Below are 58,818 nucleotides of genomic sequence, written 5' to 3'. Positions count from 1 at the left end.
TGAGGGTCGTGCAGACGCAGACCCTGAGAGGCGCCGGTGTTTCAGTTTGAGGTTCGTGCAGCCAAAAACCCGGGGAGGAGCCGATGTTCCAGTTTGAGGTTCGTGCAGCCACAGACCTAGGGAGGAGGTGATGTTCCAGTTTGAGGGTCGTGTAGCCGCAGACGCGGGGAAGAGCTGATGTTCCAGTTTGAGGGTCGTGCAGCCACATTCCCGGAGAGGAGCTGATGATCCAGTTTGAGGGTCGTGCAACCGCAGACACGGGGAAGAGCTGATGTTCCAGTTTGAGGGTCGTGCAGCCGCAGACCCAGGGAGGAGCTGATGTTCCGGTTTGAGGGTCGTGCAGTGGCAGACCAAGGGAGGCAGTGATGTTCAGGTTTGAGGGTCGTGCAGCCGCAGACCCGGGGAGGAGCTAATGTTCCCGTTTGGGGGTCTTGAAGCCGCAGACCAGGGAAGGAGCTGATGTTCCCCTTTGGGAGTATTGCAGCCGCAGACCCGGGGAGGAGCTGATGTTCCGGTTTGGGGGTGTTGCAGCCGCAGACCTGGGGAGTAGCTGATGTTCCGCTTTGGGGGTCTTGCAGCCGCAGACCCGGGGAGGAGCTGATGTTCCGGTTTGGGGGTCTTGCAGCCGCAGACCCGGGTAAGAGCTGATGTTCCGGTTTGAGGGTGGTGCAGCCATGGACCCGAGGAGGAGCTGATGTTCCGGTTTCTGGGTCTTGCAGCCGCGGATCCAGGGAGGAGCTCATGTTCCGGTTTGAGGATGGTGCAGCCGCGCACCCGTGGAGGAGCTGATATTCCGGTTTGAGGGTCTTGCATCTGCGGACCCGGGGAGGAGCTGAAGTTCTGGTTTGAGGGTCTTGCAGCCGCAGACCCGGGGAGGAACTGATGTTCCGGATTGGGGGTCTTGCAGCCGCAGACCCGGGGAGGAGCTGATGTTCCCGTTTCGGAGTATTGCAGCTGCAGACCTGGGGAGGAGCTGATGTTCTGCTTTGAGGGTCTCGCAGCTGCAGACCAGGGAGGAGCTGATATTCGGGTTTGAGGGTCTTACAGACCCGTGAAGGAGCTGATGTTCCGTTGGACGGTCCTGCAGCCATGGACCTGGGGAGGAGCTGATGTTCCGGTTTCAGGGTCTTGCAGCTGCGGACCCGGGGAGGAGCTGATGTTCTTGTTTGAGGGTCTTGAAGCCGCGGACCCGGGGAGGAGCTGATGTTCCGGTTTGAGGGTCTTGCAGCCACAGACCCTTGGAGGAGCTGATGTTCCGGTTTGAGGTTCTTGCAGCCGCGGACCAGGGAGGAGCTGATGTTCCGGTTTGAGGGTCTTGCAGCCGCAGACCCGTGGAGGCGCGGATGTTCCTGTTTGAGGGTTTTGTAGCCACAGACCCGGTTAGGTGCCAATGTTCTACATTGAAGGTCGTGCAGCCGCAGACCTGGAGAGGAGCCGATGGTGTAGTTTGAGGATCTTGCAGCCAAAGACCCTGAGAGGCGCCGGTGTTTCAGTTTGAGGTTCGTGCAGCCGAAAACCCGGGGAGGAGCCAATGTTCCAGTTTGAGGGTAGTGCAGCCGCAGACCCCGGGAAGAGCAGATATTCCAGTTTGAGGGTCGTGCAGCCGCATTCCAGGGGAGGAGCTGATGTTCCAGTTTGAGGGTCGTGTACCCGCAGATCCAGGGAAGAGCTGATGTTCCAGTTTGAGGGTCGTGCAAACGCAGACCAGGGGAGGAGGTGATGTTCCAGTTTGAGGGTCCTGCAGCCGCAGACCCAGGGAGGCGCTGATTTTCCAATTTGAGGGTCGTGCAGCCGCAGACCTCCGTGGGAGCTGATGTTCCGGTTTGAGGGTCTTGCATCCGCAGACCAGCGGAGGAGCTGGTGTTCCAGTTTGAGGGTCGTGCAGCCGCAGGCCCGGCGAGGAGCTGATCTGCTTTGAGGGTCGTGCAGCCGCAGACCCGGGGAGGAGCTGATGTTCCGGTTTGAGGGTCTTGCAGCCGCGGCCCCGAGGAGGTGCTGATGTTCCGGTTTGAGGGTCTTGCAGCCGCGGACCCGAGGAGGAGCTGAAGTTCCAGTTTGAGGGTCTTGCAGCCACAGACCCGGGGAGGAGCTGATGTTCCGGTTTGAGGGTCTTGCAGCTGCGGACCCGGGGAGGAGCTGATGTTCCAGTTTGACGGTCTTGCAGCCGCAAACCCAGGGAGGAGCTGACGTTCCAGTTTGAGGGTCTTGCAGCCGTGGACCAGGGAGGAGGGGATGTTCCGGTTTCAGGGTCTTGCAGCCGCAGACCCGTGGAGGCGCGGATGTTCCTGTTTGAGGGTTTTGTAGCTGCAGACCCAGAGAAGTGCCAATGTTCTACATTGAGGGTCGTGCAGCCGCAGACCTGGAGAGGAGCCGATGTTGTAGTTTGAGGATCTTGCAGCCACAGACCCTGAGAGTCGCTGGTGTTTCAGTTTGAGGTTCGTGCAGCTGAAAACCCGGGGAGAAGCCGATGTTCCAGTTTGAGGGTAGTGCAGCCGCAGACCCGGGGAAGAGGAGATATTCCAGTTTGAGGGTCGTGCAGCCGCATTCCAGGGGAGGAGCTGAGTTCCAGTTTGAGGGTCGTGTACGCGCAGACCCGGGGATGAGCTGATGTTCCAGTTTGAGGGTCGTGCATACGCAGACCCGGGTAAGAGCTGATGTTCGGGTTTGAGGGTGGTGCAGCCATGGACCCGAGGAGGAGCTTCTGTTCTGGTTTCTGGGTCTTGCCGCCGCGGATCCAGGGGAGGAGCTCATGTTCTGGTTTGAGGATGATGCAGCCGCGGACCGGTGGAGGAGCTGATTTCCGGTTTGAGGGTCTTGCATCTGCGGACCCGGGGAGGAGCTGATGTTCCGGTTTGAGGGTCTTGCAGCCGCAGACCCGGGGAGGAGCTGATGTTCCGGATTGGGGATCTTGCAGCCGCAGATCCGGGGAGGAGCTGATGTTCCCGTTTTGGAGTATTGCAGCCGCAGACCTGGGGAGGAGCTGATGTTCTGCTTTGAGGGTCTCGCAGCTGCAGACCAGGGAGGAGCTGATATTTGGGTTTGAGGGTCTTACAGACCCGTGAAGGAGCTGATGTTCCAGTTGGACGGTCCTGCAGCCATGGACCTGGGGAGGAGCTGATGTTCCGGTTTCAGGGTCTTGCAGCTGCGGACCCGGGGAGGAGCTGATGTTCTGGTTTGAGGGTCTTGAAGCCGCGGACCCGCGGAGGAGCTGATGTTACCGGTTTGAGGGTCTTGCAGCCACAGACCCTTGGAGGAGCTGATGTTCTGGTTTCAGGGTATTGCAGCCGCAGACCTGGGGAGGAGCTGATGTTCTTGTTTGAGGGTCTTGCAGCCGCAGACCCGGGGAGGAGCTGATGTTCCTGTTTGAGGGTCTTGCAGCCGCAGACCCGGGGAGGAGCTGATGTTCCGGTTTGGGGGTCTTGCAGCCACGGACCCGGGGAGGAGCTGATGTTCTGGTTTGAGGGTGGTGCAATCACGGACCCGGGGAGGAGCTGATGTTCCGGTTTGAAGGTCTTGCAGCCGCGGACCTGAGGAGGTGCTGATTTTCCGGTTTGAGGGTCTTGCAGCCGCGGACCAGGGGAGGAGCTGATGTTCCAGTTTGAGGGTCTTGCAGCCGCGGATCTGGGGAGGAGCTGATGTTCCGGTTTGAGGGTCTTGCAGCTGCGGACCCGGGGAGGAGCTGATGTTCCGGTTTGACGGTCTTGCAGCCGCAAACCCAGGGAGGAGCTGATGGTCCGGTTTGAGGGTCTTGTAGCCGTGGACTAGGGAGGAGCTGATGTTCTGGTTTCAGGGTCTTGCAGCCGCAGACCCGTGGAGGCGCGGATGTTCCTGTTTGAGGGTTTTGCAGCCGCAGACCCGGGGAGGTGCCAATGTTCTACATTGAGGGTCGTGCAGCCACAGACCTGGAGAGGAGCCGATGTTGTAGTTTGAGGATCTTGCAGCCAAAGACCCTGAGAGGCGCCGGTGTTTCAGTTTGAGGTCCGTGCAGCTGAAAACGCGGGGAGGAGCCAATGTTCCAGTTTGAGGGTAGTGCAGCCGCAGACCCGGGGAAGAGCAGATATTCCAGTTTGAGGGTCGTGCAGCTGCATTCCAGGGGAGGAGCTGATGTTCCAGTTTGAGGGTCGTGTACCCGCAGATCCATGGAAGAGCTGATGTTCCAGTTTGAGGGTCGTGCAACCGCAGACCAGGGGAGGAGCTGATGTTCCAGTTTGAGGGTCGTGTACCCGCAGATCCGGGAAAGATCTGATGTTCCAGTTTGAGGGTCGTGCAGCCACATTCCCGGAGAGGAGCTGATGATCCAGTTTGAGGGTCGTGCAACCGCAGACACGGGGAAGAGCTGATGTTCCAGTTTGAGGGTCGTGCAGCCGCAGGCCCGGCGAGGAGCTGATCTGCTTTGAGGGTCGTGCAGCCGCAGACCCGGGGAGGAGCTGATGTTCCTGTTTGAGGGTCTTGCAGCCGCGGCCCCGAGGAGGTGCTGATGTTCCGGTTTGAGGGTCTTGCAGCCGCGGACCCGAGGAGGTGCTGATGTTCCGGTTTGAGGGTCTTGCAGCCGCGGACCCGGGGAGGAGCTGATGTTCCGGTTTGAGGGTCTTGCAGCTGCTGACCCGGGGAGGAGCTGATGTTCCAGTTTGACGGTCTTGCAGCCGCAAACCCAGGGAGGAGCTGACGTTCCAGTTTGAGGGTCTTGCAGCCGTGGACCAGGGAGGAGCGGATGTTCCGGTTTCAGGGTCTTGCAGCCGCAGACCCGTGGAGGCGCGGATGTTCCTGTTTGAGGGTTTTGTAGCTGCAGACCCAGAGAAGTGCCAATGTTCTACATTGAGGGTCGTGCAGCCGCAGACCTGGAGAGGAGCCGATGTTGTAGTTTGAGGATCTTGCAGTCGCAGACCCTGAGAGTCGCTGGTGTTTCAGTTTGAGGTTCGTGCAGCCGAAAACCCGGGGAGAAGCCGATGTTCCAGTTTGAGGGTAGTGCAGCCGCAGACCCGGGGAAGAGGAGATATTCCAGTTTGAGGGTCGTGCAGCCGCATTCCAGGGGAGGAGCTGATGTTCCAGTTTGAGGGTCGTGTACGCGCAGATCCGGGGAAGAGCTGATGTTCCAGTTTGAGGGTCGTGCAAACGCAGACCCGGGTAAGAGCTGATGTTCGGTTTGAGGGTGGTGCAGCCATGGACCCGAGGAGGAGCTTCTGTTCTGGTTTCTGGGTCTTGCCGCCGCGGATCCAGGGGAGGAGCTCATGTTCTGGTTTGAGGATGATGCAGCCGCGGACCGGTGGAGGAGCTGATGTTCCGGTTTGAGGGTCTTGCATCTGCGGACCCGGGGAGGAGCTGAAGTTCCGGTTTGAGGGTGTTGCAGCCGCAGACCCGGGGAGGAGCTGATGTTCCGGATTGGGGGTCTTGCAGCCGCAGATCCGGGGAGGAGCTGATGTTCCCGTTTTGGAGTATTGCAGCCGCAGACCTGGGGAGGAGCTGATGTTCTGCTTTGAGGGTCTCGCAGCTGCAGACCAGGGAGGGGCTGATATTCGGGTTTGAGGGTCTTACAGACCCGTGAAGGAGCTGATGTTCCAGTTGGACGGTCCTGCAGCCATGGACCTGGGGAGGAGCTGATGTTCCGGTTTCAGGGTCTTGCAGCTGCGGACCCGGGGAGGAGCTGATGTTCTGGTTTGAGGGTCTTGAAGCCGCGGACCCGCGGAGGAGCTGATGTTCCGGTTTGAGGGTCTTGCAGCCGCAGACCCGGGGAGGAGCTGATGTTCCGGTTTGGGGGTCTTGCAGCCACTGACCCGGGGAGGAGCTTGTGTTCCGGTTTGGGGGTCTTGCAATCACGGACCCGGGGAGGAGCTGATGTTCCGGTTTGAGGGTGGTGCAATCACGGACCCGGGGAGGAGCTGATGTTCCGGTTTGAAGGTCTTGCAGCCGCAGACCCGAGGAGGAGCTGATTTTCCGGTTTGAGGGTCTTGCAGCCGCGGACCTGGGGAGGAGCTGATGTTCCAGTTTTGAGGGTCTTGCAGCCGCGGATCTGGGGAGGAGCTGATGTTCCGGTTTGAGGGTCTTGCAGCTGCGGACCCGGGGAGGAGCTGATGTTCCGGTTTGACGGTCTTGCAGCCGCAAACCCAGGGAGGAGCTGATGTTCCAGTTTGAGGGTCGTGCAGCCGCAGACCCAGGGAGGCGCTGATTTTCCAATTTGAGGGTCGTGCAGCCGCAGACCTGGGGAGGAGCTGATGTTCCGGTTTCAGGGTCTTGCATCCGCAGACCAGCGGAGGAGCTGATGTTCCAGTTTGAGGGTCGTGCAGCCGCAGGCCCGGCGGGGAGCTGATCTGCTTTGAGGGTCGTGCAGCCGCTGATGCGGGGAGGAGCTGATGTTCCGGTTTGAGGGTCTTGCAGCCGCGGACCCGCGAAGGAGCTGATGTTCCGTCTTGAGGGTCTTGCAGCCGCAGACCCGGGGAGGAGCTGATGTTCCGGTTTGAGGGTCTTGCAGCTGCAGACCCGGGAAGGAGCTGATGTTCCGGATTGAGGGTCTTGTAGCCGCAGACTTGGGGAAGTGCTGATGTTCCAGATTGAGGCTGTTGCAACCACAGACCCGGCGAGGAGCTGATGTTCCAGTTTGAGGGTCGTGTAGCTGCAGACCCGGGGAAGAGCTGATGTTCCAGTTTGAGGGTCATGCAGCGGAGACCTGGGGAGGCGCTGATGTTCCAATTTGAGGGTCGTGCAGCCGCAGACCTGTGGAGGAGCTGATGTTCCGGTTTGAGGGTCTTGCGGCTGCAGACCCAGGCAGGAGCTGATGTTCCGGTTTCAGGGTCTTGCAGGCGCAGACACGGGGAGGAGCTGATATTCCGGTTTGAGGGTCTTGTGGCCGCAGACCCGGGGAGGAGGTGATGTTCCGGTTTGAGGGTCTTGCAGCCGCAGACCCGGGGAGGCACCGGTTTTCCAATTTGAGGGTCCTGCAGCCGCAGACCGGGGAGGAGCTGCTTTTCCGGTTTGGGGGTCTTGCAGCAGCGGACCAGGGGAGGAGCTGATATTCCAGTTTGAGGGTCGTGTAGCCACAGACCCGGTGAGGAGCTGATGTTTTGCTTTGAGGGTCGTTCATCTGCAGACCCGGGGAGGAGCTGATGTTCTGGTTTGGGGGTCTTGTAGCCGCGGACCCGGGTAAGAACTGATATTCCGGCGTGGGGGTCTTGCAGTCGCGGACCCGGGGAGATGTTGATGTTCCGGTTTGAGGGTGGTGCAGCCGCGGACCCGGGAGGAGCTGATGTTCCCATTTGAGGGTCTTGCAGCCGCTGACCCGGGGAGGAGCCGATGTTGTAGTTTGAGGATCTTGCAGCCGCAGACCCTGAGAGGCGCCAGTGTTCCAGTTTGAGGTTCATGCAGCCGAAGTCCCGGGGTGGAAGCGATGTTCCATTTTGAGGGTCGTGCAGCCGCAGACCCGGGGAAGAGCTGATGTTCCAGTTTCAGGGTCGTGTAGCTGCAGACCTGGGGAAGAGCTGATGTTCCAGTTTCAGGGTCGTTCAGCCGCAGACCAGGGGAGGAGCTGATGTTCCAGTCTGAGGGTCGTGCAGCGGCAGACTCGGGGAGGCGCTGATGTTCCAATTTGAGGGTCGTGCAGCCGCAGACCCGGGGAGGAGCTGATGTTCTGGTTTGAGGGTCTTGCAGCCGCAGACCCGGAAAGGAGCTGATGTTCCGGTTTGAGAGTCTTGCAGCCGCGGAGCCGTGGAGGAGCAGATGTTCCGTTTTGAGGGTCTTGCAGCCGCGACTCAGGAAGGAGCTGGTGTTCCGATTTGAGGGTTTTGCAGCCGCGGACCCGGGGACGAGGTGATGTTCCTGTTTCGGGGTCTTGCAGCCGCGGACCCGGGGAGGAGCTGATGTTCCGCTTTGGGCGCCTTGCAGCCGCAGACCCGGTGAGGAGCTGATCTTCCGCTTTGAGGGTCTCGCAGCCCGAGACCAGGGAGGAGCTGATGTTCGGGTTTGAGGGTCTTACAGACCCGAGGAGGAGCTGATGTTCCGGTTTGAGGGTCTTGCAGCCGCAGACCCGTGGAGGAGCTGATGTTGCGATTGGACGGTCCTACAGACGCGGGCAGGAGCTCATGTTCCGGTTTGGGCGTCTTGTAGCCTTGGACCCAGGGAGGAGCTGATGTTCCGGTTGGAGGGTCTTACAGCCGCAGACCCGTGGAGGAGCTGATGTTGCGGTTTGAGGGTTTTTTTTTTTTTTTTTTTTTTTGGTTAGAAATAATTTAATTCAACTTCCTTTGATTTACATATGAAAGGATTGAAGTTTATCCAAGGCTACACAGGTAATGTTTAGAATCCAGAACAACAATTGGATTTTCTGCTTTCCAGGATCTTTAGCTCATCTTTCTTCTTTTCTACTTATGTATAATGCAGGAGCTGGGAAGTAGAGCTCTTTTAACTCTGCCTTGTTGTCGCTGGGTTGGTTGGTTGGTCTGTTGTATTTTTCATATGTTTCCCCATGTTGGCCATGCTGGTCGCGAATTCCAAGCCTGAAGTGATCAACCCGCCTCGGCCTCCCAGAGCGCCGGGACTACAGGTGTGAGCCACCACGTCGAGCCCCCACATTGCTTCTGGCCTCCGTGGTAGACCTCCCAGACGGGGGGGTCGGGCAGAGGCACTCCGCACATCCCAGACGGGGCAGCCAGGCAGAGGCGCTCCTCACTTCTTCCCAGATGGGGCGGCCGGGCAGAGGCGCTCCTCACTTCCCAGACGGGGCGGCCGGGCAGGCGCCCTCCCCCAGACGGGCGCCGGGCAGAGGCGCTCCTCACTTCCCAGACGGGGCGGCCGGGCAGAGGCGCTCCTCACTTCCCAGACGGGGCGGCGCGGCCGGGCAGAGGCGCTCCTCACTTCCCAGACGGGGCGGCCGGGCAGAGGCGCTCCTCACTTCCCAGACGGGGCGGCCGGGCAGAGGCGCTCCTCACTTCCCAGACGATGGGTGGCCGGGCAGAGGCGCTCCTCACTTCCCAGAAGATGGGTGGCCGGGCAGAGGCGCTCCTCACTTCCCAGACGATGGGTGGCCGGGCAGAGGCGCTCCTCACTTCCCAGAGGGGGGCCGGCAGAGGCGCTCCTCACTTCCCAGACTGGCCGGCCGGGCAGAGGCCTCCTCACTTCCCAGATGATGGTTGGCCGGGCAGAGGCGCTCCTCACTTCCCAGATGATGGTTGGCCGGCAGAGGCGCTCCTCACTTCCCAGACGATGGGTGGCCGGCAGAGGCGCTCCTCACTTCCCAGAAGATGGGTGGCCGGGCAGAGGCGCTCCTCACTTCCCAGACGATGGGTGGCCGGGCAGAGGCGCTCCTCACTTCCCAGACGGGGCGGCCGGCAGAGGCGCTCCTCACTTCCCAGACGTGGCGGCGGGCAGAGGCGCTCCTCACTTCTTCCCAGATGATGGTGGCCGGGCAGAGGCGCTCCTCACTTCCCAGACGATGGTGGCCGGGCAGAGGCGCTCCTCACTTCCCAGACGGGCGGCCGGGCAGAGCGCTCCTCACTTCCCAGACGATGGCGGCCGGGCAGAGGCGCTCCTCACTTCTTCCCAGAGATGGGTGGCCGGGCAGTGGCGCTCCTCACTTCTTCCCAGACGATGGGTGGCCGGGCAGAGGCGCTCCTCATTCCAGACGGGGGGCCGGCAGAGGCGCTCCTCACTTCCCAGACGGGGCGGCCGGGCAGAGGCGCTCCTCACTTCCCAGACGGGGCGGCCGGGCAGAGGCGCTCCTCACTTCTTCCAGAGCCAGACGATGGGTGGCCGGGCAGAGGCGCTCCTCACTTCTTCCCAGACGATGGGTGGCCGGGCAGAGGCGCTCCTCACTTCCCAGACGATGGGTGGCCGGGCAGAGGCGCTCCTCACTTCCCCAGACGATGGGTGGCCGGGCAGAGGCGCCCCCACTCCCCAGACGGGGCGGCCGGGCAGAGGCGCCCCCACTCCCCAGACGGGGCGGCCGGGCAGAGGCGCCCCCACTCCCCAGACGGGGCGGCCGGGCAGAGGCGCCCCCCACTCCCCAGACGGGGCGGCCGGGCAGAGGCGCCCCCCACTCCCCAGACGGGGCGGCCGGGCAGAGGCGCCCCCCACTCCCCAGACGGGGCGGCCGGGCAGAGGCGCCCCCCACTCCCCAGACGGGGCGGCCGGGCAGAGGCGCCCCCCACTCCCCAGACGGGGCGGCCGGGCAGAGGCGCCCCCCACTCCCCAGACGGGGCGGCCGGGCAGAGGCGCCCCCCACTCCCCAGACGGGGCGGCCGGGCAGAGGCGCCCCCCACTCCCCAGACGGGGCGGCCGGGCAGAGGCGCCCCCACTCCCCAGACGGGGCGGCCGGGCAGAGGCGCCCCCACTCCCCAGACGGGGCGGCCGGGCAGAGGCGCCCCCACTCCCAGACGGGGGGCCGGGCAGAGGCGCCCCTCACTCCCCAGACGGGGGGCCGGGCAGAGGCGCCCCTCACTCCCCAGACGGGGGGCCGGGCAGAGGCGCCCCTCACTCCCCAGACGGGGGGCCGGGCAGAGGCGCCCCTCACTCCCAGACGGGGCGGCCGGGCAGAGGCGCCCCTCACTCCCCAGACGGGGGGCCGGGCAGAGGCGCCCCTCACTCCCAGACGGGGGGCCGGGCAGAGGCGCCCCTCACTCCCAGACGGGGGGCCGGGCAGAGGCGCCCCTCACTCCCCAGACGGGGGGCCGGGCAGAGGCGCCCCTCACTCCCCAGACGGGGGGCCGGGCAGAGGCGCCCCTCACTCCCCAGACGGGGCGGCCGGGCAGAGGCGCCCCTCACTTCCCAGACGATGGGTGGCCGGGAAGAGGCGCTCCTCACTTCCCAGACGGGGCGGCCGGGCAGAGGCGCTCCTCACTTCCCAGACGGGGTGGCCGGGCAGAGGAGCTTCTCACTTCCCAGACGGGGCGGCCGGGCAGAGGCGCTCCTCAACCATCGTCTGGGAAGTGAGGAGTGCCTCTGCTCAGCCGCAGCCCCATCTGGGAAGTGAGGAGCGCCTCTGCCCGGCCGCCCCGTCTGGGAAGTGAGGAGCGCCTCTGCCCGGTCACCCCGTCTGGGGAGAAGTGAGGAGCGACTCTGCCCGGCCACCCATCGTCTTGGAAGTGAGGAGCGCCTCTGCCCGGCCGCCCCGTCTGGGAAGTGAGGAGCGCCTCTGCCCGGCCACCCATCGTCTGGGAAGTGAGGAGCGCCTCTGCCCGGCCACCCATTGTCTGGGAAGTGAGGAGCGCCTGTGCCCGGCCACCCATCGTCTGAGAAGTGAGGAGCGCCTCTGCCCGGCCGCCCCATCTGGGAAGTGAGGAGCGTCTCTGCCCGGCCACCCTGTCTGGGACGTGAGGAGCGCGTCTGCCCAGCCGCCCCATCTGGGAAGTGAGGAGCGCCTCTACCCGGCCACTCATCGTCTGGGAAGTGAGGAGCACCTGTGCCCGGCCACCCATCGTCTGGGAAGTGAGGAGCGCCTCTGCCCGGCCGCCCCATCTGGGAAGTGAGGAGCGCCTCTGCCCGGCCACTCATCGTCTGGGAAGTGAGGAGCACCTGTGCCCGGCCACCCATCGTCTGGGAAGTGAGGAGCACCTCTGCCCGGCCGCCCCATCTGGGAAGTGAGGAGCGCCTCTGCCCGGCCACCCCGTCTGGGAAGTGAGGAGCGCGTCTGCCCGGCCGCCCCATCTGGGAAGTGAGGAGCGCCTCTGCCCGGCCACCCATCGTCTGGGAAGTGGGGAGCGCCTCTGCCTGGCTGCCCCGTCTGGGAAGTGAGGAGCGCGTCTGCCCGGCCGCCCCATCTGGGAAGTGAGGAGCGCCTCTGTGTAGCCACCCATTGTCTGGGAAGTGAGGGGCGCCTGTGCCCGGCCACCCATCGTCTGGGAAGTGAGGAACACCTGTGCCTGGCCGCCCCATTTGGGAAGTGAGGAGCGCCTCTGCCCGGCCACCCATCGTCTGGGAAGTGAGGAGCGCCTCTGCCCGGCCGCCCCATCTGGGAAGTGAGGAGCGCCTCTGCCCGGCCACCCATCGTCTGGGAAGTGAGGAGCGCCTCTGCCGGCCCCCGTCTGGGAAGTGAGGAGCGCCTCTGCGCGGCCGCCCCGTCTGGGAAGTGAGGAGCGCCTCTGCCCGGCCACCCATCGTCTGGGAAGTGAGGAGCGCCTCTGCCCGGCCGCCCCGTCTGGGAAGAAATGAGGAGCGCCTCTGCCCGGCTGCCCCGTCTGAGAAGTGAGGAGCGCCTCTGCCCAGCCACCCATCGTCTTGGAAGTGAGGAGCGCCTCTGCCCGGCCGCCCCATCTGGGAAGTGAGGAGCGCCTCTGCCCGGCCGTCCCGTCTGGGAATGGAGGAGCGCCTCTGCCTGGCCACCCATCGTCTGGGAAGTGAGGAGCGCCTCTGCCCGGCCACTCATCGTCTGGGAAGTGAGGAGCGCCTCTGCCCGGCTGCCCTTTTGGGAAGTGAGGAGCGCCTCTGCCGGCCACTCATCGTCTGGGAAGTGAGGAGCGCCTCTGCCTGGCTGCCCTTTCTGGGAAGTGAGGAGCGCCTCTGCCTGGCCGCCCCGTCTGGGAATTGAAGAGCGCCTCTGCCCGGCCGCCCCGTCTGGGAAGAAGTGAGGAACTCCTCTGTCCGGCCACCCATGGTCTGGGAAGTGAGGAGCGCCTCTGCCCGGCCGCCCCGTCTGGGAAGTGAGGAGCGCCTCTGCCCGGCCACCCCATCTGGGAAGTGAGAAGCGCCTCTGCCGGGCCGCCCCGTCTGGGAAGTGAGGAGCTGTTTGAGGGTTTGCAGCCGCAGACCCGGGGAAGAGTTGATGTTCCGGTTTGAGGGTCTTGCAGCTGCAGACCCGGGGAGGCAGTGATGTTCCAATTTGAGGATCGTGCAGCCACCGACCCGGGGAGGAGCTGATGTTCCAGTTTGAGAGTCGTGCAGCTGCAGACCCGGGAAGGAGCTGACGTTCTGTTTTGAGTGTCGTGCAACCCCTGACCCGGGGAGGGGCTGATGTTCCGGTTTGAGGGTGGTGCAGCCGCAGACCTGGCGAGGAGCTGATGTTCTGCTTTGAGGGTCGTGCAGCCGCAGACCCGGGGAGGAGCTGATGTTCCGGTTTGATGGTCGTGCAGCCGCAGACCCGGCGAGGAGCTGATGTTCTGGTTTGAGGGTGTTGCAGCCGCAGGCCCGGAGTGTAGCCGATGTTCTGCTTTGAGGGTCGTGCAGCCGGAGACCTGGCGAGGAGCTGATGTTCTGGTTTGAGGGTGTTGCAGCCGCAGGCCCGGAGTGTAGCCGATGTTCTGCTTTGAGGGTCGTGCAGCCGGAGACCTGGCGAGGAGCTGATGTTCTGGTTTGAGGGTCTTGCAGCTGCAGACCTGGAGAGGACCTGATGTTGAGCTGATATTCCAGTTGCAGTTTGAGGGCTGGGTAGCTGATTTTCCAGTTTGAGGGCCATGCAGCTGGAGACCTGGGAGAGAGCTGATGTTCCAGTTGTAGGGCTGTGCAGCTGGAGACCCGGGGGGAAGCTGATGTTGCAGATGTAGGGCCGTGCTGCTGGAGACCTGGGGTGGAGCTGATGTTCCAGTTTGAGGGCCGTGCAGGATGACCCGGCGGGGAGCTGATGTTCAAGTTTGAGGTCTGTGCAGCTGGTGACCCGGGGGGAAGTGAGGAGCACCTCTGCCCGGCCGCCCCGCCTGGGAAGAAGTGAGGAGCGCCTCTGCCCGGCCACCCATCGTCTGGGAAGTGAGGAGCACCTCTGCCCGGCCACCAATCGTCTGGGAAGTGAGGAGCACCTCTGCCCCGCCGCCCCATTTGGGAAGTGAGGAGCGCCTCTGCCCGGCCACCCATCGTGTGGGAAGTGAGGAGCGCCTCTGCCCGGCCGCCCCATCTGGGAAGTGAGGAGCGCCTCACTTCCCGGGGGGAGCTGATGTTCCAGTTGTAGGGCTGTGCAGCTGGAGTCCCGCGGGGGAGCTGATGTTGCAGTTTGAGGGCCGTGCAGCTGGAGACCCGGCAGGGAGCTGATGTTCCAATTTGAGGGCTGTGCAGCTGGAGACCTGGCATTGAGCTGATATTCCAGTTTGAGGACCGTGCACCTGGAGACTCAGCGGGGAGTTGATGTTCCAGTTTGAGGGCCATGCAGCTGGATACCCGGTGGGGAGCTGATGTTCCAGTTTGAGTGCCGTGCAGCTGGAGACCCGGTGGGGAGCCAGTGTTGCAGGTTGAGGGCCGTGGAACTGGAGACCCCAGGGGGAGCTGATGTTCCAGTTTGAGGGCTGTGTTGCTGGAGACCCAGCGGGGAGCTGATGTTGCAGTTTGAGGCGGTGCACCTGGAGGCCCAGGGGGGAACTGATGTTGCAATTTGAGGGCCGTGCAGCTGGAGACCCTGTGGGGAGCTGATGTTCCTGTTTGAGGGCCATGCAGCTGGAGATCTGGTGGTAAGCCGATGTTCCAGTTTGAGGGCCGTTCAGCTGGAGACCCGGCAGGGAGCTGATGTTCTGGTTTGGGGTTCTTGCAGCCGCAGACCCCGGGAGGAGCTGATGTTCCGGTGTGGGGGTCTTGCAGCCGCAGATCTGGGCAGCAGCTGATGTTCCGCTTTGGGGTTCTTGCAGCCGCAGACCCGGGGAGGAGCTGATGTTCCGGTTTGGAGGTCTTGCAGCCGTGGACCCGGGGAGGAGCTGATGTTTTGGTTTGGGGGTCTTGCAGCCGCAGACCCTGCGGTCAGCTGATCTTCCGGTTTGAGGGTCACGCAGCCACAGACCTGGGGAGGAGCTGATGTTCCGGTTTGAGGGTCTGCATCCGCATACGCAGAGAAGAGGTGATGTTCCAGTTTGAGAGTCGTGTAGCCACAGACCCAGGAAGGAGCTGATGTTCTGGTTTCACGGTCTTGCAGGCGCAGATTCGTGGAGGAGCTGATGTTCCGGTTTGAGGGTCTTGCAGCTGCAGACCCAGGAAGGAGCCGATGTTCCGGTTTGAGGGTCGTGCAGCCGCAGTCCCGGGAAGGAGTTGATGTTCCGGTTTGAGGGTCGTGCAGCCGCTGACCCGGGCAGGGGCTGATGTTCCGGTTTGAGGGTCTTGCAGCCGCTGACCCGGGCAGGGGCTGATGTTCCGTTTGAGGGTCTTGCAGGCACACCCGGGGAGGACTTATGTTCCGGTTTGAGGGTCGTGCAGCTGCAGACCCGGGAGGAGCTGATGTTACGGTTTGGGGGTCTTGCAGCCCAGACCGGGGAGGAGCTGATGTTCCGGTTTGGGGTCTTGCAGCCGCAGACCTGGGGAGGAGCTGATGTTCCGGTTTGGGGTCTTGCAGCCCAGCCCGGGGAGGAGCTGATGTTCCGGTTTGAGGGTCTTGCAGCGCGGGGAGGGGGGGGGGGCGGGGGGGGCTGCAGCCGCGGACCCGGGGAGGAGCTGATGTTCCGGTTTGAGGGTCTTGCAGCCGCAGACCCGGGGAGGAGCTGATGTTCGTTTGGGTTGCAGCGGACTGGGGAGCTGATGTTCCGCAGCCGCAGACCCGGGGAGGAGCTGATGTTCCGGTTTGAGGGTCTTGCAGCCGCAGACCCGGGGAGGAGCTGATGTTCCGGTTTGAGGGGTCTGGCAGCCGGGGGGAGGGGGGGGGGGGGGGGGGGATGTTCGGTTTGGGGTCTGCAGCCAGACCGGGGAGGAGCTGATGTTCGTTTGGGTCTTGCAGCCAGACCCGGGGAGGAGCTGGTTCTGGGGAGGGCTGGGGGGGGGGGGGGGGGGGGGGGGGGGGGGGGGGGTGTTCTGGTTTGAGGGTCTTGCAGCGTGGACCGGGGAGGAGCTGATGTTCTGGTTTGAGGGTCTTGCAGCCACAGACCCGGCGAGGAACTGATTTTCCTCTTTGAGGGTCTTGCAGCCGCAGACCTGGGGAGGAACTGATGTTCCATTCCGGTTTGAGGGTCTTGCAGCCGTAGACCTGGAGAGGAGCTGATGTTGAGCTGATATTCCAGTTGCAGTTTGAGGGCCGGGGAGCTGATGTTCCAGTTTGATGGCCGTGCACCTGGAGACCCAGAGAGGAACATCTAACTGGAACATTTGCTCCCCGCAGTGCCTCCAGCTGCATCGCTCCCAAACCGGAGCATCTCTTCCCACCCGGGTCTCCAGCTGCACGGCCCTCAAACTGCAATATTGTCTACCCTCAAGTCTCCAGTTGCAACGCCCTCAGAATTGAACATGAGCTCCCCACAGGGTCTGCAGCTTCACGGCCCTCAAACTGGAACTTCAGCTTCCCACCGGGTATCCAGCTGCATGGCCCTCAAACTGGAACATCAGCTCCCCGCCAGGTCTCCAGCTGCTGGGGGCTGACAAACCTTTCGTTGATTAAGTGGCCTGGGTGTCCCAGGCCCATTTATATTAGACCTCTCAGTATAGCTTGGTGCATTTCCAGGAAACGTAACACCATTCATTCGATTTAAACTATTGGAATTGTTTTTCTCTGAAGAAGGATAAACACAGCTAACAACCATCACATTCTTTTCGACTCCTCTGAGAAGTTTGTCTGTTCCTGTATAGTTTCTCCTTGGATCTGTTAACAATTCACCTAGTCACTGAATAGTAAAAGGGATACCTTAAATCCAGTGACAATTTTCAGTATTCTTTCCTTCATTTCATCAAAGGGAATATATTCGACATTAGGGTTGGGAGGACCTCTTGCCTCAGGAGCTGAAGTTCTGAAATCATCCATCACTTTCTCCTGTTTGAAAATAAAATAGTCTTTAAATTGGGACCACTGAATCTGTTTCTCCAGTCTTGGCTACATGACAAAGAAACTGATCCAGGACAGGACAAGCTTTCTTTTTCCCCCTCTTCTCAAAATCTTCCAGTGCCTCCTGGAGCCTCTCGGCGTCCATGGCTTCCCGGAGTCCCTCACAGCCTCTGCCTCCCTCGGCGGGTCTCTTGGGGACCGGAACGCCTCCCCCCACCCCCGACGTCCTCCCACTCCCTCGCACACACTCCAGCACGCAGGGCAAGTGGGGTGAGGGGGAACGAAGGGAGCCAGGGGAAGCGTGTGAGAGAGTGAGACCGACAGAGGGAGCACCTCCCCAAGCCGCTACCACCAACCCTCCAACATGGCGCCTGGCACGTCAACCTAAAAAGTTATTTCTTGGAGAAGCGATGGATGACAGAGATTAATCTGAGAGTTACTGTTAATGGAGAAACTTAGAACTTACCATTTTTCCTGTGAGGTTTTGGTGCTCATACTGCTGTTCTGTGAGTTCTGGCAATTGAGTCCGTTCACACAGCCTGGTGATGCAGCAGGTGCCACAGAAGGACCCTGTCCCGGCTGGCCTGCTCCACTTCTATGATGGTGTGGCCTCTGTGATGGCCTCTGTGATCACTTCTATGATGGTGTGGCCTCCCCTTCTATGATGGTGTGGCCTCTGTGATGGCCTCTGTGATCACTTCTATGATGGCGTGGCCTCCACTTCTATGATGGTGTGGCCTCTGTCACAGATCTGTGACCGTGTCTTGAGGGGAGACCAGGCCCTTGATCACAAGCATATCCATGGTGAGGTTCCGTGGATGGAACCTCCTGGATGTTCCTTCCTGATGTTCATCTGCCACCTTGCTATTTAGTGCATCTTGTTTATAACTGTCTTCTAAATATTGAGTAGAAATAAAGCATTTGTACAGTATGGGTAAGGTATACAGAATATTGACACGTTGGACACAGAGGACCGCCACCAAGTTTAGGGAGTAGAATCTCAAGAGACATCACTTTGGATGCTTCCTGGAGGCCCTGCCTGAGTCCCGGTCCCTTCCCTTCTCCTACGGAGGGAATCACTTCCTGCTTTAGTCTTTATTATTCCCACACTTTCCTTCATAGTACGTTTCTTTCACCATGTGTGTACATCCCTAAAAAATGTGCCATTTAGTGTTTGAACTTTGTTTTCTTTTTGAGGCAGGGTGTTGCTCTGTTGCCTCGGCTGTAGTTTTGAACTTTGATGTGAGGAAATTCTCCTGCGTGGCTCTGAGCATCTGCTCTGTGTCTGTTTTTTCCTCCATTCTCTCCCTGAGACCCGCCCACACTGACATGGTTCATTTCATTGCTGCGTGATCTCCCATCGTCTGAGGGGAACATGGGAAATGTCTTCATCTTCCTGTGGATGAGTGTTTGGCCAGGTTGGGGCCCTTAGGACTGTGTTTTGTTGGGAACGTTCTTGGGCGTTTCTTTTGTACACAAGTGCAAGTTTCTTCTGGTCAGTAGCTTTCAAGTTTTAAAATTTCATCCCAGGTAAGAAATGTAATTTTCCTCATAACCCACAACACACACTCTTTCATATACAAGCATAACAGAAATATACTTCACAACCGTTCTTAGCAGTGCCTGGTGTTCCTGCTTCTCTCCATTCTCCCCAACACCGGCATGGATTGGGTGGTGGGATTTTTGCCCGTCTGGTGGGTGTCACGTGATATCTCCCCCTGTTAGGCTGAGCCCCTCTTCCTGTTTTCATTAGCCATTCCTCCACATTTCCTCTTCTGTGGAGGGCCGGTTCAGCTCTTTTGCCCAGTTTCTGTGAAGTTGTTTGAGTTTTTGCACTTTTCCTTTATTATTCCTATTATGATGTTTTTGAGACAGAGTCTCACTCTGTCACCCAGGCTGGAGTGCGGTGGCGCGATCTCAGCTCACTGCAACCTCCACCTTCTGGGTTCAAATGATTCTCCTGCCTCAGCCTCCCAAGTGGCTGGGATTACAGGCATGTGCCACCATGCCCAGCTAATTTTTATATTTTTACTAGAGATGGGGTTTCACCATGTTGTCCAGGCTGGTCTGAAACTCCTGACCTCAGGTGATTCTCCCACCTCAGCCTCCCAAAGTGCTGGGATTACAGGCATGAGCCACCATGCCCGGCCTGCCTTTTTCTTTTTCAAAAGGACTCTTTGTAGATTATACCTATTCATTCCGGTGACTATCTGTGTGGCAAAGATGGGTTTGAATCCACCAGGATAAACGTGCCAGATCTCCTCTCTGATGGGAGAAGAGACAGAGAGGGATAGAAGGGTACAGAGAATCAGAGCCAAGAGGAGGCCGAGTCAGGCGGGGGTTGCAGGCTGCTGTGAGGACTTGGCTCCTTCTCTGAGTCGGGTGGGATTAGCAGGGGTTTTAAACAGAGGAACCATGGGATCTCCCTTATGCGTTTCTGCCATGGTTGGCTCAGCTGAATGCACCTCTTGAACAAGACTTGGCCTTGGACACCCAGAGGCCCTTGGTTGAGGGTTTACCTCCTGGCATGGCCACTGACACATCCACGTTTGGCTCCCACATGGCTGGGTGGTCCGAGACCTGCTCTTCCTGGGCTACTCATTGGTGGCATTTCTCAAGTTTGTCCCCTGTAAAGTCTGCCCCATCCGGGAAACCAAACACCTCTCTCCTACATGGAAACCCCCGTCAGCACCTCTTCCTGACTCACAGGGCATCCCGTCAACATCACAGTCCCGACCTTCCCACACAGACAAGCTCATGGGACCCCCTGATGGACCAGGACAGCGCCAGCACTAAGAAAAGCCCTGAAACTCACAGGAAGAGTGGACCAAGAAGACGGGAACAGCACGGGGCACTGGGAGCTGCAAATGCCCCCGATACTGTGAGAGATGGAGAAAGGTATGGCCATGGCTGACACAAAATATTACTCAACATTTATTAAAGGCCTAAATGGAGAACATAACGCTATCAAACCTTTAGGTAAAAACACAGGGGAAAATTTGTATGGCCTGTGGTTAGGCGAAAACTTCTTAGACATGACACCAAAAGCATGATTCATAAAAGTATGATTCATAATATATATGTATTATATATATATAATATATATGTATATATTATTAATATATGCTTATAAGTATATACATGTATATATGATATGTACATACATATATAAAAGTATACATATGGCCGGGTGCGGTGGTTCACGCCTGTAATTGCAACACTTTGGGAGGCTGAGGTGGGCGGATCACAAGGTCAGCAGATGGAGAACATCTTGGCCAACATGGTAAAACCCCATCTCTACTAAAAATACAAAAATTAGTTGGGCATAGTGGTGTGCACCTGTAATCCCAGCTACTCTGGAGGCTGAGGCAGGAGAATCGTTTGAACCCTGGAGGGGGTGGTTGCAGTGAGCTGAGATCATGCCATTGCACTCCAGCCTGGGCCACAAGAGGAAAACTCCGTCAAAAAAAAAAAAAAAAAAAAAAGAAAAGTATACATATGTAAGTATATATGTCTATATTATATATATATGAAAGTCTTTTCAGGTATCTTAGTAATTAATTAGAAAATCTGCACCAGGGACTGCTAATTTAACATGTTATTGACTGAGAACATGTGACCCCACTGTCAGCATTCACACTGAAGCCTTGCTCCAGCTGTACCAACTGCTGCAGTGAGATGCATTCTTGATTTATGTTATGTTTTCCAGACTTCTCTTTTCTGTCCTCATTGAAAAGACAGCCAGCTTTTGTAACCTTGCCTTGGGGATGTTAGCAGGAGAAATGTTGGCAATTCAAGGCTCTTCTGGTTTTATAAGAAAACCAGATTTTGCTGGGAGGCCTGGAGTAGAAGAGAGGGCCTTGGAGAAGCAAAAATGGGAGGAGAGACCTTCTTAGAGATCAGGAGGAGGTGAGTGTTTTCCCTTAAGTGTCCCTTCCTAATGCTCTCTTGAGAGGTCTCCAGCTCCTAAATAATTCCTGCCACCTAAACAGAATCAGATTCATCAGATTCAAAGGCATTAGGAATGCTAGGAATTTGGGGGACTTCAGAGATTACCTGTGACTACTAAGCATAAGGAACTATTTTCTGTGCACGTGGTTATTATGTCCATTGCATTTGTATGGTGGAAACACTATACATATAATGAGGTGCTATTGTGCCTCTCTTTCTAACTCTGCGTTCAGTAACATGTTGCTGGTATAGTTTGAAACTAGTCATGGTGGCAGTATTTCCACCATAGAAATCAGCACGTACTACAAATCAGGGCTTGATTTGTTTTTTGTTGATTGTCTAATCTTAAGAAAGTGATGGAAAAAAATAACACTACAGATTATATTTTAAAGTGTGTTCTGTCTGTGGTTTTACATTGTGAATACATAGAGAATTGAGAAAATATTCTTTCAGTATTTGAAAACTATTATCTAATTCAGTAAAGAAGTCTTGCAGATCATCATTAATTTAAATTTTCCTAATGTACGTCTTCATTGTTTTACTTTTCTCTTACTCACTAATGTATAGGAAAATACAACCCATATTCATGTCAGAGCTAAAGTCATAGGTTAACGATGTGAGCAACTTCTTTGTTGAAATAGATAGGATTGATAGTAATGAAGCATTTATTCATAGTAAAATTTATAAGAAATTTATGCATATGAACACACCATTTTTGGAAGAGCCAGTTGTTAAACAATTCTCCATACACCATTGTCTGAGCAGCACACTACTGCTTTTCTTCACTCTATTTCAACCTTCCCATCATTAAAAGCTTTTGCAATTTAGTTTTTTTCTTTCTGTTTTGAAGTTTCTATGCCTCTCACAATTTATAATCTTTTAAGCCAATGTCATGTTCAAAATTGTACCTTCCCTTTCCTCCCTGCTCCCCAGTTCTGAGGTTTTTCTCCCCCTACTTGCAGGTATTTTTTGCTCCACACTCTGGTTCATTTCCTCTTTGCTTCTGTTTTAGACTAAAAACATAATCCCTACCTTCATTCTATTCTGTAACTTGGCCTATACAATAAGAAAATATATATACTAGGCTTTGAGTAATTCTGCATGGTGATTCTTCTTAGTAGTACCAGTACCAAACTAGTTTCTAGCTTGCTAGCATCCTCCTCTGTAAGAGTGAGTTGAATTGTGTGCCTTGCGGAAGGACCAGCTCCCACATTCATCGTTACAAGCTGTTGACAGTCTCCTTTCTCTCTCATACTTTGTATGGTCCTAAGAATCCTTGGTGGTAGGAAGGGCCAAGATAAACCAAGTTGAGGCTATATCCTGCTACAAGTGCTATAATCCTGGCCCAACTCACAAACACCACCAGGAGAATGGGACTTACTATCCCCCAGTTTGGAGGCCCACCTAAACAGCAGTGGTGCTTGCGTTTAGAGAAGGCAAAATTAATCCACTTTCAGTAGTCAATTTACCAGACTATATCAGCAGGAGAGGTTGCAGGAATCCACAGCTCTCAAGAAGCTCTTAATAAATATATTGGATTCACATATTTATATAAAATAAACACACACGCTAGAACGTCTTCCTTTTTACTTTAACATATTCAGTTTGCCACTTTGTTCCTTAACTGAAATGAAATTTAGGGTGAGGTTTAGACAAGCAGAAAGAATGGGGAAGACATACTGGAAGGATATGTGTGGTAGATTTGAGGTTCAGTGCCATTTTAGGCATGTCCTTCTGTATCATTCTATTACCATGATGTGATGATATTTGCTAATATGTGTATCTCATTATAAAATTAGTTAATGTATGGGCACTGAGAGTAGTGCTTGGCACATAGTGTGTGTTCAATGATTGTGTCAGTTGAGATAGAATGGGATATGCTGCTTGAGCAGGAGACTGAAGACCCAGGTTGTTCCCAGCTACACCATCTGAAATGTGTGGCTTCCAAGATAACTTTGGCGAGCACAGAGGATTGTCTGACATGATTTGTAAGGGCTGGCATGGAAATGACTGACTTCATTTCTCCCCACATCCCGTGGGCCAGAACCTAGTCATATGGCCTATTTAACCATAAGTAAAACTGGGAACAATAGTGGAAAACACAGAGTGATGTTTAGATTGCCTAACTCTGCCACCAAAAGCGCTACCTATAGTAAGAATAGGAATATATATGTATATATATTACAATACATACATATTCCTATTGCAGCAGGTTTGCTTCCAGAACACAGGTGTCATGAAAACCACCCCTAAAAGCCAAAATGGGAGAGGAAAAGATTCAATCAATGTTGTCATCGTTGGACACATAGATTCGAGCAAGTCCACCACTACTGGCCATCTGATCTACACATGTGGTGGCATCAAAAAAGAACCACTGAAAAACTTGAGAAGGAGGCTGCTGAGATGGGAAAGGGCGTCTTCAAATATTCCTGGGTATTGGATGAACTGAATGCTGAGTGTGAATGTGATACTGCTCACCATTGACGCCTCCTTGTGGAAATGTGAGGCCAGCAAGTGACTATCGCAGATGCCTTAGGCCACAGAGACTGTCAAAAACACGATTCCAGGGACAGATCGGGTTGGCTGTGTTGTCCTGATGATCACTGCTGGTGTTGGCACCTTCGAAGCTGGTATCTCCAAGAACGGACAGACCCGTGATCATGCCCTTCTGCCTTACACACAGGGTGTGAAAAAACTAATTGTTGGTGTTAACAAAGTGGATTCCACTGAGCCATCCTACAGCCAGAAGAGATAGAAGGAAATAGTTAAGGAAATCAGCACGTACATTAAGAAAACTGGTTACAACCCAGCCACAATAGTATTTGTGTCCGTTTCTGGTTGGAATGGGGAGAATGTGGAGTTCTAATGTCCAAGCATAGGAGAAGATGGGTGTCCCAGCTCCTGGGGGGAGAAAGAGGGAGGGGAAGAGAGAGCGAGAAAGACAGAGGATATTTTCCTTTCCTTCGCCTTTCTGTTCTATCCCGGAACTCGGTGACTGGATGGTGCCTGCCCACATTGGGTGAGGGCGGATCTCCCTTACTCAGTCACTGCTTCACAAACCAGTGTCTTTCAGAAACGTCCTCATGGATATGCCAGGAAGTAATGCTTTGCCAGCTGTCATGGTATCTCTTAATCCAGTCAAGTTGACACATAAAATGAACCACCACACTCTCTATAATGGGAGAATGACCTAATTTTATTTTTCCTACTGAGAGAACCACCAAAATGGCAGCAATTGCTTTCCAGAAACCAACTAAATGAAGGTACAGAGTTAAAATTAAGTGTATTTGAAGAAATGCTATATATATATAGATAGATATTTTTGAGATGGAGTGTCGCTCTATTGCCCAGAGTGCAGTAGCACCATCTCGGCTCACTGCAACCTCCGCCTCATTGGTTCAAGCGATGCTCCTGCCTCAGGCTTCCGAGCAGCTGGGATTATAGGCACACACCATCACACCCGGCTACTTTTTGTATTTTTAGTAGAGACGGGGTTTCACCATGTTGGCCAGGATGGTCTCAAACTCCTGACCTCAAGTTATCCACTTGCCTCGGCCTCCCAAAATGCTGGGATTACAGGAGTGAGCCACCACACCCGGCCCAAGAAATGCAATATTGATTATGCACTTGAGTTTGCAGTCTGAAAGTTGAGAATTTACTCCATTAAAACATTATTCAGAGAGAATGAAAGATATTGAAGTGTTTTTAATTTTCAGAACTGTTTCATGGAAGTATTAATAAAGCCTCACTGTTTGAAAGCACTGGAAGAAAAGGTTATCATGAGATACAGTCTTCTGTATGTTAGTTTGCAACATAGAGATCATTTGATGAAGGGTGGACTTGAAAATGAGTCCTACTTCATGAGCAAAGAAGTCACCAGAACGACTGTGCTCTCGCACGCACCCTCCCGGTGCCTCAGGACTACAGGGTTAGAGCTTCCAGTTCCAGCAGAGCACAGTGTAGACAATATGGATTCCTAATAAAAAGTTTTCAGCAAAATGTGGTACAAATGCAATGTTAATTGTATACATTGTGTAATACAAATACAAAATACAATGTTCCACTTTGTACTTTTATAAGTTTAGAGCAATGTATTCATTTTCTCCAGATCACAAAGTAGGTCGGTGGTATTGTTAGGTGTTCTGTGAGTTTTGAGCTGGATTTTAAAGGACGAATGTGAGATTTCGATAAAGAAAAGGGGAAAAGGCATCTCAGAAAAGAGAATGGTGAGAATAAAGGTGCAGAAGAAAGAAAACCATTGGCCAAGTATACATAGGGTTCAATAAGCAAATCATTTGCCTAGATGAGTAGTGGGAGAGAAGACTGGAATGTAGGTCCAGAACAGATCACAGAGTGCTTGGAATGATGTCAAATTATGTTTGGATTTGTTTTGAAAGCTAATGTACGCATAATTTCTTTACAGGGAAGCACCATAATCCAAATAGGAAGTTACTCTAACAGTGGATGTAGTGTTGGTTATAGGTGGAAGACTAAAACCAGGAGGCCTGTTAGGAGGGCGATGTATTTATCCAAGTGTATTTTAACTTGGATTACGATTATGGAGTCAGCAATGACCCTGAGGTTTTCAGCTTACGTGGCTGAGTTTTCACTATCTCATGTTAAGGCTGAAAGATATTTATATGTTTTCAAAATGAAACTTTGAGGTTCTGCTTCTTTTTCCTTTCTTTATTTGGAAGCATCCATTCTATCTTGATTGCTACAACATTCAGGCTTCCTTTATTCCAGCAGTGTCTGTGCCAGTGGTGGAGGCACCGATATCTTCATGGACCATTCTGTAGGATGCTTTTATGAGTTGTTTTTTTCTTCTTAGCCTCCAGGTCGGGTTTTTCAACCCTTCCAGAGATTCTATGAGCTGCCCACTGTTACTTAATACATTCCTTTTCTGCTCAATTTCCCCAGAGTTAGTTTCTGTTACTTGCAATTAAGAACTTTAACTGGTTAGTTTTTCTTATTTGATGCCATAACCCAGAGGTTAATTAGAATCACCCTCTTCCCAATAATTTACATAAGATTGATTCAAGCCGCATTCCATGGATTGTGGAAAGTCTAATGTCTTCTTCAAGATGCCTGTACATTCTGCAGGGGGCTTAGACTCTCATGGACACCTTTGATTCAGATCTTTGGCCTCCTCTAAATCAGGATTCCTCAATCTTGGCACTATTGACATTTTAGGCTAGAAAATTCTTCCTGGTGGATGGCTAGCCTGTGCACTGCAGGATTCCTGACAGCATCCCTGGCTTCTGCCCACTTGGTGCCAGTTGCTGTCCTTCTTCCCTGCCCCACCCCAGTCCCCGTCCCAGTCAAGACAATCAAAAGTGCCTTAGGAAATTACCAGGTATTCCTTGGGGGGCAAAATCACTTCTGGCTGAAAATCACTATGTGTAAATTAATTCAGTTTAGGAAATGGCATCTGTTACCCTTCTTCTCTACCAAGTCAGCCTATGAGTGGAACTCAGATACTTAAAAAAATTTCCACCTAAATTTAAAAACAAAACAAAAATGTCACAAAAGTTATCTATACTGGTAGCAAACTTTGTGGAAATTTTGGAGAAATAGAGATTTTCAGGTATTTTAGTAATTAATTAGAAAAACTGCACCAGGGACTGCTAATCTAATAGAGATTTTCCCCATGGATATACAATCAGCATCAAATTTGTTAGATGCCTGTGTTTTTAAAAAGTCAGTTACTTTTGAAACTTGATCTCTGTTCCCTGGCCACGTTTCTCTCCTCTCCTCCATTTCTCTTCCCTTATTTTTACTTGCTTCTCTATTCTCTGCTGTTTCCTACCTCCAGATTCTTGTGCAATTCAAATTCAAAGTGGTTTGATTATATCTTTTATTTCTCTTTGTCAACTCATCCCCTAGAGTCTCACCTTCTACTCCTAAAGGGCTTTTCAAAGTATTTTCCTATACAGAAAAGCCTCCTCCTCCATAGTAATTCTAGAAACTTCTATGATGATAGTTAAAGTTTAATATGGCTGCAGTTCTCACTATAGCTCCTCTTATATAGCCACAAGGATAGTATTAACCCCTTTTACAAGAAGGAAACTTCCAATTATCTATTGCTGCATGACTAACAACCCAAAACTTAGTGGCTTAGAACAACAACCATTTTATTATATCTCTCTTCAAATGGCATATCCACATGGCTAGCTTGGGCTTCCTCATAGCAGAGCATTCTCAGACTAGTTCACTTTTGACAAAGTGGACTCCTAGAGAAAGTATTCCAAGTGACAGGAAGTGGAAGCTGCCAGTCTCTTAAGATCTGAGTCTTAAATGTCACTGGTGCCATATTCTACTGGTCAAAGCAGTCACAGAGGCTTCCAGATTCAAGGGGATGTGTGGTCATCTTTATTTTACCATAGGCTGCCCACTGGCTACAAATTAATCACATTACTCCTACGTGAAAATTACCCTCTTGCTTCATACTCACCAACCACCCCTCTCCCCACACACACCCCTCTTCAACACACACACGTTTTGTCCCATTACAGAATCAGACTCAGGCTTGAGATCTAGGTGTTTTGTTTTGTTTGTTTTTTGACGGAGTCTCACTCTGTCACCCAGGCTGGAGTGCAGTGGTGTAATCTTGGCTCACGCAACCTCCCTGCCCCGGGTTCAAGTGATTTTCCTGACTTAGCCTCTCAAGTAGCTAGGATTACAGGTGCATGCCACCACACCCACCTGATTTTTGTGTTTTTATCACAGACAGGGTTTCACCATGTTGGCCAGGCTGGCCTTGAACTCCTGACCTCAAGTGATCTATCCACCTTGACCTCCCAAAGGGCTGGGATTACAGGAGTGAGCCACTGTGCCTGGCTGAGATCTAGGTTTTTGATGGATAGAGAACTACAAAAAGAGCTTAAGACAGCTTGGTGTTCCGAAATTTAAGGAAAAAGTGTTTCAAGAAGAGAGTGATCAATAGGGTCAAAGATCAAGTACCAGGAACTGCAAAGAGGAGAGCTTGAGATGTGGCCAACAGAAAGCTTGTGTTCCCTACTTTCCTTCCTTCACTATGGGTGGTGATGCCAGAGGCAGACGTCTTACCTGTTTCTTTTTTATATATAATTTTCTTTTTCTGATTATCTAAAACTTGTTTCTGAAATTTGGAAAATATGGAAAATTATTTAAAAGAAGAAATAATGCATAGACAATCATTAAAACTTTTAGAATGAATTTCTCTATTCTTTAAACATGTATGCACATATACACGTGTGTGTTTGTAGGTTAGTTTCTGTTTACTCTCCTCCCTCCCCTCATCATTCAACCACCCGCAAGGCCTACGTGCATTCAGGGTAAGGTTATAGCAGGAATGCAAAGAGAAAGAAATAATTATTAGCACTTAACTTTTCTAAATAGATTTTTGAAGTTCCTGGAAGAGACCTTACCCGGAGAAAAAGGATTTTGAATTTTAAAGTCTAACTTTTGTGTACAAAGTCTAAATTTTATTTTATAAAGATTGATTTTGGAAGAATGAATGATATAAGAGCTGGGATTTGGTAAAATTCCACAGCTGAGCTAGGAGAGATTTGGTAAGTATGATTGAATTTGGGTGCTGGTGTAAATCTCAGAGATGATTCCACACCTTGTGGAATGCTGGAAGTCCTAGAGTGGTGGGGATGGGAACCTCGAGTGGAGAAAAACTATACTGTGATTCCTGGGGAAACCTGAGAAGGCAGGGAAGGAGGTTCACAGAGGAGCCCCTCATGCCAGCCTGTTGCAGCAGCAGTGAGAAGAAATGGACAAGGCCACACTCCGAATTGCCTGTGGCCCAGGAGCCTTGGGAGGGTGCTCCAGAGAGTCATTTGTCACCAGATGGTGAAGGGCTGAGATAAGGCTGAGATAAAAGTCCTGGTGGGACCACAGATGTTATGTCTCAGATGCTGCCAGCATAGTAGATACAAATTATATATATATATAATATATATACACACACACACATAGCTGTGGTATTCCTTAAAGTTCATCTGTGGTATTCCTTAAAGTTTTATATATTAATCTGTGATATTCCTTAAAGTTTTGACCACACTGTTTAGAGTTTTGCTAAACATTATATCGTGAACATTTAAACCACGTCGGTGATCTTGGCTCACTGCAAGCTCCACCTCCCAGACTCAAACCATCCTCCCACCTCAGCCCTTACTCCCCTCCCCCCAACCCCTGCCCCCCGGCCCGAGTAACTGGGACCACAGGTGTGCACACCATGCCCAGCTAATTTTTGTAAATTTTTTTTTTTTTTTGTAAAGAAGGTGTTTCTCCATATTGCCCAGGCTGGTCTCGAACTCCTGAGCTCAAGCGATCTGCCCAGTTCAGCCTCCCAAAGTGCTAGAATTACAGGCGTGAGTCACACTGCACCTGGCCTATACACATTTGTAAGGCTTCCTATTCACGTGTCAAGCTGCTCTCCTGCCCTTTACATTCCCATCAGCTGGTTCCCTCACGTGCATGTACCAACGTCTTCAGGGACCACTCAGCGGTGGTTCTGGGTATACGAACAAACTGGAGTACGATCCTAGTAGATCAGAGGCTCTGAGAATGTCTCCACTCTTGTCCAGACCTTGAAACATCAAGTGACTGAAGCTTGCTTGCAGGCTGTCCTTTGCCACTAAACGCAGATTGAATGTTTAGCCACTAGGGGGCAGAGGCGTCCCACTAAACCGAGGATATTCTGTTCGTTTTTTAACCCTAAACTAGTTCATACCATCCATCTAGATCCAAGTTCTCACATGGCTATCATGGAGTCTTCAATTATTTTAGCAAATTAATAAAGACAAGCCTGCTGTAAGTTTAAAATAGGTAGTTCCCAATTACTGTAACAAACATTCTATTCCTACTGCTTTTTTAAAACATGAACTTTTTATTTTACAATAGTTTTAGAGTCACAGAAAAATTATGAAGATAGGATAGAGAGTTCCCATATACCCCAAACAACGTCAGTTTCCCCTATTTTTTCAGACAGGGTCTTACTCTGTCCCCCAGATTGGAGTGCAGTGGCATGATCTGGGCTCACTGCAACCTCTGCCTCTGGGGCTCAAGCGATCCTCCCGAGTAGCTGGGACTACAGGCATGTGTTGCCTGGCTATTATTATTATTTTGTATTTTTTGCAGAGGCGGGGTTTTGCCATGTTGCTGAGGCTGGTCTTGAACTCCTGGGCCCTCCTCTTTTGTTAACATCTTACATTAGTATGGTGCATTTATTACAACAAGTAAACCAAAACTGATGTGTTAGTATTAACTAAAGTCTAAAGTCCATAACTCAGTTTTCTTTAGTTTTACCTAACGTCCTTATTATTATTGTTTTATTTCACAGACCTAACGTGCTTTTCATGTACCCGAATTCCATTCGAGATACCACATTAGATTGAATCGTTATGTCTCCTTACGCTCGCCTAGACTGTGACACTTCCTCAGATCCTCCTTGTTTGTGCCGACCTTGACAGCTTTGAGGGGTATTAGGTGTTTTTAAAATGCCCTTCAATTGGGGTTTGTCTGATGTTTTTCTCATGGATGGGCAGGAGTTGTAGGTTTTTGGGAGGAAGACCGTAAGAGGTGAAGTGCCATGCTTATCACACCATGTTAGCAGCAGGGCATATCAGTTTTGAAATTAACCTTCATCACCTGGCCGAGCAGTGTTTGGTAGGTTTCTCCACCTCCTCACCCCCCATCCTGTACACTGGAAGGAAGTCACTGCCAGCAACCAGTGTTAAGGAGTGAAGAGTTATGTAGCCCTTTCTGAGGAGCCCTGTGTGCATACATTATCTGGAATTCTGTACAGAAGATTTATCTATTCTCCCCATTTATTTATTCCATTGTTTATATCTCTCTTTGAATGCATGGATATTTCTTTTTTTTTTTTTTTTTGAGACAAGGTCTTGCTTTGTTGCCCAGGCTGGAGTGCAGTGACGCCATCTCGGCTCACTGCAACTGCAACCTCCACCTCCCAGGTTCAAACGATTCTCCTGCCTCAGCCTCTTGAATAGGTGGGATCACAGGCCCACGCCACCATGCTCGGCTAATTTTTGTATTTTTAGTAGAGACAGGGTTTTGCCATGTTGGCCAGGCTGGTTTCGAACTCCTGACCTCAGCTGACCTACCCACCTTGGCTTCCCAAAGTGCTGGGATTATAGGCATGAGCCACTGTGCCCTGCTGGCAAAGCATATTTGTATGAGTAATTTAAAAAAAATAAACTCCATTTTTTGAATAGTTTTAGGTTTATTGAAAGATTGTGATGATAGCACAGAGAGTTCTCATATACCCTGCACCCAATTTCTCTCATTGTTAATATCTTACATTAATATGGTTTATTTATCACAATTAAGTAACCGATACTGGCTGGGTGAAATGGTTCATACCTGTAATCTCAGCACTTTGGGAGCCTGAGGTGGGAGGATTGCTTGAGCTAAGGAGTTCAAGACCAGGCTGGAAATGGAGCAAGACCCTGTCAGTACAAAAAATTTTTTTTTAACTAGCTGAGCGTGGTGGTGTGCATCTATCGTTCCAGTTACTTGGGAGGCTGAGATGGCAGGACTGCTTGAGCCCGGGAGGTTGAGGATGCAGTGAGCTATGGTTGCCTGGGTGACAGAGCGAGACCCTCTCTCAAAACAAACAAACAAAAAACAACAACAAAAAACCAAACCAAAACAAAAACCCAATACTGCTATGTTGTTATTAACTCGAGTTCATAATTTATGCAAAATTCCTTAGTTTTTATCTGATGCTTTTTATCCTGTCCAGGATACTAAGTTGCATTTAGTTGTCATTTCTCCTTAGGCTCGCCTTGGCTGTGACAGTTTCTCAAGCTTCTTTTGTTTTTGATGACCTTTTCAATTTTAAGGACTACTAGACCAGTATTTTGTAGCACGTCCCTTTGTTGGGATTTGTCGAATATTGTTCTCACTATTAGACTAGAATTCTGGGCTTTCGGAAGGAAGTGCACAGAGGCAAAATACCATTCCTATCACATTATATTAAGGATAACATACTCTCAGCATGACTTGCCATTGTGGATGTTGACCTTGATCCCCTGGCTGGCTGGCATAGTGTCAGTCAAATCTCTCCACTGCAAAGCTTCTCTTTTCCTTCTTTTCTATGCTGTACTCTTTGGAAAGAAATCACGATGAATAGCCCACAATTAGCAAGCATGTAGTATCTACATAAATTGTTTGAATTCTTCTGCATGAGAGATTTATCTCTTCTCGCCCATTTGTTTATTTATTCTATAACTTATTTGTATCAGTGTGGGCTCACAAATATTTATTTTATACTTTGGGTTATAAAACAATACTGATAATATTTTGTTGCTCAAATGGTTCCAACTTTGGCTATTGGGAGCTCCTTCAGTTTCTCCTGTACCCATTTGACCCATCCTCATTAATTTTTTAAAGCACTTTTTTATGTTCTGGCATTACAAGAGGCTCATCTTGTATATTTGTGTCCCCAGTCCTAGATTCAGGCATTTTTCCAAGGAGCTTTTGTTCCTTTTATTGGAGAATGGCATTAGAAACAAAGCTCTGGGTGCTAGGTTTATGTATACTTACGTTCTCATTTATGAACAATTTTTATTCTTTCAACAGTCCTTGAAGTTATTAGTCCTATTTTGTAGATGAACAACTTCCATAGCCTTGCACATGCTCTCCTAGCCCATTCTAGAGCCTGGCTTTAAGTCCAGATTATGGGAGACTACAAATCCATGCTCCTTTCAATATGCCTAGAAATAATGGCTAAAGTGGAAGAGAAGTGTCTGTTTTTTACTGCAATTAGATGAAAGCTTTTGCATTTAGTTCCATTTTTTTCCCCTAGAGAAAGTGACAGCTTTTTTCCTGGAATCAACTGTTTGCCAAAGTTCTTTGGTAGTTAAAAGAAAGTGGTGGTGCTTGGGCTGGGCGCAGTGGCTCACGCCTGTAATCCCAGCACTTTGGGAGTCCGAGGCAGGCAGATCACCTGAAGTCAGGAGTTCGAGACCAGCCTGGCCAACATGGTGAAAACCCGTCTCTACTAAAAATACAAAAAATTAGCCAGGTGTGGTGGCATGTGCCTGTAATCCCAGCTACTCAGGAGGCTGAGGCAGGAGAATCGCTTGAACCCGGGAGATGGAGGTTGCAGTGAGCCGAGACTGCACCATTGCACTCCAGTCTGGGCAATAAGAGTGAAACTCCATCTAAAAAAAAAAAAGAAAGAAAAGAAAAGAAAGAAAAAGAAGTGGTGGTGTTTCAGGTGGCCCTGTTTTACCAAAGGCACAACCATGCAGATCTATTCTGGCTCACAGGTCAGAAGAAGGGGAGTCTGTTTGGAGGCACCTTCAGGCAGGCTTTAAACAGAATCTGGGACAATTAGATTTGGGAGAGACAGGGGCTGGTGGAGACGAAAGAAACCAAGGATATCACTGAGATAAAAAATCCTGGAAGAAGAAAACATCCTGGTGAAAAAAAACCTAACACATGGTAGCTAAACTTCCATTTCTAAGGACAGTGCAGGAAGTTTGGTGGGTCCTTAATGAGGATTCACTTCTTGGCACCAAGTGACCATAGGTTGCTTTATTTGAATATTTTCTGTAAATTCGAGTAAATTTAAACTCTCTTACATTTCTGGATCCTCTTCTTTGGAAATAATATTAATTCATATCCATGGACTGCATCGGAGAGATTGTGAAGCTCCCGAGGATGAGCAGGACACTTGGGCTCTAGCAGAAATTAAGCGGAACTTAACTACACGATGCTATACCAACATATATTTTTAATACATTTACTTTTTCCGATTATAACACTAAAGCATGTTTATTGTGGAAAGCTGAGTGACAGATACAAGGGAATAAAGCAAGGAATTCTCCCTCAGAGATATTCACTGTCAGGATTTTGTCATATCTCTCTCTCTTTTCTTTTTTGGTTTGTGCGTCCATGGATAATATCGGGCTCATTTTGTATATAAAAATATGCATATCTTGTTTTTCATTTACTATTTAATTATCATTTTCAAATATTAAAAATTCCTGAATATTCTGATATTTAATGGTTGCATAATATTCTATTATATAGACATAATTCATTTTGAACAATGCTGTGATAATTTTTGTATACATACAATTTGAATAAATCTGAGATGATTCACAAGAGAGTTCTAAAAGTGGGATAAAGTGGTAATAACGAAAGTATCTGTTTTATAGAGTTGAAGATAGGAAAGTAAGATGAGTTAACAACAGTGTTTGGTACATGGCAAACATTCATGTTAGGTATGATTATTATATATATATAATCTCTTTGATAAATATTAACAAATAACCTTCCAGAAAACTTCTTTTCATTTTTAACATGTGTGCCATCGAATATTTTAGTAGTAATTGAAAATATTGTTAACCACAACATTAGGCTTTGTGAGTGACACTTGGGGTAAGAGGCAGGGCCTTGACCAAAAGGACTGAAGATATTAGCAACAGACCTTCCAAAAAGTAAGTGAAAGGGGTGAGGAATGTAGTAGAAAGGAATGGTGAGGCAACTGTTACCATTGGATCTAATGGAAGTGTGACCAGGGCTCATGCTCCAATAGTGTGTGTGTGTGAGTTTGTGTTTGCATATGTGTGTGATGTTTTAGGGATAGAGGGAAAGGGGTGCCAGGCTCTTGTGATGCCTACATGTTCCAGCGGCTGAGAGGCCCCAGCAAAGAAGGTTCCAGGCTGCGTGCCAAGGAGCAGTCACAGATTCTTGAGGGCAGAATATAGGGCCAGTTGGTCCTGGTACCCTGAGTAAGGAGGCAGGCCAGCTGCTGCTTGGGCATATGGAATGTTCAGATCTGGGGAAGGTATAAGCTGGAGACCATCTGTTCTATCATGGGGCTAAAAAGATCAAAGCAAAGAACAACCTGGAGATGCAAATTTAAGGATAATTACTGGGGTATTAAATTCAATAAGGGAACGTGGAATTTAGGGAGGTAGCAAAGAGAGTAGATTAGGAGAACAAAGGCAGGTACGTTACCCCTGGAGAACCATTGTCTAAAATGTATCTGAATTATCTAGGGAGAAAGAAAGCCCTTTGGCCTTCTCCTGTCAGTAGCCGCACAGGTTCGTGAGTTGAGGACTTGGGCACTGCATTCTATGTATATCAATTTTACCTCCTGCCTCTCCTGATGCTCATGATAGTTCATGACCTGGCATTAAAGGAGCACTTACCTCTGTGCTGAGCAGAAACAAGTAATATCACAAGAGCAGGACAATAATATCAGTTCCATGAAACAGAGGAGTCAACTGAGGCTCAGAGCAGTGGAGTGATTTGTTCAGCATCACATAGTGAGACAGCAGGAAACATGAATGTGTTTCTCACGACCTGCTTCTAAATACTTAACCGCTTAATAGCGTGTGGTCTGCAAGCCCCCTGGCTGTCAGATGCCAGCAGAGTGCTGGCTGGGGAAGGAGCTCTCTGCAGGGGGACTGAGAGCAGGGACATGAGGAAGGCAGGGACATCTCATGGCTAGACTGGGACCACTGGGTGGAAGTAGGACCTGTCAATCTCAAAAGCTCCTTGTAATGCCAAGATTACCTGGCTCTCATTTTCTCTTAATTGAGCAGCAGAGGTTGCTCCAAGTTAGACAGTGACGTTGCCAGAGGTTGGTTGTGAATCTCTCTCCTTCCAGTGCCCTTTGATGTCCTTTCAAAGGGTCCAGAAATTCAGGGCCCCAATTCTCCGCTCCTATGTCCAGTAGCCTTATATTAAACTACTCCTTCCAATTTTGAGAACGCCAAAGAAAAAGTAGCCCAAAATAACAGTAATTGTTTGCCTAACAGCAAATGATTGCTACAATTGATTCCCTGCTAAGCACTTTATATGCATTATTTCACCTAACTTCATATTGACTCCAGGAGATCTATTAAAGGTTAAATAATTTGTTCTAGATCAGCAGTCCTCAACCCATTTTGTACCAGGAACCAGTTTCATGGAAGACAAATTTTCCATGGACTGTTGGAGTCGGGGGCAGTGGTTTCAGTATGATTCAAACTCATTAACATTTATTGTGCACTGTATTTCTATTATTATTACATTGTAATATATAATGAAATAATTCTACAACTCAACATAATGTAGAATCAGTGGGAGCCCTGAGCTTGTTTACCTGCAACTAGACAGTGCCATCTGGGAGTGACGGGAAACAGTGACAGATCATCAGGCATTAGAGTCTCACAAGGAACACGCAACCTAGATCCTTCTCATGTGTAGTTCACAATAGGGTTCGTGCTCCTACGAGAATCTAATGTTGCCGCTGCTCTGACAGGTGGTGGAGCTCCGGGTAAGGTGAGTGATGGGGAGTGGCTGTAAATACAGATGAAGCTTTGCTGGCTCACCTGCTGCTCACCTCCTGCAATACCTGTCCAAGGCCTAGGGGTCGGGGATCCCTGTTCTAGATCACACTGATAGTAAGTGGCTAAGCAATAATTAGAGCCCAAACTGTCTGACATTATAGCTCATACTCTTTTCTACTTTATTGAAGTTGAAATAAAATAAACTGCACATATCCAAAGTATAAAATATGTCCTGGTGTATCTGTGAAACCAGCACCACAGTCAAGATGACTGCAGCCTTTACTCTTAACTACTAGGCAGCAGTTTCCACCTGTTGATCCTAGTTCTTAACCTGGAATCACTAGGTTAGTGTCAATCCCACCTTACATGATAAACAGTCAGATACTTGATGATGACCAACCTGTACTTCCTAAATCTCCTGTTCCTTGAGATAGACATCTTCATAAGTTCCTGCAAATGCATTTCATAGGACACAGTTGAATTTCTTTTAGCAGCTTGCTTACCCTCGTTTAGGGATTTTGCCCAGATCATGAATATTTGCATGATTTTCCAGTCTGCCAAATGCCATGCAGCTTTTGCCACAAGGCGTATAGGCTGGAAGCAGGCCTGTAGGTGGCAGCCACAAGTGCTTCTAGCAAGGCCCAACTAGGCAGGTAGACCAGGGTGGCAAGGCCTCTGGGTTAGCCAGGCCTTTTCTAAATGCTCTTGTTCTGATAGGCTGATACTCTTCGAGCAATCCTTCAGTAAACCAGGCATAATCTTTCTTATTCTAAAAATAAGAAAGATGAATATAATGCCGTTTAATTGTATTTTTCTCCATTTTATATTTTTCTACGGAAGAAAAAATATTAGAAGATAACTTTTCTGGCTCTCATTTTCTCTCATTTGAACAGCAGGGGTTGCCCCAAGTTAGACAGTGAGGTTGCCAGAGGTTGGTTGTAAATCTCTCTCCTTCCAGTGCTCTTTGATATTAGCACATCATACATTGTTCAGATGATAAATAAGAAATAAAATATTTTTCCTAACAAGAAATAGCCTATAAATAATCTTAGAAGAAATAAAATAAAACAACATTTTAGGCATATATTCTGTGGTTTACAAAGCAAACTTTTATTTTTGAGACAGTCTCAGTCTATTGCCCAGGCTCGAGTGCAGTGACACAATTACACAGTCACAGCTGACTGCAGCCTTGACCTTGCAAGCTGAAGCAATCCTCCCAGCTCAGCCCTCTGAGTAGCCAGGCTTACAGGCATGTGCTACCTCACCTGGCTAAAGTGGATGAAATCAGCGTGTGTTGATCATTTACTGTTAGGCAAACAGTGATTGATATTTGTGAGTACTTTGGTTTCTGTGGACTTCTTAACATTGGAAGGAGTAGTTTAATAAATACTAATACTAGGCCTAGGAGTGGAGAATTGGGTCCCTGAGTTTCTGGCTCTCATTTTCTCTCCTTTTGGCAAGTAGACCAAGCTGGTGAGGTCTGTGGGTTAGCCAGGCCTTCTCTGCATTCCCTTGTCTTGATGGGCTGACATTCTTCAAGCAATCCTTCAGTAAACCAGGTATAATCTTTCCGGTTCTCAAACAAGAAAGATTAATATAAAGCTGTTCAATTGTGTTTTTCCCCATTTCATATTTTTTTGGGAAGAAAAAATTCTCAAGTACCGTTCAACTTCTAATACTATTTTTTCCCTAAAAAATGTCTTATAATTTGTCTGACATGAGACTGGGCATGTATACAATCTTACTTGTTCTTCCAACAATACCGTATCATGGAGTAATGGGATTATATCTCATTTCAAAGATGAAAACATTGAAGCTTAGGGTAATTTAGCAACTTGCCAAATTTTTCGTGGCTGTCAAATGATAATATAACCACTATGATTTTTTAATTTTTATTATTATTTTTGTTTGAGATGGAGTCTCACTCTGTCACCAGGATGGAGTACAGTGGCACCATCTCAGCTCACTGCAACCTCTGCCTTCCGGGTTCAAGTGATTCTCCTGCCTCAGCCTCCCAAGTAGCTGGGACTACAGGTGTCTGCCACCACACCCGGCTAAGTTTTTGTATTTTTAGTAGAGATGGGGTTTCATTGTGTTAGCCAGGATAGTCTTGAACTCCTGACCTCATGATCTGCACACCTCGGCCTCCCAAAGTGCTGGGATTACAGGCGTGAGCCACTGCACCTGGCCAACCAGTCTGATTCTATATTTGAAATTGGTTTCACTGCGTCTAGGACTTGGGAGGTAAATGGCAAGGAGAACAGGGAACAGTGGCTAAAATCCCTAGTCTATGGACTCTTTTGTTTAAATATCCACCTGTATATTACATCACACACACAAATGTTTCCCATTTTTACAAAAATGTCTGATGAATGCATTTAATAATATAATTCATTTAATCATATAATAGGGCCATGATTGCATCATCACACTCCAGCCTGGGTGACAGAGAGACCTCGTCTCAAGGCTGCAGGGAGCCATGATTGCATCACCGCACTCCAGCCTGGGTGACAGAGAGACCTCGTCTCAAGGCTGCAGGGAGCCGTGATTGCATCACCGCACTCCAGCCTGGGTGACAGAGAGACCTCGTCTCAAGGCTGCAGGGAGTCGTGATTGCATCACCGCACTCCAGCCTGGGGTGACAGAGTGAGACCTTGTCTCAAGGTATGTTTCATGTATGTTCTCTTTTTTCATTGATAAAGGCCCACACTTCCCAGAGAGAAAAACATACAGCCTTAAGGAATTTGGCTAGAAGTCTATTCAGGGCATATGATACGATAGAACAGGGATTCTGTAGAACGTGGAAGAAACTAGTCACTCTAGGAGTAGGTTAGATTCAGAGAAGTAGCAAGAATGTACTTAAAGCAGCAGATAACGAGATAAAATTGGGGTAAATCGGGGTAGGAATATGTTAGAAGCAAGGCGGGAACTGTAGTCACTGTTACCTCGATGGCGAAGCCAGAATGTGAGGCTCTTGCTCTTAGAATTCACGTGAGTACCAGAGCCTTGCGTTTTCTTGCAGGACACAGATTATCCTTATTTGGGTACCACCATGGACACCTATAAGGAACTGATTGAGAGGATTCCTGAGTTGAACAAAGTGGCACGAGCAGCTGCAGAGGTCGCTGGTCAGTTGGTGATTAAACTAACCCATGATGTTGAATTGAACCTGGACTCTGAGAGGTACAACAGCCAACTACTTTCCTTTGTGAGGGATCTGAACCAATACAGAGCAGACATAAAGGTGAGCACTGATTCCAATTATGTTTTCATTGCTGAATGTCAAGTATTTTGAAGTGTGATGTGTTCCTGTGTGTTCCTGTTGGAAGGGTGATTGTAGCCATAGTACATTTTAAAGTGAATTGAGGTAGAATTGTATATAGAATTGGTAACTTGTTTGAGAGAAGTTGGGAGGCTGTGGATTAGGGACCTAGGACAGAGCTCAGCAAGTGTTTCAGAATCCAGAGCAGTGTCGGGTTTTCTGTCACTCATGTCTCCCAGGCAGCCCGTCAGTAGGACACGGAATATGAAGATCTCAGCAAGGAGTTGGGCTGTGTGCCTCTCGGACGTGACACAGATGGAAAGACAGCACAGCTAGCAGGATTCTATCTCGTATTGATCTGCGCATCTAAAATTCAAATAGTCCATTAAATGAAACTGATAAACAGAGTGAGGTGGTGCATACCCGTAGCACCAACTATTTCTGCTGAGGCAGGAGGATTGCTGGAGCCCAGCCCAGGCAACATAGCAAAATCCCATCTCTAAATAAATTAATAAAACTGATATTAAGTAGCTTCCAGATGGTTTTATGGTACTAGGAGTTGACTTTTAACAGATCTCTTAATTGAAGTAAATCACTGATAACCAAATCTTTTTATATCTTTTTTATTTTTATTTTATTTTTTTGAGAGACGAAGTCTCGCTCTTGTCCCCCAGGCTGGCGTGCGATGACATGATCTCGGCTCACTGCAACCTCCACCTCCCGGGTTCCAGCGATTCTCCTGTCTCAGCTCCCCAGGTGGCTGGGATTACAGGCGTGTGCCACCATGCCCAGATAGTTATTGTGTTTTTAGTAGAGCCGGGGTTTTACCACGTTGGCCAGGCTGAAGTGCAGTGGCGAGATCTCAGCTCACTGCAAGCTGTGCCTCCTGGGTTCACGCCATTCTCCTGCCTAAGCCTCCCGAGTAGCTGGGACCACAGGTGCCCACCACCACGCCCAGCTAATTTTTTGTATTTTTAGTAGAGCCGGGGTTTTACCATGTTGGCCTGTCTTGGCTCCGAAAGTGCTGGAATTATAGGCGTGAGCCACTGCACCTGGCCAAATTTTAATTTTCTATTTATTTATTTATTTATTTATTTTATTTTTAATGGGCTTTCTGGCAAAAACGAGAAAGCATGCTAGACAAATTCTAAAAGAGCTGTAACACTTGTCCATAGAGTTTTACTATCTTTGCACATACATGCCTCTGTGCAAAGAATACATTTATCTTTTCCTTTTTGCAAGCTTCCTACAGTTACAGTGGTACCATAATTCTTTAGTCTTAAGTTATGGCATTTTCTACTTCATCTAGTTGATGGTTTTGTGTTTGTTTACTATACACCAGACCTTATGGATAAAGTGAGAGTATAGTCCACTGCACAAAAATGTAAGAACTAATATGCTGAGTAAAGAGAACTGTGGGAGATCGGACCAAGGAGCAGTTCTGCTTCAGGGTATTCAGATGCTTCACAAGTAGGTGAGAGCTGAAGCTACGCACTCTGTTCAGCACAGTATTACTATCTTAGATTTTATAGTAGATCTCCTGGAAGCTGCTCATTTCCCCTACAACTACCCTAAGCAGATACATTGTGTTATGATGAGGCTCTTGAAGGAGTGCTTTGTAGTGAGTAAAGAAGCTTTGAAGTTATAAGATTTGGGGCACAGTTTTTTTTCTTTTGTGTTATTCTGATCAGTCTAGAAGTTTTGGGTCACAGTTCATTTATCTGAACTATGACGGATAATATTTTGCTTTCAAAACAATTTGTTTAATCCTTGAGTTACATGTTTATTTTAAATTAAACTTAAGTTCATTTAAAAGATATTTTCTCCTCCAGGCTGCTGAATGAAAATTCATATGTCCCTCGTGAGGCTGGATCTCAAAAAGATGAAAATCTTGCGTTGTATGTTGAAAATCAGTTTCGTGAATTTAAACTCAGCAGAGTCTGGCGTGATCAATATTTTGTTAAGATTCAGGTCAAAGACAGGTATGTTGAAAGATGGTAAACTCTATTTTCAGGTGTGCTAAGTATAGCAAAGAGTTTTTGTTATTGCTTTTTTTTTTGAAACGGGGTCTCGCTCTGTTGCCCAGGCTGGAGTGAAGTGGCACAATCTCTGCTCACTGCAGCCTCTGCCTTCTGGGTTCAAGTGATTCTCCTGCTTTAGCCTCCAGAGCAGCTGGGATTACAGGCGCACGCCACCACGCCCAGCTAATTTTTGTATTTTTAGTAGAGGTGGGGTGGTCAGGTGATCCGCCTGCCTCCGGAAGTGCTGGGATTACAGGCGTGAGCCACCGCATGTGGCCCAAAGGCTTTTAAAGTAAAAATCAAGCTTAAGATTTAGAGGTAAATTTCCTCAAGCCAAATAATGCTAGACATACTAAATGTAAGCTATTGTGTTTTTTGGAAGATGACCTCAGGCTTATTTTAACTTAATCTTTTTAACAGCGCTCAGAACTCGGTGATCATAGTTGATAAGAACAAGAACGGTAGACTTGTTTACCTGGTGGAGAATCCTGGGAGTTATGTGGCATATAGTAAGGCTGCAACAGTTACTGTAAGTAAGACAAAACAGTGCATGAGACTCTTCTCTATTGAATCATTCAAAACTCATCTTTTCTGTTCTTAGGAATTATAAATTTCCTTGTAAAATGTAAATGATCATGAGGTATTTTGGTTTTCAACCCTCTAATGACACAGTCAACATGCATTGTCTTCTCTCTCTAATCACTTTCCCCATGTCCTGCTTATTTTTTCTTTATAGTATTGCTAGCAGCTGACATTATGTATGCCTTTGTTTCCATTAGAATGTGAGCCAGATGAAGAACCATGGGTTAGTTCTATTTACTGCCATGTCGCAGAGCTTTGGAGAATGGCTGACATACATAGTAGTATTTGCTAAACAAATGCTTATCCTCCCTGTGGGGGCAGATGTAAATATCCATCTTGGCTGGGGCCTAGTCTTAGCTTGATTCGTTAATGCTTGATCTTTTTCTGTTTTTGTTTTGAGACAGGGTGTCACTCTGTTGCCCTAGCTGGAGTGCAGTGGCGTGAGCTTGGCTCACTGCAACCTCCACCACCACCCAGGCTCAAGTGAGCCTCCCGAGTAGCTGAGACGTCCAGCTAATTTTTATTTTTTATTTATTTTTTATTTTTATTTTTTGGTAGAGACAGGGTTTTGCCATGTTGGCCAGGCTGGTCTTGAATTGAAACTCCTGGGCTCAAGCGATTCACCACCCTCGGCCTCCCAAAGTGCTGGGATTACAGGAGTAAGCTGCTGCACTTAGCCCTTGATCTTTTTAAATTTAGGCAAATACAGTCAAATTAACACAGAAATAGAGAACAGATAGATGGAATAATTTTCAGCTTAAAAATCACATTTGTGGCTGGGCGTGGTGGCTCACGCCCATAATCCCAGCACTTTGGGAGTCCAAGGTGGGCAGAACACCTGAGGTCAGAGACCAGCCTGGCCAACATGGTGAACTCTACTAAAAATACAAAAATTAGCCAGGTGTGGTGGTGGGTGCCTGTAATCCCAGCTACTTGGGAGGCTGGGGCAGGAGAATCGCTTGAAGCCAGGAGGTGGAGGTTGCAGTGAGCGGAGATTGTGCCATTGCACTCCAGCCTGAGCAACAAGAGCGAAATTCCATCTCAAAAAAAAAAAAAAAAAAAAAAAAATCGCATTTGTAAGTCAGGTGTATCTCTAGTGGATGCCTTTTGGGGCAGGTGCCGTTCTATGTTGACTCCTTGCCTTTCTGGATACTTGTGCTTTATCCCTTTGCCTGGCTGCCTATAAGCCAGGAGTTTAGAGATGGGTAGATTGTTCTGTTAAAGAACATTGAAGATTTTTGTTCAACTTCAAGCTTTCTGTATTGAGGTGCTTGGTTGTTAGTGTCAGTTTGTAGCTGTTCATCTGGACTCTTATTAGCTTAGGAACATAATGACACATCTAAAGTTGGTGTGTGCAAGTCACTTTGTTGTAATAGATGGTGTTTTAATTTTGGGACAGATTTATTATGAGACCTTTCAGTTAAAACCTATTTCTATGATGTCCTCAAGGCTAAGATTGTTCCAGGCCTCCAGTCCCATGACCAGCCTACATAGGCCTCTTTAATCTAAATGCCCTTCAGATGAAAGGCAGCATGGGATGAAAGCATGAAAGACATAGGAGGCCAAAAATCTTGATTTTATTCCAATAGCTCTGACCTAAAAGTTGTAAAGTTTTTTAGAACTCATGTCTTTTTTAGGCCTTGGCCTCCTTTTATTACTTACTTGGGTTGCCTGTCTTAGGTTTGATCTATAAAACTCTTCTGTCTCAAGATTTTAGAGCTGTTCCGACACCATAATGCTCATTAAATCTAATGTCTTTGTTCTAGGGTAAACTGGTCCATGCTAATTTTGGTACTAAAAAAGATTTTGAGGATTTAGACACTCCTGTGAATGGATCTATAGTGATTGTCAGAGCAGGGAAAATCACCTTTGCAGAAAAGGTGAGTATGAGTTATTATAATATTAAATACAGTACTTTGGTATCTTCTCTTCAGGTAAGTGATATTTCTTATTAATATTCTTATATTCTGAAAACCAACAATCTTAAACTCTCATACCAGATACTACAATTTATTAAAATGCTCAACAAATGAAGTTAAGTTCCACTTACCCAATCAGAAGTGCTTAAGTGAAAGCTATTTCTCTGTATAACTCAGTTTTATGCATATACAGAATTCATCTAAAAACATGTTTTATAAAAAGGAAAATTAATAGCCAAACATACACAAGGAACTAGAGTGGAACATATCAAAAGACAGTGGTGATTTCTGCATTTTTAAAAAAGTGGCAGGGCTCACACCTGTAATCCCAACACTTTGGGAGGCTGAGGTGGGAGGACTGCTTGAGCCCTGGAGATTGTGAGATGTGACTTATGCCACTCCAGCCTGAGTGACAGAGTAAGACTCAAAAAAGTGGTTGTCTTAGATGGGGTTTTTGTTATTTTTCTTTTCTTTTTTTTTTTTGAGACGGAGTCTCTGTCACCCTGGCTGGAGTGCAGTGGCGTGATCTCAGCTCACTGCAACCTCCGCCTCCCGGGTTCAAGTGATGCTTCTGCCTCAGCCTTCCGAGTAGCTGGGATTACAGGTGCCCACCACCATGCTTGGCTAATTTTTGCATTTTTAGTAGAGACAGGGTTTCACCATGTTGGCCTGGCTGGTCTTGAACTCCTGACCTCAGGTGATCCACCTGACTCGGCCTCCCAAATTGCTGGGATTACAGGCGTGAGCCACCACTCCTGGCCTTTGTTATTCTTTTTTTTTTTTTTTTTTTTTTTTTTGAGAGGGAGTTTTGCTCTTTCATCCAGGCTGGAGTGCAGTGGCGCAATTTCGGCTCACTGTAACCTCTGCCTTATGGTTTCAAGCGATTCTCCTGCCTCAGCCTCCCCAATAGCTGGGAATACAGGCGCCAGCCACTGCGCCCAGCTAATTTTTGTATTTTTAGTAGAGACAGGGTTTCACCATGTTGGCCAGGCTGGTCTCGAACTCCTGACCTCGTGATCCCCCTGCCTCAGCCTTGCAAGGTGTTGGGATTACAGGCGTGAGCCACCACTCCCGGCCCATTGTTATTCTTATTTTGCAAACAAGCGAGTTAATTTTTCAGGAAACAATTAACAAATTACCAGATAAACAATTTGAAATATTTGGAAGTATTAAAAGTTTAGTCCTCTGTAACCATTTGGCCTTTAGCATAATGTCCAGGATGTATTCTCATTTCGTATAATTAGATCTTCATTTTCCGAGCTTTGTATGTTTTCTTTTAGGTTGCAAATGCTGAAAGCTTAAATGCAATTGGTGTCTTGATATACATGGACCAGACTAAATTTCCCATTGTTAACTCAGAACTTTCATTCTTTGGACATGTGAGTTATTTCTTGAGTAAATCACCGTTTTGAGTTCTTTGAATTGTTCTTGGATTCCTGTATTAGCAGAAATAGCACTGTGTCTTCCTTAAATGCTCTTTTTTCTGGGAGGGTGTTAGCAGTAAGCAAGAAGATAGATTACGTTGACTTTGAGGCTTTATTATTTGTTGCTAAAAGTACTTTGTCAATAGTGCCTTGAATTGAGAATTTCCATGTGCCATGAAAACAGGATTGACATTGCAGAGCCACTCAGATTTTTGAGGCTTCAAGTAAGGCTGGGCTGCAGCCTTATACCAAATCTGAATCTTACAGAGAACTTTTGAGGAAGTCTGTGATGGGGTGAATTGCTCTTTTGTTTTCCTAGGCTCATCTGGGGACAGGTGACCCTTACACACCTGGATTCCCTTCCTTCAATCACACCCAGTTTCCACCATCTCGGTCATCAGGATTGCCTAATATACCCGTCCAGACAATCTCCAGAGCTGCTGCAGAAAAGCTGTTTGGGTAAGTTTTTATTTGAAAGCGGTCTTGCATAGTGAGGTTTTATGATTAGGGAAGAATGGTAATATGTTGATTAAAATGTTAAACATGATTATAATTTTCCACATTTGGGAATTTGGAGGATGGTTAGCTGTTACCTTGGTACAGATAAAAATGAATTTTTCTCTATAAAGAGATCTTAATAATGGACTTTGGACTTATAAACGCAGGAGAATAAGGAGACTTATAAACCTAGTGAATTCCTTGTGCAAGATTCCTGGCATAGCTTCTGCTCAACTACTTCTGTGCTGAAGCACGATGCCTATGGCAACCCATTCAGTTAGTGGAGAGAATCTGTTAGAATTCATATTGGGATAAAATCCTATTCCCTGAAACATCCATTTGTCTGGATTTTTCTCCTAAGCAATACGGTGTGATTCCAGTTACCTTGTCTACAGATTGAGAAGCCTCGCTTCTCATGATGGTCTCCAGAGAAACCATTTGTGGTCATGGCCCGCTCCTCTCGATATCCTCCCTGTAGTTAGTGTCTCTTTTTAAAAACAGAGCCCAGTTCCATTAGAGTCCGTAGCATTAATTTTGATTTGGATGTGGATATATTTATCATTTCCTGTTATTATAGGATGGAGATCTAGTTTCAGACCTTTATGAAAGCATTTATCTCCTGTATGACATAGGCTCTCTGATCCTGTTTCTTTAACATAATTGGATAGTGAAAATATATTCTACTTGATAGTCTCAAATGAAGAACATCAGTATATAAGGAGTATATGAAATACCATGACTGTTGATCATGCTGAGAGGCCTTTAGCATAGGGGAGTGTGTAACATACCATGACTATTGATAATGCTAAGAGGCATTTAGCATGGGAAGGAGTGCATAACATACCATGACTATTGATCATGCTAAGAGGCATTAAACATGGGAAGGAGTGCGTAACGTACCATGACTATTGGTAATGCTAAGAGGCATTTAGCATGGGAAGGAGTGCGTAACATACCATGACTATTGATCATGCTAAGAGGCATTTAACATGGGAAGGAGTGTGTAACATACTATGACTATTGATAATGCTAAGAGGCATTTAGCATGGGAAAGAGTGTGTAACATACTATGACTATTGATAACGCTAAGAGGCATTTAGCATAGGTGATTTTTGTTGACTCATTCTACCTACCACCTGCAAGTCGTAACCAACCTGTGAAGCCAGCGTCCCATCTTATCCTTATGTAGTAGGGGAGTAATAATGTTTCAACCTATATTTATGTAAGTAAGCCCCCTTAGGAGCAGCTATTACTTGGGTAACACAGAGGAATTAGATAGGGGAAGCACAGGATTTTTTTTGTTTTTTTTGACAGTCTCACTCTGTTGCCCAGGCTGGAGTGCAGTGGTGCGATCCTGGCTCACTGCAACCTTCACCTTCTGGGTTCAACAAATTCTGCCTCAGCCTTCCAAAGTGCTGGGATGACAGGCGTGAGCCACCGCACCCAGCTGAGGAATATTTTTTATAACTGAGCTAAGAATGTGTACTATCCTTGTTAGTGGTGACAGTTGGGAAACAAAAATGTATTAATATTCTTTTATATATTAGAAGAACTTCATTTTGAGTCCACCTTGGTGTGTATTCCAAATATAAACTACGTAACTATGTCTGGCAGAAAGGCATAGTTAGAGAAGTGTTTTAAAATATTGCTTAATTAATGGTTTTCAATTGGCTGCCTACAGATCAAAGTAAGACGCAAATGGTTCACCACTAGAGAGGAAGTTTTTTTTGTTTTTGTTTTGTTTTGTTTTGTTTTTTTGAAACAGGAATTGTGCTCTGCCACCCAGGCTGGAGTGCAGTGGCATGATCTCGGCTCACTGCAGCCTCCGCCTCCCAGGTTCAAGCGATTCTCCTCCTCATCCTCCTTAGTAGCTGGGATTACAGGCGCACGCCACCATGCCCAGTTAATTTTTGTATTTTTAGTGGAGTCGGGGTTTCACCATGTTGGTCAGGCTGGTCTTGAACTCCTGACCTTGTGATCCACCTGCCTCGGCCTCCCAAAGTGCTGGGATTACAGGGGTGAGCCACTGCACCGGGCCGAGAGTAAGTTTTGTTTATATGTCCTCTTAATCTAGAACTTCACTGGACAGAAGTAAACCTTGGGCAAGGAACAATAACTCAGAACTTACGCCTGCTTTCTGATTCTAGGAATATGGAAGGAGACTGTCCCTCTGACTGGAAAACAGACTCTACATGTAGGATGGTAACCTCAGAAAGCAAGAGTGTGAAGCTCACTGTGAGCAATGTGCTGAAAGAGATAAAAATTCTTAACATCTTTGGAGTTATTAAAGGCTTTGTAGAACCAGGTAAAGACCCCCCTCCCCGCCCCTGCTTTTGTTTGTTTTCTTTGCTGTTCTGAAGGATGTGGCTAGAGAAGGAGGGAGGGTAGGAATGCTGGCGTGGCTTGGTTTTATGAAGTGCTCAATCTTGTCTGTCCTAAAGTGAATTGTTTATGTGTCAGTTTCTTTTTTTTTTTTTTTTTTTTTTTGAGAAGTAGTTTCACTCTTGTTGCCCAGGCTGGAGTGCAGTGGCGTGATCTCGGCTCACTGCAACTTCTGCCTTCCAGGTTCAAGCCATTCTGCCTCAGCCTCCCCAGTAGCTGGGATTATAGGCATGTGCCACCACGCCTGGCTAATTTTGTATTTTTAGTAGAGACAGGATTTCTCCATGTTGGTCAGGCTCCATGAGGTCAGAGCTTCTGACTTCAGGTGATCTGCCTGCCTCAGCCTCCCAAAGTACTGGGATTACAGGCGTGAGCCACCGCGCCCAGCCTATGTGTCAGTTTTATTGGGAGGTAATAAGGCCCTAGGAAATTCTTGTTAAAAATTGACCATTATGACTAGAAAATCTATTCTAAGTTATTGACTAGACCAGTGATAAGCAAATTTCTTAAGGGGGCAGATAATAAACCTTTTGCAGGCTATCCAGTCTCTCTTTTAGCTGTTCAACTCTGTGGGAGCAAGAAAACAGGCAGACTGTACGTAGTGAATGGGCACGTGGGCTGTAGTTTGCCGGTCCCTGGAGTTAACTTTAAATGCAATAAAATAGCCAACACTTACTAAGAAATAAGTCCTTAGACTTAAGTAGTCAGTAAATATTAATTAGTAGTATAGGAAAAAAGTAGCTCTACTAGTAAGGTAAAATTAATATTCTCATGTGAATTTTTAATTCCCAGAGTTTTTAGTCAGATTTGAAGTAAGGCTCTTTTATCCTTAATACATATACTGCATTTTTACCTTTCTACTGATGTGCTAATTCTAGAAAAGTTTAGAAGCTGATTATGTAAGTTCTTTCTTCCTCTTTTTTCTTTTTTAAAGATCACTATGTTGTAGTTGGGGCCCAGAGAGATGCATGGGGCCCTGGAGCTGCAAAATCCGGTGTAGGCACAGCTCTCCTATTGAAACTTGCCCAGATGTTCTCAGATATGGTCTTAAAAGGTGGAGTACAAATTTTGATTCCTTTGAATATTGGCGCACTACATACAGTTCTAGATGTTATACTGTGCTTTGCTCACTTTGCCTACATTCCTGTGGTTCTCTCATGCTAGACTCTAGTTCTTAAATACAAGGCAGATTGTCTTTTGTTGTAGCTGCCTTTTCCTTTGAAAGAGCTTTCCATAAAGTGTCTTAACTGTGCTAGAAATCACCAGTTTCTTTGAGACAGTGGAGTTATTGAGCCCTAGTGCTTAGTTTGGTGGATCCAGAGTGATAAGGCGGATCATAGTCCCTAAGCAATCTATTTGAAAGCAGTAGCATACCTCTCTACTCATGTACTGAGGCCTAACAGCTATTGAAATTTTATTCTGTTTATTCATTTATTTATTTTTTGAGACAGAGTTTCACTCCGTTGCCCAGGCTGGAGTGCAGTGGTGTGATCTCAGCTCACTGCAACCTCTGCCTCCCGACTTAAAGCAATTCTCCTGCCTCAGCCTCCTGAGTAGCTGGGATTACAGGCACCCACCACCACGCCCAGCTAATTTTTGTATTTTTACTAGAGACGGGGTTTCGTCATGTTGGCCAGGCTGGTCTGACCTCAAGTGGTTCACCCGCCTCAGCCTCCCAAAATGCTGCTAGTGAGCCACCATGCCCCGCCTCTTTTATTTTTGAGGCTTTCTGTCCTACTTGCCACTCTTTCACACTCCTACCCACCCACACATTCAAAATCACGTCACATTCTTGAATCTTTGGGTCATAGGGCAAACTGCAATGCTTAACTTTAATACAGAGTACATTAATGGAGAAAAAGATACACTGAGGGAAGTGGGCAGGGTGGAGGGCAGTGTGATACATGTAACCCCAAAAGGTGTTGTCACAAATGTAGTTTCTCTGCAGACTCTTCCTGTAACTTAAATTTGTGAATTTTTATTTTATTTTAGAATTATTTTTTAAAAATCCAGTGTTTGGATTTACCTCTGAAGATTTTTCTCAAGATGTGCATCATCATGCTTACACTGTTTTCAGTGATCTCTGGGTCCAGAAGTTAAGGAACTCCAAGAATGAGATTGTAAAAGGGTGACTACTGGCCCCTGCTATGTACTCGAAATCTTATTTGCAGATCTGCTGTCTTGCTCTTTATAGGTTACTTTAAAAAAATTATTCCTATTCTTTTATTCTTTTACCTGGGGTCTCAAAAAAAGATTTTGTTACTCTTTTTTTTTCTTTTTTGGCTCAGAAAAAAAAGATTTTGGAATCTGCTATCTTGGAATTAGACCTTCTGATTCATCTTAAGTGGGATACCTTCTATCCTTGTCTGTGTATAACCTTTCCTAAGGTAAAGCTAACTTTCTTCTCTTTCAGATGGGTTTCAGCCCAGCAGAAGCATTATCTTTGCCAGTTGGAGTGCTGGAGACTTTGGATCGGTTGGTGCCACTGAATGGCTAGAGGTATTCTTTATCATCCATTCCCCTATTGGACACCTGAGCTTGTGGGCTTAGGCTGTCATCCAGAAATGATGTTTTTATAGGTTTGATTTTTACCATTTTTGCCTTTGCGTTTAGTCTCAATAGAGTCCAGAATTGAAAATGAATCCCTAATGCTACTGTATGTGATAAATAAACAGATTTATACTTATTAGTGTTTTCCCTTCTCTTCTAGGGATACCTTTCGTCCTTGCATTTAAAGGCTTTCACTTATATTAATCTGGATAAAGCAGTTCTTGGTAAGTATCCCTTTCATTAGCTGTTTATGAATTCAGGTAAACTTTTTTTTTTTTTTTGAGATAGAGTTTTGCTCTTGTCGCCCAGGCTGGAGTGCAATGGCACGATCTCGGCTCACTGCAACCTCTGTCTCCCAGATTCAAGCGATTCTCCTGCCTTAGCCTCCTGAGTAGCTGGGATTACAGGTGCTCACTACCATGCCCAGCTAATTTTTTGTATTTTTAGTAGAGACAGGGCTTCACTATGTTGGCCAGGATGGTCTCGAACTCCTGACCTCAGGCGATCCACCTGCCTCGGCCTGGGATTACAGACATGGGCCTGGCCAGGTAAACTACTTTGAAGTGGAAGAAAGCTTTTTTTTTTTTTTTTTTTTTGAGACAGGGTCTCACTCTATTGCCCAGGCTGGAGTGCAGTGGCACAATCTTGGCTCACTGCAGCCTTGACCTCCTGAGCTCAGGTGATCCTCCCACTTCAGCCACCTGGCTAACTTTTTTTGTAGAGATGGGGTTTTGCCATGTTGCCCAGGCTGGTCTCAAACTCCTGAGTTCAAGCATTCTACTTCAGCTGCCCAAAATGCTGTGGCTACAGGCATGAGCCATCGCCCTCAGCCTGTATCTTAACCTTCCTTTAAATAGTCGGTCAAGTTACACAGTGAGCATGATTGCCTTGTCTAGAGCAGTGGGTAGTTCTCAATGTGGCCCCCAGATCAGTAGCATCAGGAACTGTTACAAATGCAAACTTTCAGGTCCACCTCAGACGTTTGAGTCAATGGGAGTGTTGGTCTAAAAACTGGGCTTTTTGGGCTGGGCGCGGTAGTGCACGCCTGTAATCTCAGCACTTGGGAGGCCAAGGCAGGCGGATCACCCAAGGTCAGGAGTTCAAGACCAGCCTGGCCAACATGGTGAAACCCTGTCTCTACTAAAAATACAAAAATTAGCCGGGCGTGGTGGCAAGCACCTGTAACCCCAGCTACTCAGGAGGCTGAGGCAGGAGAATCGCTTGAACCTGGGAGGCAGAGATTGCAGTGAGCTGAGATGTAGCCACTGCATTCCAGCTTGGGTGACAGAGCAAGACCCTGTCTCAGAAAAAAAAAAAAAGAAGTTATACAAATGTAATTATTGCATGTTCCTTCATTATCATTTTTAACATAGACGTGTTAATCTCAATTAGCTTAATTAGCATTTGAGTTTATTGCTAAAACTTCTTTATGAGTTTTAATAATGAGGCTTGGCTGAGTGTGGTGGGTCATACCTGTAATCTCAGCATTTGGGAGGCCAAGGCGGCTGGATCACTTGAGGTCAGGAGTTCAAGACCACCCTGGCCAACATGGTTAAACCCCATCTCTACTAAAAATACAAAAAAATTAGCTGGGCATCGTGGCACATGCCTTAATCCCAGCTGCTCAGGAGGCTGAGGTGGAAGAATTGCTTGAACCCGGGGGGGCAGAGGTTGCAGTGAGCCGAGATCGCGCCATTGCACTCTAGCCTGGGCAACAGAGCAAGACTGTCTAACAACAACAAAAAATCTGAGGCTGAATTTCTTGAGCGAGTGAGCAGTGGCTATCTATTGGACAGTCCAGCTGAACTGTATTTTCATCAGACTGGGTGCAGTAACTCACATCTATAATTCTGGCACATTGGGTGGCTGAGGTGGGCAGATCACTTGAGGCCAGGAGTGACACCAGCCTGAGTAACGTGCCTAGACTATATCTCTACAAAAAATGTTTTAAATTAAGCTGGCCCAGTGGCATGCATCTGTAGTCCCAGCTCCTTGGGAGGCTGAGGCAGGGGGTCACTTGAGCCAGGAGCTCAAGGCTGCTGGGAGTCATGATTGCATCACCGCACTCTAGCCTGGGTGACAGAGTGACCTCGTCTCAAGGCTGCTGGGAGTCATGATAGCATCACCGCACTCTAGCCTGGGTGACAGAGTGAGGCCTCGTCTCAAGGCTGCAGGGAGTCTTGATTGCATCACCACACGCTAGCCTGGGTGACAGAGTGACCTCGTCTCAAGGCTGCGGGAGCGTGATTGCATCACCACACTCTAGCCTGGGTGACAGAGTGACCTCGTCTCAGGCTGGGGAGCGTGATTGCACACACTAGCTGGGGGGGGGCTCGCTCAAGGGCGGGAGCCGTGATGCATCACGCACTCTAGCCTGGGTGAGAGAGGCTGCAGGGAGCGTGATGCTCAGACTAGCGGGTGAAGGGCCATCTAGGGGGGATTGCATCACCACTCTAGCCTGGGGACAGGTGAGGCCTCATCTCAAGGCTGCAGGAGCTGATTGCATCACCACTCTAGCCTGGTGACAGAGTGACTCATCTCAAGGCTGCAGGGAGCCGTGATGCATCACCACACTCTAGCCTGGGTGACAGAGTGACCTCGTCTCAGGCTGCAGGGAGCGTGATTGCATCACCACTCTAGCTGGGTGACAGAGGACCTCCTCAAGGCTGCAGGGAGCCGTGATTGCATCACCACACTCTAGCCTGGGTGACAGAGTGAGGCCTCGTCTCAAGGCTGCAGGGAGCCGTGATTGCATCACCACACTCTAGCCTGGGTGACAGAGGTGAGGCTGCTGGGGTCTCAGACGGGTGCAGGGAGGCGTGATTGACAGGGCAGTGACGTCAGCCTGGGCTAGCAACTCTAGCCTGGGTGACAGGTGACCTCGCTCAAGGCTGCTGGGAGCCGTGATTGCATCACCACACTCTAGCCTGGGTGACAGAGTGACCCGCTCAGCTGCAGGAGCCGTGATTGCATCACCACACTCTAGCCTGGCGGTGACAGAGTGACCTCGTCTCAAGGCTGCAGGGAGCCGTGATTGCATCACCACACTCTAGCCTGGGTGACAGAGTGACCTCGTCTCAAGGCTGCAGGGAGCCTGATTGCATCACCCACTCTAGCCTGGGTGACAGAGCCCTCCCTCCCCCCCCCCTGGTGACAGAGTGAGGCCTCGTCAAGCTCAGGGAGCCGTGATTGCATCACTGCACTCTAGCCTGGGTGACAGAGTGACCTCGTCTCAACCCCCCCCCCAGGCTGCAGGGAGCCGTGATTGATCACGCGGGGGGGGGGGGGGGGGGGGGGGCATCACCGCACTCTAGCCTGGGTGACAGAGTGACCTCATCTCAAGGCTGCAGGGAGCCGTGATTGCATCACCACACTCTAGCCTGGGTGACAGAGTGAGGCCTCGTCTCAAGGCTGCAGGGAGCGTGATTGCATCACCCACTCTAGCCTGGGTGACAGGGATCTTAAGTGCAGGGAGCCGTGATTGCATCACCACACTCTAGCCTGGGTGACAGAGTGACCTATCTCAAGGCTGCAGGGGAGCCGTGATGCATCACCACACTCTAGCCTGGGTGACAGAGTGAGGCCTCGTCTCAAGGCTGCAGGGAGCCGTGATTGCATCACCCACTCAGCCTGGGTGACAGAGGACCTCGTCTCAAGGCTGCAGGGAGCCGTGATTGCATCACCGCACTCTAGCCTGGGGGGGGGAGGGAGGTGACACACATCCATGGGTGACAGAGAGACCTCGTCTCAAGGCTGCAGGGAGCCTGATTGCATCACCACCAGCTGACAAAGCCTGCAGCTGCCAAGCCTGGTTGACAGAGAGACCTCGTCTCAAGGCTGCAGGGAGTCGTGATTGCATCACCGCACTCCAGCCTGGGTGACAGAGAGACCTCGTCTCAAGGCTGCAGGGAGTCGTGATTGCATCACCGCACTCCAGCCTGGGTGACAGAGTGAGACCTTGTCTCAAGGTATGTTTCATGTATGTTCTCTTTTTTCATTGATAAAGGCCCACACTTCCCAGAGAGAAAAACATACAGCCTTAAGGAATTTGGCTAGAAGTCTATTCAGGGCATATGATACGATAGAACAGGGATTCTGTAGAACGTGGAAGAAACTAGTCACTCTAGGAGTAGGTTAGATTCAGAGAAGTAGCAAGAATGTACTTAAAGCAACAGATAACGAGATAAAATTGGGGTAAATCGGGGTAGGAATATGTTAGAAGCAAGGCGGGAACTGTAGTCACTATTACCTCAATGGCGAAGCCAGAATGTGAGGCTCTTGCTCTTAGAATTCACGTGAGTACCAGAGCCTTGCGTTTTCTTGCAGGACACAGATTATCCTTATTTGGGTACCACCATGGACACCTATAAGGAACTGATTGAGAGGATTCCTGAGTTGAACAAAGTGGCACGAGCAGCTGCAGAAGTCGCTGGTCAGTTGGTGATTAAACTAACCCATGATGTTGAATTGAACCTGGACTCTGAGAGGTACAACAGCCAACTACTTTGCTTTGTGAGGGATCTGAACCAATACAGAGCAGACATAAAGGTGAGCACTGATTCCAATTATGTTTTCATTGCTGAATGTCAAGTATTTTGAAGTGTGAGGTGTTCCTGTGTGTTCCTGTTGGAAGGGTGATTGTAGCCATAGTACATTTTAAAGTGAATTGAGGTAGAATTGTATATAGAATTGGTAACTTGTTTGAGAGAAGTTGGGAGGCTGTGGATTAGGGACCTAGGACAGAGCTCAGCAAGTGTTTCAGAATCCAGAGCAGTGTCGGGTTTTCTGTCACTCATGTCTCCCAGGCAGTCCGTCAGTAGGACACGGAATATGAAGATCTCAGCAAGGAGTTGGGCTGTGTGCCTCTCGGACGTGACACAGATGGAAAGACAGCACAGCTAGCAGGATTCTATCTCGTATTGATCTGCGCATCTAAAATTCAAATAGTCCATTAAATGAAGATAAACAGAGTGAGGTGGTGCATACCCGTAGCACCAACTACTTCTGCTGAGGCAGGAGGATTGCTGGAGCCCAGCCCAGGCAACATAGCAAAATCCCATCTTTAAATAAATTAATAAAACTAATATTAAGTAGCTTCCAGATGGTTTTATGGTACTAGGAGTTGATTTTTAACAGATCTCTTAATTGAAGTAAATCACTGATAACCAAATCTTTTTATATTTTTTTTATTTTTATTTTATTTTTTTGAGAGACGAAGTCTCGCTCTTGTCCCCCAGGCTGGGGTGCGATGACATGATCTCGGCTCACTGCAACCTCCACCTCCCGGGTTGAAGCGATTCTCCTGTCTCAGCTCCCCAGGTGGCTGGGATTACAGGCGTGTGCCACCATGCCCAGATAGTTATTGTGTTTTTAGTAGAGCCGGGATTTTACCACGTTGGCCAGGCTGAAGTGCAGTGGCGAGATCTCAGCTCACTGCAAGCTGTGCCTCCTGGGTTCACGCCATTCTCCTGCCTAAGCCTCCCGAGTGGCTGGGACCACAGGTGCCCACCACCACGCCCAGCTAATTTTTTGTATTTTTAGTAGAGCCGGGGTTTTACCATATTGGCCATGCTGGTCTTGAACTCCTGACCTCAGGTGATCCGCCCACCTCGGCCTCCCAAAGTGCTGGGATTATAGGCATGAGCCACCGCGCCCGGCCTCTTATGTCTTTCTTGAAACTAATTGTAGCTGTTGAAAATGGAACTTAACCAGATGGAAATAACTGGATCCTGAAGTACATTGAACCAAAATGTTCTCCCCTATAGGGACGTTTTCCCCCAAAAGGAGAACTGAACGGGAAACAATATAGTACATAGGAGTATGTAATTATGTTCAATTTCTTAATGAGAATGGTTTTCTTACATGCTGGGCTCAAATATGAGCGTATGTCACAGTCCATAGTGCTTGGAACCCCTGAGCAAGGTGCTTTCGGAGTCTTGAGCTTATCTGCGAGTTCCTTTTATCAGAATCTTACTTAACACATGTTAAATTAGAAAGGCATACAAAAGAATGTCCTTAGAAATAAAACTTCTCATAGTGAATAATGTCTGTTTCAGGAAATGGGCCTGAGTTTACAGTGGCTGTATTCTGCTCGTGGAGACTTTTTCCGTGCTACTTCCAGACTAACAACAGATTTCGGGAATGCTGAGAAAACAGACAGATTTGTCATGAAGAAACTCAATGATCGTGTCATGAGAGTAAGTGAACTTTTGGGAAAGGAGGAACTAAAGTATGTGTAAAATAATTGATAAATCTTGCACTTCTGCAAAGTGGACAAACTCTAGGAGTCTAGAATTCCTTTAAGAAGGGAGCATTAATGGTTTAGCTGTCATTTTCTGTTTCTGCTGTCTAATTCAGACCTTAGTCAAACCTAGTCTTTTTGGAAGAGACTTGCTGTAAACCTTCCATGTACGCTCAATGGGGAAAAGAATCTGAACACATTTAAAGTTTTCATTTGTAAAATCAATCAGTTTCCTTTAAAAAATTTTTTTTTTTTTTTTTGAGACAGAATTTCACTGTTGTTGCCCAAGCTGGAGTGCAGTGGCACAATCTCAGCTCACCGCACCCTCCGCCTCCCGGGTTCAAGTGATTCTCCTGCCTCAGCCTCCTGAGTAGCTGTGATTACAGGTGCCCACCACCACGCCCGGCTCATTTTTGTATTTTTAGTAGAAACGGAGTTTCACCATGTTAGCCAGGCCGGTCTCGAACTCCCAACCTCAGGTGATCCACCTGCCTCAGCCTTCCAAAGTGCTGGTATTACAGGCGTGAACCACTGTGCCCAGCCTCCTTTAGAATTTTAACCTTAGAAGATTAGCATTAGCCTGGTTCTCAGCATTCTTTTTTCCTTACTCTGCTATAGAAAGTCTGATCAGTTGGCTGGGTACAGTGGCTCATGCCTGTAATTCCAGTACTTTGGGAGGCTGAGGTGAGCGGATCACCTGAGGTTGGGAGTTCAAGACCAGCCTGACCAACATGGAGAAACCCCATCTCTACTAAAAATACAAAATTAGCTGGGCATGGTGGTGCATGCCTGTAATTCCAGCTGCTCAGGAGGCTGAGGCAGGAGAGGAGGTTGCAGTGAGCTGAGATTGCGCCATTGTACTCCAGCCTGGGCAACAAGAGCGAAACTCTGTCTCAAAAAAAAAAAAAAAAAAAAAAAGCTGGGCACGGTGGCTCACGCCTGTAATCCCAGCATGAATCGCTTGAACTCGGGAGTGGAGGGTACCAGTGAGCCGAGATCGCGCGTTGCACTCCAGTCTGGGCAACAAGAGCGAAACTCTGTCTCAAAAAAAAATAAAAGTCTGATCAGCATTCTTAAATTTGGGACATTTTACATTTGAAGTGAACAGTTGTTTTACTACAAAAGTCACAGGGCTGTGTAAACTGCCTTGTGTGTTGTTTTCGTAGGTGGAGTATCACTTCCTCTCTCCCTACGTATCTCCAAAAGAGTCTCCTTTCTGTCATGTCTTCTGGAGCTCCGGCTCTCACACGCTGTCAGCTTTACTGGAGAACTTGAAACTGCGGTAAACAAAATAACGGTGCTTTTAATGAAACGCTGTTCAGAAACCAGTTGGCTCTAGCTACTTGGACTATTCAGGGAGCTGCAAATGCCCTCTCTGGTGACGTTTGGGACATTGACAATGAGTTTTAAATGTGATACCCATAGCTTCCATCAGAACAGCAGGGTAGTCTGGTTTCTAGACTTGTGCTGATTGTGCTAAATTTTCAGTAGGGCTACAAAACCTGATGTTAGAATTCCATCCCATCATCTTGGTACTACTAGATGTCTTTAGGCAGCAGCTTTTAATACAGGGTAGATAACCTGTACTTCAAGTTAAAGTGAATAACCACTTAAAAAATGTCCATGATGGAATATTCCCCTATCTCTAGAATTTTAAGTGCTTTGTAATGGGAACTGCCTCTTTCCTGTTGTTGTTAACGAAAATGTCAGAAACCAGTTATGTGCATGATCTCTCTGACTCCTAAGGGCTGGTCTCTGCTGAAGGTTGTAAGTGGTTGCTTACTTCGAGTGATCCTCCAACTTCATTTGATGCTAAATAGGAGATACTGGGTTGAAAGACCTTTTTCCAAATGAGATCTAAGCCTTTCCATAAGGAATGTAGCTGGTGTCCTTATTCCTGAAAGAAACAGTTAACTTTCAGAAGAGATGGGCTTGTTTTCTTGCCAATGAGGTCTGAAATGGAGGTCCTTCTGCTGGATAAAATGAGGTTCAACTGTTGATTGCAGGAATAAGGCCTTAATATGTTAACCTCAATGTCATTTATGAAAAG

The 58,818-nt window shown here is 48.7% G+C and overlaps 1 protein-coding gene, 1 long non-coding RNA gene, 1 other non-coding gene and 2 pseudogenes across 5 annotated transcripts; 2 read left to right on the top strand and 3 right to left on the bottom strand.

The window, feature by feature from the left end:
* Positions 1-13,541: 13,541 nt before the first annotated feature.
* Positions 13,542-14,859, bottom strand: LOC105737550 (annotated as a pseudogene).
* A 1,314-nt stretch (positions 14,860-16,173) lies between these two features.
* Positions 16,174-17,128, bottom strand: LOC115833956 (annotated as a pseudogene).
* A 1,934-nt stretch (positions 17,129-19,062) lies between these two features.
* Positions 19,063-40,585, top strand: LOC115833955. 3 transcript variants are annotated; one of them, XR_004029136.1, is made up of 5 exons: positions 19,063-19,531; positions 20,343-20,542; positions 28,128-28,137; positions 29,197-29,199; positions 40,574-40,585. It is a non-coding gene; the product is annotated as an uncharacterized LOC115833955 (long non-coding RNA). The 3 variants fall into 3 exon arrangements; XR_004029137.1 differs by lacking the exons at positions 28,128-28,137; positions 29,197-29,199; positions 40,574-40,585 and adding an exon at positions 22,797-23,955; XR_004029135.1 differs by lacking the exons at positions 28,128-28,137; positions 29,197-29,199; positions 40,574-40,585 and adding an exon at positions 22,794-23,955.
* Positions 40,257-40,318, bottom strand: LOC115833957. Its single transcript, XR_004029138.1, has one exon. It is a non-coding gene; the product is annotated as a U7 small nuclear RNA (small nuclear RNA).
* A 1,059-nt stretch (positions 40,586-41,644) lies between the features above and the next one.
* On the top strand, positions 41,645-58,812 carry LOC115833954 (transferrin receptor protein 1-like). The gene is given in 12 exon segments (XM_030808768.1): positions 41,645-41,701; positions 43,521-43,634; positions 44,954-45,052; positions 45,417-45,556; positions 47,743-47,900; positions 48,912-49,031; positions 50,391-50,476; positions 50,688-50,751; positions 54,828-55,075; positions 56,584-56,724; positions 57,935-58,051; positions 58,053-58,812. Coding segments are annotated over 10 exon segments (1,254 nt in total). The 5' UTR covers positions 41,645-41,701; positions 43,521-43,634; positions 44,954-44,998; the 3' UTR covers positions 58,179-58,812.
* The last annotated feature ends 6 nt before the right edge of the window (positions 58,813-58,818 follow it).

The sequence above is a fragment of the Nomascus leucogenys genome, unplaced genomic scaffold (assembly GCF_006542625.1).
Source record: "Nomascus leucogenys isolate Asia unplaced genomic scaffold, Asia_NLE_v1 001005F_60849_qpd_obj, whole genome shotgun sequence".
NCBI lineage: Eukaryota > Metazoa > Chordata > Mammalia > Primates > Hylobatidae > Nomascus > Nomascus leucogenys.
The sequence above is the reverse complement of the archived record's forward strand: the minus strand, read 5'-3'. Positions and strand labels throughout refer to the sequence as shown.